This window comes from Pipra filicauda, unplaced genomic scaffold (assembly GCF_003945595.2).
Source record: "Pipra filicauda isolate LSUMZ 115617 unplaced genomic scaffold, ASM394559v2 scaffold211_size2331000_pilon, whole genome shotgun sequence".
Classification (NCBI taxonomy): Eukaryota; Metazoa; Chordata; class Aves; order Passeriformes; family Pipridae; genus Pipra; species Pipra filicauda.
This window is the reverse complement of record NW_024104323.1, coordinates 1,153,980-1,224,709: the sequence shown is the minus strand read 5'-3', so window position 1 is coordinate 1,224,709 and position 70,730 is coordinate 1,153,980. Positions and strand designations below refer to the sequence as shown.

General features: G+C 50.6%; 3 protein-coding genes across 3 annotated transcripts in view; all 3 read right to left on the bottom strand.

Moving 5' to 3' along the window:
* The window catches only part of DOC2B (double C2 domain beta), a 32,656-nt gene extending 26,739 nt beyond the window's left edge, over positions 1-5,917 (bottom strand). Inside the window, exon 1 of the mRNA XM_027744809.2 lies at positions 5,384-5,917. Within this exon, the coding sequence (XP_027600610.1) occupies positions 5,384-5,714 (331 nt within the window). The 5' untranslated portion in view covers positions 5,715-5,917. The remainder of the gene's footprint in view (positions 1-5,383) is intronic.
* Positions 5,918-19,421: 13,504 nt separating this feature from the next.
* RPH3AL (rabphilin 3A like (without C2 domains)) lies at positions 19,422-59,100 on the bottom strand. The gene is made up of 9 exons (XM_027744849.2): positions 59,028-59,100; positions 51,575-51,686; positions 50,115-50,258; positions 48,028-48,157; positions 44,050-44,136; positions 34,777-34,951; positions 28,364-28,477; positions 27,747-27,929; positions 19,422-22,328 (listed from the first exon to the last, which is right to left on the bottom strand). Exons 2-9 carry the CDS (start codon positions 51,649-51,651, stop codon positions 22,294-22,296), a joined length of 945 nt encoding a protein of 314 aa, XP_027600650.1. The 5' UTR covers positions 51,652-51,686; positions 59,028-59,100; the 3' UTR covers positions 19,422-22,293.
* Positions 59,101-66,666: 7,566 nt separating this feature from the next.
* The window catches only part of RFLNB (refilin B), a 5,861-nt gene continuing 1,797 nt past the window's right edge, over positions 66,667-70,730 (bottom strand). Inside the window, exons 2-3 of the mRNA XM_027743527.2 lie at positions 70,714-70,730; positions 66,667-69,431 (exon numbers count right to left, since the gene is read on the bottom strand). The exon at positions 70,714-70,730 is cut by the window's right edge and continues 93 nt beyond it. Of these exons, the coding sequence (XP_027599328.1) occupies positions 69,101-69,431; positions 70,714-70,730 (348 nt within the window). The 3' untranslated portion in view covers positions 66,667-69,100. The remainder of the gene's footprint in view (positions 69,432-70,713) is intronic.

Genomic DNA, 70,730 nt, shown 5'->3' with positions numbered 1-70,730 from the left:
CTTCAAAATCTCTCCCTCTCTCTTCCTTTAATGAAATACAGTCTTGCAATTAACAACCCCCCAAAATTGCCTTCACTGTTAAATACAAAGATGAAAGATCTGGGAACCCCCTTGAGCTCCAGCATGGTGGAGTAAGGGGTGTCAGTTCCCTTTTCCAGCCGGGCACTGTGTCTCCTCCTGCACCCTGGAACCACGGAAGGTGAAGGGCCGGGCAGGCTGGTGGGGAGGAGGCAGTGGGAGGGCCCCTCATTAACCAGCAGCCGTGTGGCTCCTTCATTAGTGGAGGTGCCGGAGGCCACGGCCCATATGCTGCTTCCATTGCTGCTGCAGGAGGGATGCCCACACAGAGCCTCCTCACCCTCGTGTGCCAGCCTCACCAGGTGCCCTGTGTTCCTCTTCAGCACTTCAGGGTGTCCCTGCCCATGGTCACTCCTTGGGAACAGGCATCTCTGGGGGCTGAAGGCTCGTTGGGGGATCAGGAACACACGATGTGCAGCCTCCACCTGGACCACTAAAGGGGGGGCCAGCAGGAAAGCGTGAGAGCTCGCCCCACACCAGCACCTTCCCTATACCCACCTATCCCGCAGGAAACCAGACAGGAGCTAATCCAGAGTCATCCCAGTTAACATCCCATGTCTCCCTTGGGAAGGCTACAAGCTCAGACCTCGGTTCCACACTGCCCAGTGCCCACACACGTTCCTTTGGCACAGGCAGCTCGGGTTGTGGTCTGGTGGGCAAAGCCACGCTCCAGGCTCTGCCGAAAGCAGCGGTGGTTTGTTTAGTTTCCTGAGTAAAAAAAAATTACTTCTTTTGGCCTTCTCTGGATTGAAAAGACGATTCAAAGCTTATAAATAGCAGTGGCAGCATATGCTAAGGAGCCGCGTTTCAGAAGTAAATATCCTCCCCGTTCCAGTGCACGTTTCCCCTCGCCGTCTCCTCTCCCTCCCCCTGTCTGGCCAAAAGCACTGCCAGGTGACTTGCAAACCCTGCACCCCTTAAGACGTTCCTCTTTACGTCTTTGAGCAGCCAGTAATTAATATCTCCATGACGGCTTTGCCTGCCTAATTATCTTCTTTGCTCAAAATAAGAGTCTTCCTAAATAACTTGCAACTTGCGTGGCGCTGCTCTCAGCAGGCGTCACGAGCCGCCGCCGCCAGGACTGGCCTCTCAGCTGTACTTTGGAGAAGTCGTTTCCATGCTGCTGCAGCTCCGGAGCCTGCTCACGAGCCTGCTCCTCCGTGAATAACAACTGGGCATGCCATGGAATTGGCTGGGTTTGTGCATATATGAACAGCCCTGGAGCGCTGGCAGGAACAGTATGGGGCAGCTCTTCCAGCTCCCACTGCAGCTCCCTGCCCTCAGGCTGTGTTCCCATTGGAAAATCCAGAGCAAAACGCATACGGAGGAGGGAGAAAATTCCAGTGTGACCACAGCCTCTTTCCAAAGCCAAACAGCAGCTCAGGGGAACGGGGCATTTCTGCAAGGGCTGGAAACTTGCTTGCCTGTTACAGGAGGATGGCTGCTCCCTCCAGCGCTGTCCCCCGTGATAGAAGCCCCAGCAGTGCTCCTTCACAGGGACGGCGTCTCCACCTCTGTGCTGCTCGTGCAGGGATTTGAGAGACTTTTAAAAACCCATCAGGTACAAATTCCCACTGGTGCTGTGGAGGGGGAAGTGTGGGCAGTGAAGGGGCAGCAATTTGGGTGAAATCGGGGAAGATGGGAGGCGAGAGCCAGCTCCTCGCAGGTGGCACATTGCCATCTAGCTGGCATTTGCTTATTTTCCTTGCAAACCAAGTTTCCCTGGCAGTGTGCTGCCCGAATGGGTGGGAAGCATCTCTGGTGGCTGGGGACCCCAGGGGCCAGGACTGCTGCTGTCACCGGGCACCAGCCAGGGGAACCAGAGATGAGGTGACAGCCAGGAGGCAGCAGGAGTGAATCCCCCCTTCCCAGCCCCAAATCCCGGCTGGTCCTCTCAGCTCACAGCAGATGCTAATTCTGGTCCAACAGTGCCAAATCACCTTTCTCACCAAATACACACTTCCCACCTCTCCTGTCTCATTCCACCTCCTCAGCAGCTCCACTGGGGACAAACCCACTGCAGGAAGAGTCCTGTACAGCCTGAGCTCTGGTCCCAGAGCATCCCTGCAGACGGAGGATGGAGGAGGTGCAGGGCAGTGATGAGTCCTTCTCCCAGGGTCTCCCAAGGGTCCTGGGATGGCAGCAGGTGCCCACCACAACCCTGCAAATCCTCAAGCAGCACTGTTGGCAGGTTTGATGGGAAGAGCTGGCTCCATGCAGTTCTCAGTAGTCCCAGAGCCAGCCCAGATGTCTCCACTCATTATCTGCTGTGTTTGTTCCCTGGCACTGCCTGCTCCCTGCCACTCGCTGCATTCAACAGGCTGGTTGAAAGGTGTCCCAGAGCCATCAGCCTGAGCCTCTGCATCAGCCTCCCATGAACTAGTACCATCTGTCCTCCTGCCTCAGCCGGGTCCCTGCCCATCTCTGGAGCAATCCTACCTGCCTCTTGCAGCCTGGGGATTCTTAATTTTCCAAAGCAGTAACACCATGCACGCACATGCATCTGCCCCCCAACATGTCCCTGCTCCCTGCAGATGCCAAACCCCTGGGTCAGGCCACCCTGCTTGGATGGGAGCTGACACTGATGCTTCTCCCAGGGCTGCGCTGCTCTGGGGCTGCCCCATCCGGAAGAAGGCAGCTCCCACTGGCTCCGTAGGCACCCCAAGAATTGTGATGGCATCTGGAGCACAACTCAGCAAAGGATTAAGGAATGGGGTACAGGGTACCAGCCCAGGTGAGCTGCAGCAGGGCCAGGCAGAACCTACCCTACTCTCTCCCCACAGCCCTGCTGGGGTGCTGAAGGTTTTGCAGGGATGGCAGCTCCGGTCCAGCCCCTGCCGATGCTGCCCTGCACGGCAGCGGTGGCAGAGCAACCCATCCGTGGCACCTAACAGGCTGCTGCTGCTGCAAACCCAGAAACCAGCCCAGAGCAGCAACTCCAGGCAGGAACAAGCCTGGGGAAACCCAGACAAATGCTGCATTTCTCCAGGCAGGGGCAGCTCTCCTCCTCCCATTCACCCAGCCAGCAGCATCGCTTGGCGTTGGAGGAGGGAAACCTGCAGGCAGGTGGGACAATTGGGAAGGAGCTCTCCTCCCAGCCATGGCAAAATCCCTCTCCCTGCACCTCTCTGGGGCTGAGCTGGGAGTATCTGTGGGGAGTGAGGCAAGATGTGCCACTGCCCAGCAGCACCTTGATTTGTGAGTGCTGCACCCAGATCTGACACCACCATCCCCTGAGACCTCAGTCACCTCCCTGAACCCTGTGTGACACGCAACGGGACTGGCACCACCTAAACCCCAGTGTTGCCCTGATGTACAGGCAGACACAGGTTCTCCAGGGGAAATTTAGCGCAGGTGACTAATGCAGCAGCCCTGAATCACCTTCCAGGGATGTGGGGGAGCTGAACAACACTCCCCAGCGTAGCTGATGGCTCGAGTCAGGCTGCACGAATCCCCTCCCAGCTCCCCAGCTGGGAAATTGGGACAAGGAGCTCTTGTCTGGCTTTACAACTTGGCTGCTAAACATGGGGGAGTGACAGTCTCATCCTGCACATTTATGCCAACCAGTGTCCTGAGGGTGGCTGGGACCACCCTGTGCTGTCCCCAGAGATGTGACACCAGCAGTCCCACCTCCCCACTCTGCTCCTGGCACTGATGTGCTTTCACCAGCCGAAAAACCACCACATCTGGCAAAAGAGCCTCAGCAGTTTGCCTGACACCTGTTACGCTGCAACAAACACTCTTCCTAACACCAGCCGGGGTGAGAGAAACACCCACCCGCCCCCGGCACGAAGCTGAGCCTCTTCCAGCCAGCACTGCCGGCGGAAAAATGCAGAATGCAGCACCCTGGGCTATTTCCATGCGAATCACCTGGAGAAAACACCACACTCTGGGGCCCCGAGTGCTTCGGCTCCCACACACACCCCTGCAGCCCGGTTGCTCCCATTTCTACTGCCACAGTGAGCAAAGACGATCTAATAATTAGAGCAGCAAATAACACCCAAATCCGGTTAAAGTCACCGTTAACTGCCCGGCTCGGACAAACGCGGCTTAGCAGAGATGTTCTCCCCGGGAGCGCCGAGGCTCTCGCCTCTCCAGAGAGCATGACCCTGACACTGGCATGGGGAGAAAGGGAGCATCAGTCTGGGGCTGGCACACAATTCCCAGCCTCTCCTGGGGCTGTAGCTGGTGGTCAGCAGGCAGAGGGGGGCATAGGGATGGCTGTGCCACCCTGCAGCAGCACAGCCCTCCTTGGGGTCACGCTGCGGGGTCTGGCACAGATGACAGCAGCCCAGGCCAGCCCAGAGCCCGGCAGCGAGGCCGAGGCAGGGCTGTGACATTCTGCACAGGAAAAAGCCACCGCCTGCCCGGCGCTGGGCCGTAAACAGCTCAGCCTCTCCTTCCCCCAGGACGAGCACGCAGCACTGCTCAGCAGCACCCACTCCCTTCCTCGGCACCTCCCGGCTTCAAACTTTGTGCTCAGCCCCTCGCAGGATCTGGCCCCTGAAGGTTGGGCTGAATCGAGCCCTTGGGTTTTATCCGACTCCAAGGGAAATCGTATTATCCCAGTCACCGCGGCTGGCAGAGCCAGGCAGCAGCTGCCTTGCAGCCTGCAAGCTCCACCGCGCCGGGTGGGAAGGACGTTTTGGGTGGGGAGGGGTTAACCCTTGCTGCAAGCACCTGCATCTACCAGAACCAAAGCCTTCTGTTCCAAAGCCCCCGTTGGTCTCCTGCAGGGCTCTGCCTGCAGCTGGAGGGCGAGGAATGGAGGAATGACATGTCAGAGTTTGCCGAGGGAGAGGGCAGAGATCTCCAGGGTGGATGTCATTCCAAACAAATCTCCCCGATGTGGAGCCGGGCGATGCTGGAGCGTATCGCCAGCTCATCAGCAGGGTGGCTGGAGCAGCCTGCACCACCGAGGTGGATTAACCAAAGGGTCTGAGCCCAGCTGGCAGCCTTCAGAGGCACGGAGCCGAGCAGGGACGAGGCAGAGAAGTGCACCAACCACAACAGCAAAGCACAGCAACTGGTGGCTCTTGGGAGACTTCCCTAGTTTGGGTTCAGCGGCCAGCCTGGCTGCAGCAGGGACACTCCCAGGGCCCCCTTCCACCCCGAAACAGTGCCGTAACAGCCTTCCCAGCTAAAGCTGGGGACTTCTCACTGCTGCAGTGTGATCCCAGGGATGGGCAGCATGGCTGGCAGCCGGGAAGGGCACGCGACTCAGGCACCAAGATGGGGAACCAGCCCTAAGACCCACCCTTGCCCTCAGCACCCAGCAAACTCCCATGGAAACTTAGGAACTTACTGCAGTCGTCGGACTCGTAGCCCTCGGGGTCCACCACCTCCTCGGGCGCTTGGCTCTTGGCCGGCTGCTCGGCGGGCGTCGTGCCATACGCTCCAAAAAGCTGGTCCACGTCCTCATCATCTTCCCGGGGTCCCTCGGCGGGGCTCACGGAGGGCTGGCTGACCGCGGGGCGCAGGGCACTGCTGCGGCCGACGGCGGCGGGGAGCCCGCGGGGGAAGCGGGGGAAGTAGTCGGAGATCTGCTTGATGGGTTTGATGGGGCCGGGGCAGACGTCAATAGCCATGTGCTCCTGGATACTTATGGTCATTTTCTCTCCTTTTCGGAGTGTCATGCATGCGGCTGTCGGTGCCAAGCCCCTCCGGAGAAGCCCGGACCGTGCGTGGGGGAGCCGTGAAGTTTCTGCCGGGGGCCGCGGAGGCGGGTGAGGAGGGAGGCTCCGGTGGGCACCTTACGTGGTTCTCGCGCCCTGAGCCCCAGACACCGCACACATGCTGCTGCCGCCTGCCCTGGCGCTCGCACAGCCCCTGATCCTGCCAGCGCTGCCTGTGAATAAATGAGCGAGACACAGAGACGGATAAGAGGCAGGGGGTGGGCTCTCGGGTGATGTCACCAGCTAGCAACAAAGCGGTACCCAGCAGCGGAGGAATGAGGGCTGTGGCCGGCCTGCCGCCCCGGCCGCACGGCCACCGGCGTGGGCAGCCGGCCCCCCGCCCCTTCCCCGGCACAGCCCCGGGGGCAGCCAAGCAGAAGTTGGGGTGATGGGGTGTGGGGAGGTGGGCTTCGACCCATCTGCCTGCCCAAGCAGGGCTGGTCCCTGCCAGACCCCTCCGGGGGGGTAGAGGTCACCACGCAGTGTCAGGAGCCATCGCCCTGTTGGGTCGCATCCCGGCGTGCTGCGGACAGGGACGCAGGGCTGCCCCGGTCCCCAGGGATGGTGGCAGCCCCCCAGGGATGGTGGCAGTCCCCAGGGATGGTGGCAGCCCACGGGGATCACGGCAGTCCCCGTGCCCTCCCGGCTCACCGCGGACTGTGCCAGGGAGGTGCTGTGCCGCATCCTCAGCAGGGGCAGGGGTCACACGCTGCCCCCTCCCCACGGCCCGCAGGGGCAGGGACAGCCCGGACTCGCAGCCCTGCTGCCGTAGCTGCCCCCAGCCCACAGCAACGCCCCCTCCAGAGCTCAGCACCGGCCAGGGGGGCTGGGTGAGCCGCCCCAGCCCCTGGGGCTGGGACTGAAGCAACACATGGCTCCTGCTCACAGCCCGGGCGGCACAGCCTCGCCCTGCCAGCGTGCGGCTGTGGCCTGGAGCGATGCAGCAGGTAGAGCATCGCAGAGGAGCGAGTGAAGGGCTGGGCCAGGGCTCCCTGTCAGTGTGGCCATGCTCAGCACCCCCCCAGTAACCTTCCCAGGCAGGGCCAGGGCCCCATCACCAGCCAGGACAGGGACAGGCTCCCTGCAGCCTGCTGCAGGCTCCCTGGAAAATGCTGAGCTGTGGTTTGCTCAGGTAGGTTGGTCTCAAACTGCTGTTTTTACTAATCTTTCCTGTGTTCAAATCAATAAATCTGTGGTTCCACAAGCTACTCGAAGTGGACTTTTGAGCAAGGAGTGCCAGAAGAGAAATGCTGTGAGAACTTGATGCAAAATGCTGCCCAGTAACTCATCCTGCCCAGAAAAATGTGTCTAAAATATTTTAGAGAGGCAGCTCCCAAGTGTAGCTGGCTGAGGAGTGGGAGGTCTGGCATGAGGCTGGGACACACAGTGTGCTATGGTCACCCAGCACCATGTCCAGCTGCTCACAGCTGGTACCTCCAGGTAACCTTACAGGACACAGATCCCTTCTCAATGCACACAGAGCTGCAGTCTCCTGGAGGCTGGCACACGGGTGTCTATTAAAAACAAAGCTCTGTTCCTCAGAGGATTTTCCCCAAATCCCAGGAAAATGACACCCAACCTTTTTGCCTAATGCGGAGTTCAATTTTCCTTCAGATTTTGGTAAATGTTAATGCACGTCCCTGACTCATAACACACTGACACTAGGCAAACCTAATTTACTCTCACCGGGAAGCAAATGTTTCTCTCCTGAAGCATCCAAACTTGTCATTGCTCTGTACCCAGACCTGACGAACATGGATGCTCTTATGACCTGGGAAAGCAGGACACTGCTCACCACTCCTTCCTCTCCCTGCCATGTTTTCACTCCGAGGTAGCTCCCGCCTGTTGTGCAGGGGTGATCGGTGTAGCAGATCCAGCCCGAGACAGTTTAGCCCCCTTCCCACATCCAGCGACTCCCAGGACATTAATTCAGATGGAAATGCCACCTGCTTTGCGTGTCAAGGCTGAAAATATCGCAGGTGGATTGATGATAGGTGGGAATGTCATGGAAAGCACAAAGAGGTGCCTCTGGCTTTGGAGCAGCCTGGGTGCAGCATCCAGATGTGGTGTGGACTCGGAACAAAGCAAAAATTGGGCCCGATGCCCAGAAAAAAACCAGCAATTTCCACTAAGAAAAGAGCAAACAAATAAATAAATAAAATTAAGTTACGTATGAGGGCCTAATGTCGTTATTACCATTACAAAAGTGTCGTCATTTCAAATGTTTCCTCAAAGAGCACAATACCAATACAGAGAAGGATTGTTTTATAGGTCAGAAAATCAAGTCTCTGGGAATTAAGGTGAAAGTCTGAGCTCTTCTTCCTCCTGTACCAACAGCCCACAGCCAGGACCAGGTTGCCCAGCAGCACCAACTGAGAGGTGCCCAGTTCACCCAGGGATGCAGAAGAGCGACAAGGGGACCAAATGAAGGGCAAAGCAAAGGCAGAACTGAAGCAGACAAAGCTCCCTGAATCAGGGCAGGAGTGGCCCCCAAGGGAGACCCTGTCCCAGCCTTATGGACTGAAGGAAACAAACCCAAGATTTACTGCTAACAGCCCAGATGGGACTTTCTAGTCCCTGACTGATCCCAAGCCTACTGAAAGCAGCTGAAGCCTTTCCTTAGCTTTTAATGAGTCCCAAAGCAGCTTGGTTTTGATAAACTACTCTTTTTTACCTTCTCATACTGCCTGAGTGTTTCCTCCTGGGCAGCACAGCCCCATATTTTCCAAGGGTTCCCCAAATGTGGTCAGGGGCTGGCTGCACAGCCAGGCACCACATCCTGCCACACACGACAACATGGAAGGTAAAAGGGACAAAAATAGAGAGTTGGGCTGGGAGACAAAAGCAGGGCTTGGAGATACAAAGCCAGTTTCCAGGTAAAGCTTTTAATTCCCACCGTCTGTCTAATGCCCTGGAATGTGACTTGATTTGATCCCCAGCTCTGCCAGGGCGGTTCTGAGCTGCTGCAGTGCCCACGCTCATGGCCTTTGCTGCCCCGAAAAGGAGGATGTGGATTCCTCACCAGTCCCCCAGGAGGGAAGAGAGAGACTTTAAACATTACAGTGCCAATTTCTGCAGCTGGACCCACAGCTCTGCCTGTCAGGGAGCAAAGCCAAGGGACACCTATCCCTGCATGAAGGGGGGACATCCTCCAGAGAAGGTGGAGGTGGCCATCAGAGAGACAGCATCAAAGCAGGATGATAGAGAAGAGCACATTGTCCCTGCCAAAAGCTGTGTTTCCCTCCCAGTGATGCCTGAAAGTTGTGACAAGATCCTGAGCTCAGCACAAGTGACATTGCACTTGGCATGTAGGAACCATCACTCCAGCTCCATCCCAGGCTCAGAAAAGCATCCTGACCTGGGACAGCCCAGAGTTTAATTTCAATGTCCTGAACAGGGGCACAAGCAGAGGCTTAAGCACATCCAGACAAAGCCTGTGCAGAGCCAGGCCACAATGTGGCTTCCTCCTGTGAGCAGGGATCTGCCCTGCAAACAGGCAAACAGGAGGAATATTAGGAATATTAGGAATATTCCTACAGCCCACAAAACAGCAACACACCGATTAAACATGCATCCAAAAACACAGACTGTCCCCAGGACACACTTCAACCAATTTTCTTTCAAATGCTTAAGCATCAAATTCTGCTGTTCCAGGTTTAAATCAATAAGAACAGGGGTTGATTCCAGTTTGATCAATTCCTTTCCAAATGACAAGTACAGCAGCAGGACGGCACATCCCATCACTTACCAGAGATTCAGTGAGTGACCCACCAGTTCTTTATTTAATACTTTGTCAACTCAGACCCAAAGGATCTCACAGAACCCCCTTGCTCTGCTGGTGCTGCTGGAAAAGAGCCTGGAGAGAGCACAGAGAGATGATGCCAAATTAAAGCCTCCATCTGGAGGAACTACCTCTGAAACTCACTCATCCTTGAACTTGGAGGGACTCACTGCAGGCTGGGAGCAGGGAGCTTTGTCAGCCCCCCAGGGAGGTGACACAGGGCAGCACCAGCCTGCACAGCCTTGGCTTGCATTTTGCTTTTTCCCAGCCATTTCTGAACCTGCATTAAGCCACTGCAAGTACATACAGCCTTAAGCATGAGAGGGTGCCAGCAGATAACACCAGCCCAATCTGGCTGCAGGGGCAGGAATGTGGGATATTGACACTGTCAGGGGGTGCCAACACTCTGCCAACGCTGCTGGGAAAAGACCCTCCCATCCCTCTGGGGTGACTCGGTACATACACTGCCTTCAGTTCCCCTGGCTGGTAGGTATGAAACATATTTTTTTGTTCCTCAAATGAGCTTAGCTCCAGCAGGGCTGTGTGCATGGGAAGGGGGTTAATTGAAAAGCAACATGTGCCTGGCTCCTTGGCTCACTCAGGGCACTGTCTCCTGGCTGACGCACAGCTATTGGCAACCAGGCTGCTTCCCCCGAAAGATCTCTGCCCTCGATTGCTGGGGAGGCTTGGCTGAGCCCATCGAGTGGATTGCAGACCCTACCTGGTTAAATATCCTTTGCATTTGCTAAGTAAAGCAATAATAATAATGATGATAACTTGGAAACTTGGCTAAATAATCCTAAGAAGCTTATTCCAGGCTGTGCCGATTACGGCTCCCCAGCAGTGCCGATATCCCAGCACACCCCGGCCCCCACTGCTCCTCTGCATGAATAATATCTGAGGTTATCTGTGCTCAAACAGGCCCTGCTAACAACCATCATTTGACCAGATTTAACCAGCAATTACTAGCTGCGAACGAAATCGCTCTGGTGAAATACAACCCACACTCTATTACGGCGCAGACACAAACAAACCCTTGCAGAAAGCCAGGGATAGGCCAAATGCCAGCAAGGAAGAGCCCTCTCCCCTCAAAATATTGCTTAAGGTTCCCAGAGACCTTGTGAAACACCCAACTAGTGGCATCTTCCCGGCCAGCACTTTGTTACCTGCAGATGGACCTGCAAGGGAGCTTCCAGAAGGAGTTTGGGAGGCATCTGCTCTTCTTGCATCTCCAGTGCCATTCAGGAGGGGCCCAGAAATAGCTCTGCTTTTGGTAGGGGCTGATGTGCAACGTGTAGCATATGTTGCCATTTCGATGTGAGTCCCAAAATAGTTGGTGTTTTGGTTTGTAATTTCAGTGCTCTGGTTTTTCGGAGTCCTTGCCCTCCTGTTCGGGGAGGGGACGTGCTGTGCATGTCCTGACACACCATTTCCAACACGCCAGGCACCTGCAAATCAACCAGAGGAGATAATCAGCTTCTGTAAATATCAGCTATACGGAGCACATAGTAAATTCATATGGATTGATGAGGGGTGGGTCTGTGCAGAGGGTGAGCTGCAGGAAAATCCAACTGAATGGTGCCCAAGAGGAAGGTGACATCCCATCTTGGGGCACAGCACTGTCCAGGGCCCAGTCCTCAGGGGTATTTTCTTAGTAATGAGCCTTTTTTGACTTTTCCCTCTAATTTCCCTCATGGTCTGTAGGTTCTTCCTAACTCCAGAGCCTTAGCAGGTGTTTGCCATCACAAGGCCAGGCAGAGATGCTCTCTCCCATCACCCTGGCTCTGGTTGTTATGTGCCTGTAAGCTAGACACAGACCCACTCCCTTGCAATCAAGGGAGGGGAGAGTTCTGCGTAGCATCAACTCTTATTAAACTAATTTTATCTGCTCTCAGTGCCTTTCCAAGCTGGAGTCAACGTCCTCTGAGATTACCCAGCTGACTTGTCTTAGTAGTTTTACCCTGCTTTTACCTCTTCCTGACTGTCTCCCAGCTGCAGGAGGATGACAACATCCCTCCTCAAGACTTTCCAGGCAGACAGGAGCAAAGCCTGATGTTTATTCTGCAGCAGCACCTTATTTTATGGTGGTTGGGACACGATGTTGGGCCTGGGGAGCTGTGCTTGAGCTGGGCTCTGCTGCCTCCCGCACACCCAGCTCTTCCAACTCCATAAATGTCCAGAAACAGAGTTAACACCAGCATTTAGGGCCCGGCCCTGTTGCCATGGAAATGGATAGACTTTCTGCTCACATTTTGGTGAGAAGAGGCATTTCAGGAGGCACAATAGCGTCCAGAGTTAACACGGGGAAGCCAAGTGAGGGCAGAGAGCAGCTGAGTTTCAGGGAGGCAGGGGGGGCAACTGCTCCCACCCCACGCTCCGAGAATTCGGAGCTGGATGCAAGCAGAGGGAAAAGGCCACCAATAACCGGCAGCATCAAGATGCTGCAGAGTGAGCTCCGGGGATTCGTGAAATAACATCTTGGTTTTGCAGTATTAAAGAGCAATTTGGCTGCATTAAGAGAGCATTATAGCTGCTCCTCTCCCACATACACATCAGGCTAACGACATCCTGTCAAAAGCAATCTACCCAAAGCCCCCGTGCACTCAATGTACCTGTCACAGCCTTGCCATGGCTGGTGGAGCTCTGTCCTGGTTGCTGCTCCTCCCAGGGCTGGGAGTTCTCCTGCCCATCCCTGGATCATGAGGCTCAACCATGAGCTGCGAGGGAATGGTCCACCGTGGCTGCCAAGGCATTTTCCTGGCCCCATCCCCAAATCCCAGTCTCGTGCCAACATCGCAGAAAGCGACACGACTGACAGGGCGAGGAGGAGAGTAAATCCACATGCACAGTGGGGTCAGGAGGGGCAAATTGGGCAGGGAGACAAACTCACGCTTTTTGGGGACAGCAAACCCTGTGGATGCTCCTGCTGGCTGGGGAGGCAGCGGGGCGATGTGCTGAGCCCTTCCCCGGGGCAGGCAGCCGGAGCTGTCCATGGCTGGCAGCCGGCACGGAGCTGCAGGAGCTGCCGGAGCTGCAGGAGCTGCCGGTGGCAAGGAAAGCGGCTACACCGGCACCTGTGGGGCAGCAGCCGAGGAATTGAGGCCACAGTCGAGACAAGCTGACTCCTGCCCGGACAGCAGCTTTCCCGGCGGCGCTGAGGAAGGCAAGCCAGCCTGCAGGATCCTCTGCTCTCCAATCCACGGGCTATTTAGTCGTCTGACCTCATGTCACCGGACGCAGGACAAATTCCCATTCCACTGTAGGGAAGCCCAAGCGTTTTCCAGCTCCGTAGTGACCCGGGGATAACAAAACTGCAGAGCTGAGGATAACCACCAGCCGAAAAAAAAAAAAGGGAGATGGAGGGAGAGGTGGACAGGTACGGGGCATTCCTCAAAACACAAACATTAAAATGATGCCCATTGAGGGGGGCACCTCCCAGGTCATTAGGCAGCCAGAGGAGTCACTAGATGGCCCTGCTAGTCCTGTTCATCTGATCACAGCAATGGATATTAGGAGATGCTAGTTTGGCTGCTCTGCAGGCTTTTGGAAACTGGGAAGTCTGCTCTGAGCCTCCTTCTGGGAGGAAGGGCCTCCCCAGGAGAGCACAGCAGCCAGGTGGTACCTTGGCTGGCACGTGGAGGGGACTCCCCACGACACGTGGCACCTCTGGGCCTCACCAGGCAGATGAACAGTCCTTCCCAGTCCCACCATGACCTGGATGTCCTCCTCACTCCCTGAGAGCAGCATTACCTGCCAGAGATGCTGCAAGTCTCTGCCTCAGCGTAATCATGTTGACAGTGATGGGTGTAAGAGCCAGGGAACCATATTAATGAACATCGTGTTGCTGGATAATCATGACATTAGCATTATTGGATTAGAACATTTGCATAATTTGGGCACGAGCTGCTACCTGCATGGAGACATATGTTTACATGAATTTACATCCATTTGCATCCCAATGAAGCTCATCCTACTGCATCCTCAGCAGCTTTCTGGGTGACCAGTCATGGCCATTGGCAGCTCAACCCCAGGGACCATCTCCTGCTGTCAGGCACAATCCCAGGCCACTCAGATGCCAACAAACAGAAAAGTTCTCCCTCCTCCCGGTGTTACTCACACAGGCTGCACCTCAACTGGGATGGACATGTGCTTTGCCGAGGTCTGAAGCCTCAGCATTGGGGTCATCCAGGCTAAAGCTGTCCCCTTCCCACAAACTCTTGCTGCCCCCCAACAGCCCAGCTCCCAGGTCCCAGGATAATGGGCAGTTAAGTCCATCCTACTCACAGCTGTGAAAAGAGATCGATAAAACACTCCCAGAAGGCTGCAAAGCTCAGAATTTAAGAGGCCAATAAAGGGAGCCCAAAATGAAGTCCTTGTGTTGTCTTTTCTTTTAAAATCACGTGCTCTTTGATTCAATTACTTGATTTTATAGCAAGGGGGAGAGAGGTTCAATTACTTGATTCCTGATTTCTTAACATAAAAATATGGACCCTGCAACCACAGAAAGGCAAAAATCCCTTCCAAGCCGCATCACAACAATTTGGTGGCACCATCAGATTTATATGGCTGTGAGAAATAAGCGGTTTCCCCTCCTGGGCTCAGCATTGAAGTAGTGCAGTAATATCTGAGCACAAAGTCCTGCAGACCACCCACAAAATTACAGGGTGAGAGGTGTTCGGTGGCAGCTGCCTGGCTGAGTCCCTGAGTGCTTTCCTAATGTAGAGCTGCTCAGGGAGTCACCAGGTTCCTTCACAGCCCCTGGAATTATGAGCTGGGAGGGACCAGGAGGTGCACACTCACTCCTGGGCATCTCCATCCCCAGAAATTGCTGCTCTGCTCCTTCCAAATGCTGTCATGAAAACAGACATCAGGACCAGCCCAGGGGTGTCCAAACCATTTCCATCAAGACTCAGAGTAACCACAGGCCTCACTACCACTGAAAGCTTTGCAAATTACAGGGATTTATCTCTGAGTGCTGGCCTGCAAGACACAAAGAGCTAAACCCCAAAGTGCCCTTGGGATTAAACATGCCTGAACCCATCCACAGCAACGAGAGCAGTAAATCCTGCAGGGAGCTAGCTGGGAAGTTTGCTGGGATGCTGTGAGCTGGAGCAGCCCTCTCTCCCCTTAGCTGGTGCACACAACGATGCTGCCACACCAATAAAAGCACTGCTCAGACAAGATCACCTGGTATTTCCAGGGTCTGTTCTCCCAAACCAACCCACAGCCACTCTTCTTGCTGCTTCCTGCGGCTGAAGAAGCTGCAAAGAAAAGAAGCATTAAGAAGAGTGTTGCTGCATTACGGAGGAAGGTGAGGGAGGTGAAGATGGAGAGGAAGGCAGCCTGTTCCTGCCTTGCCCAGCTCCCACCCACCACTCGCCTCATACAGCTTCAAAGCCTGGCATTTAGCACATCCCTGCTTTAACCACTTAGGCTGTTAAATGGAGACATTTTAACTTGTAAAAGCCATGTCAAGACCCTTGGCAGAAGGCAGCTGAGAAGCTGCCAGTGGCTTTGGAAAACTTTCATCCTTATTTTAAGTGACGTGAATTGTATTTCACTCCAAAGCAGTGCTCGGTTCCCACGTCTGGAAACTTTTGGACTCGCAAAGCACATGAGAAACAGAAACAACATGGCAGAGAGGTCAGAAGGACTCCCACCTCAGTGGGATGGACAGCACTGGAATTTCTGGCTGAAAAAATCCTGCTTGGAGGAAGAACATGCCTGCAGATGATTGTGTCATTAGGTGCCAAAGCCAACTGCTAATGCCTAATGACTCTGTGTCACAAGCAATGAAGGCAGGAGCCCAACACGATGGCAGCAGGAGGAGGGAATGTGCTGGAGCATTGCTGCCAGGATCTGGGCTTGGGCAGGGGCAGAGCACTCACATTATTTATGACCACATAGATGGGACACTGAATGGAGGCCCTTGGATCAGCCTGGGGTTGTCAATGTGGCTCACAGCTGGAGACACCAGATAACAGGAGAAAACTAAACCCCTTTTGCTCCCTCCCCTCGCCTCTCTAGTGGGTCTGTAGGAAAGAGGAAGGAGGGAGGAAAGAAAGCCCAATAAATGAGATTGACTGCTGTACAACAACCTCTAGCCCTGCGTGCCCTCCTGCCTTCACTGGGATGTTGGAGCTCCAGCAAGGGCTGTCGGGAAGAGCCTGGGGGATGTGGAGATGCAGGATCAGGGATGCAGCCCCTGAGAGCCCAGGGAGCAAGGCAGGTGTGATTTCCAGCAAGGGAGGAGCAAGCCCAGCCCAGTTCAGCTCATGCTTCCAGTCCTGTGCACAGCTCTGGCTGTCCTGGCAGGGTGGTTCATAGACCCTGACCAAGGTTGTTCCGAGCTCCCTGGGGCATCCTTGCTGTGCTCCCCCATTGAACAAACCCCCTTTTCTGCCTCTCCCACACGCTGGTGTCTCACCCACCTCCTAAACACATCAGTGTGGGATTGAGCCCGTGCTGCAAAAAGCTGATTCCCGGACGCTTCCCGCTCCAGGGAGGTAATGAAACAGGCTGCATCTGATTTCTTCCCTCCCTTCCCAGTCCTGTCACCCTCCTTTCCCTATCTTCGAGGAACAGATGCACTCATTCATAACCATGCAAAAGAAAGTGCCTATTTGCCTTTCCGACTGCAGTGCAGCTGGTAAAGCACAGGAGGGAAAATTATGTTTTGTATGAATACAGAAATTATCTGCGCTGATCTTATTACACTTGAATGGGAAAGCGACAGAAAAAGAAAAGAGGGAAGCGAAAGGCATTGTTTGGGCTGCAACAACGTAGCATCATTATTGTTTATCCTCTCCAACCACTCCATCATCCTAATCCCACCGTCTCCCACAGTGACAGGTCAGTAACAGTGATCTGCTAAATAGCACGATCCAGAGGCTGCCAAAATGAACACGGGCAGGATGCAAACCTGGCGAGGCAATGCCTGGGGGACGGCAGCACCTCGAGACGTCTCGCCTGCAATTCCCACACAGGTCCAGGCCAAGCATCCAATAACTCACAAACATTATCAGTGTTAAAAAGATCCATGTTACAGTGATGCCAATTAGCATCAGAGCACTGGGATGTGCTCTGAGACAGAGATAAAACACAGGCTCAGTAACTCCCTAACCCGCATCCTTGCAGAGATATCCTTATTCATCACATGAATAGGTCCCCAAAGCCCACCACAGAGCTGTGCAAGAGGGGGCACGCAGGGCAGAAGGCTCCTCCATGCCCTGGGGATAGTCTCTTACACAGGACCAACACATGTGGCTCCATGTGGGCTCAGCACCTCCCGCTGGCATCCTGGCTCACCAAGGCAGCAAATGCTCTGGGAGGACAGAGATCACAAAACATGATCAGACACATTAACTCCACCACAAAACACTTTGTTGAAATAGCTTTGCAAACCCTTGGCCTTCGAAGCCAAGATGCCCAGGACTCAGAGGGCTCAGGACAGTGCCCAGCTCCTCCTCGCTGCAGCAGCATCTGATCAGCCCAGATGACAACAGCCAATTCCTCATGCCACAGGCAACACAACAGCTCCATCAAGTATGAAAAAACAATCACAAGGTGGAAATTCAAACACAACACAAGTCACCTGCTATCAAAACAGGGGAAATTTGGCAACTTTCCTACTTAGCACTTACTACATCAAGGCTGCTCAATGATGCTAATTAAACAGGTACCTCCCAGACACAGCCAGAAAGATTTACATCCCTAATTTGCATTTCTCAGTTTATTTTTCTTCCCCTCCAAGGCACCATTTTAACGGCCACCGTGCAATTGCTTGGAGGAGTTTAATTTTGCATGAGTGTCATTTGAAGATGAAGGTCTGTCCCATCAGCAGCTCGAGGATTGCTCACCCAGGGCCCAGCTCCTGCCCCCTGCCCTCCCTCAGTGGGGCTCAGCTGTTCACTGAGATTTTCTTGGTCTCTTGGGCTTGGCTTCACCAGCTGAAAAATAACTAGTACTGGGCTCAGCTGCTCTCAGTGATCCAGCTGCTGTCCCCATCCAGGGACCAGGCATGGATCAGTCCAGAGACTTTTTTGGGGGTGAATGAGCCTCAGAAATTCCCAGCACCAGCAGCTGAACTGGATGCAGGGGTGTTAGTACAAAGCAAGAACCAGTCTCAGAGAGTTTTCTCTCTCCACCCAGCTCCCAAATCCAGCCCAAAAAACTGAGCCCAGAACATAGCTGCTGCAGGGCAGCTCCCACGAGAGAGGTTCTGATGGGATGGGACAGGATAGCTGGGAGGGAGGTATATAATTGCAAATAATCAAAAGCAGACACGGTTCTGTGATAATTAGTCAGAGCTACCTGTGAAATCAGAAGTCAGTCACGCTCGGGGTGGGGGGAAGGTGTCTCTGCCAGCACCCCTTGCCCAGACAACCCTGATAAGGCTCTGATTAGCAGCAAGTCACCACCCTGATAATAACTGCTTCCAGTGATTGGGCTGGTAGGAGAACTGATGAGAAAGGGAGGTGGTGATGCCTGTTTGCTGCATTTGGTCAACTCCAGAGTAACCTGGGAGGAGATGACCTGTAGCATCGTGTTCTCGTCTGCGCTGCCACGGAATGAACAGCAAGATACTCATCTCGTGCCCCCCAGGCACTGCAGGCATTTCTAGTGCTACCTGAACACCCTGCTAATAAGAGGCAATGGGCAGGAAAGGAATCCAAAAAAAGCAGCTCAAGATGAAATTTTTCCAAAAGATGTTCATCCATCACCAGCCATCCCGCGCCTGCTGAAAGTCTCATTATGTGGCTGCAGCATCAGCCCTTCAAAAAACTTCCCTGAACTCTCTGTCAATCACACCCACCTGCAGAACAAGGTGTTAAGGTCAGAAGAGCAGCCTCCTGGAGAGGAACACAGTGATGGGAGGAAGAAATGGGAGAGGTGGGCTGGGTGAGGCATCGCTGCCAGCAGCCCTCTCTCCTTGAAGGAATCATCTTCTGGGAGGGGAGAAGAGCAACTGCTGCACTTTACAAATGAACTCTGCCATTCTGTGGCACTGGCCAGGCTCTGCAGCTGACTTTCCAGAGCCTCTGCTGTCCAATTCAGTAATGGCAAGAAACACACGTCTAAACACCAGCTGGTAGCCCATTTGCTTTGGCTATGTTGAATGTGCAGACAGCTCTCACAGAGGAAGCACTCCCTTTCCCCTCAAAATAAAGCTGTAAAACTCAAATATGGAAACTTGGCAATTCATGGCCAGTGTTTTTGACTCGGAGAGATCCCACAACCCGCTTTCCCCATACAATGATCATCTTTCCCTTCTCAGCTTGCCATGACAACAATGTAAGAGGTGGTTAGTCCTTGACACGCTCCATCCTTGGACTAAGGGCAGCTCCCCAGCAGAACAATCCCAGCAGCAATTACGGAGGCTCTTCTAAAATGGGAGAAGCAAAAACAGATTAAAAAGCCATTTGAAACCTTGAAGCAGGATGCAGAGTGGAAGGGAACACGGAGCAGTCAGGGCTGCACGCGCTCAGCGAACAATGCGGGGACACTTCTCTGTGGGCAAAGTTAAATGCATCAAATGATCGTCAAACACGAGCGAGTGAAGAGCCTTGGGAGCCTGTGGGGATGGCACTTGACAGAAAGGCAATGGGTGCTGCTTTATGCTTCATGGTTACAGCATGGAAAACCTTCCATGGAGGGGCTGAGGAGCAGACCTGTGACCCCCCCAGCGCCAGCACAAGGGACTAAAGAGGGGCAAGATAAAAGAAGACTTTCAAGTGCAGAATTCAATTACACTCCAGCCACGTGAATCACTATTCCACTGGCTGGATTATTTTCTTTCCTTGCTGGAGCCAGCCCAAGGACTTGGAGAGTATGTGCAACCTGGGAATGGAAAAAAAACCTTTTTACTCTTTCAAGAATGGCAAGGAGTTGTTACTAAGCGAAAGCTTTATTGTTTCCAGTAGTAAAACACTACATAAAAGTTGTAAGGGATGGAGACGAGAACAACAAAATAATAAACACAAATGACCAGAGCAGACTGAGTACATTCACTGAGCCTTTCTTGCTCACACTGAGCCAACTCAAAAGACAGTCAACTTGTACAGGTTTAGGATAATATCCCAACAAAAGTTACAAAACACAACAAAGGGTAACACCACAAAGGAAAAAGTGGTCTTTAACAGAAAATAGTGCACAGAGATGCAAATGTTCCTCTATCACATTCAGATGTGCCTGGATCACATTCTCCATGGCCAGATCCTTCCCTCGACCCAAGAGGAGTCTTTCCATAGATGACTGAACAGTTCTGGTTTGAACTCAGGTGGAATTGCCCCACAGAGCTAAAATACAGAGGTAAGAAAGAAAGGTTTCCAGTCTCACTGATACCAGAGCAGTCCCAAATTTATCTCTGAGTGTTTTATAAAACCTGGTCTCAGTTAAAAATCAAGCTCATGCCTCAAAGTGGCACAGCCAGCCAGTGAGGACCACCAGGTTCCTGGGCAGAGCTGGCAACCCACAGTGCAGTAAATGGCTGTGGGAAGTGAGAGTGGGAATGGAAACACATCTGACCTGCCTGCACTGCCCAGGAACAAAGCACAAGGAACACAAGAAGAGTTAGAAATTACATGCTCAATTTTAAAAACTCTTTCTAACTCAAGAGTTTTTGAAGAGAAAAGTAACAGGTTTAAAGAAAATAGTCAATTTTTAAATGTCTTTTTTCTTCTCCTTCTGCTACAGAATTAACTTAGGCTGGCAGGTCAGGTTGTCTGAGGCACTGCAGAAATGAGAGCGTGAGCAAGACAAGCCTCACTTGCACTGTCAAAAGCTTCAAGGCAAAACAGGACTTTTTGGGTGGCAAAACACTTCTGAAATTGAAGACCCTACAGCTCTCAGGAGAAACAGCACGACTCCAGCTCTGAAATCAGACCAGCATTTCAGCAAAAGCTGACATTTGGAGTTACTTTTTCAGAAATAGCTAGTAATTTTGGCAATACTCCTTCCAGACATGCAGCTGGTCGAGTTTCAGTGGCCAGGTTGACAACACAGATCATAAACCATAAAGCATCCCCCAGTGGAGAACAACCTCATCCCTTGGTCTCTCCAACACCGACGCTGCAATGCCCACATTCAGTGGTTCCTCTTTCTGCCATCCCACAAAGGTTTTGTTTTCATTTGTAAAAGGGCAGGAACAGATCACAAAGGAAGAGCTGGAAGCGTTTTCCCAGCAACCTGCCATAGCACATTAACTGGAAAAGCAGTGAGGGAATGGTCTTCTGCTGGACCACGTTCATTTAAAAAGAAAGCCAAGGATTGATTTCCGATCTCCTGCTAGAGTGTTCCAGCACCCAATCTCATTTATCTTCATACTGCAGCCATTTGTAAGAACATACACTACATGCACACAAAGCGCCCAGCAGCAAAGGAGAACAACAAAAGAGTAATAACCAAGGGAAAAAACTGACATTAATGGGCACAAATTGCCTTTAACTCCACGATTTCAGAGGGAACTTTTTGGAATCCTTTGTTTCTTCATAATAGACAGGTCAGCTCCAAAGCATTTAATAAAATCCACAGACTCCTACCAGCCTAGTGTGGGTTTTGTTCAAGTCTTCAAAGATCTAATTGCTCTAGAGATGTCAGGTAATTTGATTTTTCTTATTTGTCAGGCCTTAGAGGGAAATTGTCCCTTGTGGAGAATAAGCAGGACCGGGGCATGCCAGTTTTCAACAGCCTGACTCATGATGACACCATCACAGTCAGCCAAGACGCTCAAGACTTACAGGAAAAAGGTAAAATAAAGGCCCTTGCTCATGCAGGAGATGACAAGGTGCGCAGGTGGGAGGAGAATCTGCAGAGCTTAACAAGATAAAGTAATTTGAAAGCTTTTATCCAATTCGGGTATGCAAAGGCAGCCAACTGGGCCATGGGGTAAGGGCTGTTCTCCCACCAGGAGCTGCAGCAAACACACACTGCCCATGATCCCCCTGCCAAAGGACCACCCTCATCCAGGGCACACAAGCACAGTGCACAGACAGGAGGACCAAAAAAATCATAGCACATTTCTTTGAGCGTTTCTTTACTTACTCCAGTGTCTCCCTGAGCAGACACCCATCACAGAGAGAGACTGCAGTGGAAGCGAGCGGGATCTCAGCTCCACTGGCTGATTCCAAATGCCCCCACCAAACTCATACCAGCTCAAACCAGAACAACAGTGACAAGAAGCACAAGGGGTGACACCCTGCCCGTGAGAGTCGAGTGCAAATGAGAGCCCCAGTCTCACTGTTGGCGTCCACAGAGAGAAATCCACCCCCAGGCTGAGAAGCAATAGAAGGGCCACAGTCTCCTCACACCCCGTTTCAGGGACATAGTGGTGAATTTCCCTTTCTCCTGAAGATTTCAGAGCCAGGCCTGCAAGGACAGGAGATAAGCCCAGGGCTGGGCTTGGCAAGCCAGGAACAGTGGAGGTGTCACACATTCCTTCAGCTCCAGCGGGCGCTTTGCGTGTCCCTTCCAGCAAACACGGCTCTGGACCCCACGGCAGCGCCACAGAGCAGGGCACCCCTCCCCGAGCAGCACCCCAAAGTGGTGTCAGTTGGCAGGAGAGGAAACCAGACCAAGCCATAAACCAGGTCAGTGAGGCAGGGAGGACAGGCAGGTGCTTTCCCAGGTGTTGCCAATGCCTGTGGAGGAGCCCGAATCATAAAGTCACCACCGGCAGCAGTCGCTGTCTGGAGTGAGGTCTAAGGAGTGGGCAAGGGGTGAGTGTTGGATCCAGGCAAAGCAGCTCCATCTTCACCTCCGTCAGCATCGCGTTCTGGTGTGGACACACCGTTTGCCTTCAAAATACATAAAGACAAAAGTTTGTTTGGAAAGCAGTGAAGGGGAGATTCTTGACAAAGTTGTTTTACATTGCTTTTGCATGGTCGGTGCCATTCTAAGAGCTTCCTACAAATAATAAAGAGAATATCTATGCATCATTAGTCCACACTCTGTCAGCAGTAAGGGCCCATTAAACTTGATTAAAGAAAGAAAAGACACGGGGAAAGAAATGTGGGTAGAAGGAGAAAGCAGCTGTACTGCCAGAACTGGTCCTCTGGTATGTGCATCTCCCAAAGGGCCAGGTCAGACAGAAAGCTAAGCCTCAGCTCTCAAGGCCTTCTAAACCAGGTGACAGAGCAGACCTTCCATGTGACCCTCCCACCCTCTGTGTGTCTGGGACATGGACAGGAGCCACAGCATTCCCATGGCTGGGGATGGGCTCAGGACAGCCGTGCTCTGCCACTGAAGGCACTCAAGCACATGTCAACCAGACAAACCTGAGCTGATCACTTCAGCACCCCTGGCAAAACTCAGGCTCTGCTGGGACACGCTGCTTCTCCTCCTGGAGAAAGGACAGGGGAGTCACTGCATTTATGTGACATGTTCAAGGCACAAAGAGTCCGACAAATTCCTCCCACCAGCTGCCGCCTGACATCCCAGTTGAAAGATAACCTCCCGAGCCATAAAACTTCCCAATGTGTTTACAGAAGACTCCAAAACCCAGACTTTTAACTTCTGTATTACTGACTTCCCCTGCTCTTTCCTTTATGCTTTGTTTTGAAAGATGACATCAACTATTGCCCTTGGTGCTTTGTGCGAAATGCTGAATAGAAAGTTGGAAGCGTGAGGAGTAAACGTATTGCAAAGGGCAGAGAATAAGTCTAAGGAGGTGAGGGGCAGGAGGTCAGACAGGCTGTTTGATCAAAGACCAAAGAACAGACCTCTGCAATGTGAAAGAAGGCACAAAAATAGGAGTTTCATCTTCACCAGCAGACTTGTTTCCAGATATATTGAGTGAAAGAGGCAAGAGAATGAATCTTTGTCATCCTTCTATTTTCAAGGAAAAAGCCTTCAATTTAAAACTCCATAAAGAATTACAGAAATAGGGAAAGTAATTTATTTTTTAGTAACTCCAGCCTTTATTCACTTAACTTCAAGGCGGGCTTAAAAGAGCCGAAAGTGTTTTGGTTCTACCACTCGAGGATGAAAATATTTTAATTCCCTAAAACATGGAAGGGGGCACACGCTTCTCCCGAGGTTCATATTTACAAACGCTTTGTATCTGGAATGCAAACCTTGAATCACTTCCTAACGCTGTCACTACCCAAAGACATGTTTTATTTATAAATACAGCAGGACCATTCGGTGCTCTGCGGTACGGATATGAGGAGGCAGAGACAGCTCAAAGCTTCTCAGCCATGAAGGCACAATTCAATTTTTTCACTCTGTGGAAGGCAGACAACTTATCCTCCTCGGCAAAGCCAGCCCTGGCAGACCACACTGCTTGGCTGTGGATCACGTGGATAAGGGAGCGAGCAGCCTGAAAACATTCAAGCAACTGCCTCACCAAGCACAGGAAAACAAAAGTCAGCTCCCCAAAGACTGCCATGAAGAAAGTCATTACAGAAATTACTATCCCATTTAGAGCCTAATTACTGTTAGGACAAATTTTTTTCCCCTACATGGAAGGGAGCAGTCAGCCCCACTGAAGCAAAATGTTACCTCCTCATCGTCCCTGAGGGAGCAAAACAGACATTTGAGAAACAGAATGGAAGGGAAAATAGAAGTTAATGCCTTAACTTCAAAGATGCCCTGAGAATTTCCTGCCACAAAAATAATGCCAAATGGCTCTGCCTGTCTCGTGTATTAACAGCTCGCATATTTATGAGAAAAGTGGATGCCTACCTCAGCTGGGGAGGCACTGAGCCACAGAGTGACACCACCTCATTTCAAAATCCAGTCAATTCCTGAAGGACAGGGCATAAATCTCCTCAAATTAAGAAAGCTGGAAGCAGCATTCCCTGTCCGTCTCCCTCAGCTCCAGGCCCTCTTCTCAGCTCTGCTCAGCCTCTCCCAGCACAACAGCTACAAAGCAGCTAAAGGGAGGTATCCAGGAGCTGGGAGAAGGGTCCAGGCTGGACCTGCTGACATCTGGGGGTCCTTCAGCAGGTCTCACGCCGTGACTGCAAGCCACAACACTTCTTACACCCCATCATGGTCTCAGCTCCCAGGCTCAGCCCCACCACTGTTTAACGTGGCTCTGTTTAACCATCAGCTGCTGCACCGCTCTTTAAGTATTAATGATTTAGACAACACACTGGCAAACAAGCAGAGATGGGGAGACTGTGATTTCCACTCAGATGGATGCTACTCACTCATTAGCTTCTCTCACGGCTGTTTCTCGAATCTCCTGTTTTCAGCAGAAATTAGAGCTTTCTCCAGCCCCACAGCCCATGTCAGGCTCATTCACCACTCCCTACCAGCAAGCTGTTCAGGAGACCCATGGAATGGCAAACAGGACTGACCCATTTCTGGGACAAGATCCTCACAGGACACTGAGGACCCCATTAACTGGGACCCATCAATGCAGAACTTTCTGCTGATCTGAGGAGAGATGTCTTGCTTAATTTACCCCCTGCAGCAGCCCCAAGCTCAAACATGTTATCCCCATTAAAAACTCTTCACGGGCTAACGAAAACCACTGTAAGATATTGATTATTTCCTTGTTTCATTCTGTTTAATATTCCCTTTCCCTAATCAAAATGTCATAATCAACAACAGTGAGGATTGTGCTCTCTTTTAACTGAGGCACCTCTTAACATCAGCAGTACAGCCAGAACAAGGTGAGTCACCTCTCTCTAGCTGGGAGCAAGTAAGGGGTAAAAAAGAAGATTGTGCTTCTTCCCCGTGTGCAAATTTAATTTTCTTTAGGATAAAACTTGCTTCAGGAAAATGAGCACGTGACCTTCCTCTTAAAAGCTATCACGTCAGAGCAGGCACCTCCAGGAACTGGGGCTTCAGAAGAAGAAACACCAGTCCCTCAGAAAAGGATGCTTTTGAAAGGGTTTGAGAGCAGGTGGCTGAAAAAAATAATAAAACTGGCAGGCTCTCAACTCACCGCTCTTCTGAAACTTTGGCTCATGGGCTGAGGTTGTCTAAATCCCAGTGCAGCTCTGACAATGAGTCATTTTATGACAAACCCCAGGCTTCATTATCTGCCTCACCAAACCCCAGCCGGAGCCGGAGCAATGCATTGAAAACCCACAACCTCCTCTTAACAGCTCCTTGTTTTCCCTTGGCCACACGACCATGCTGCCGGCTTGGCCTTCAGGCTTAAAGAGCTAAGGACTGTGAGAGCAGCAGCATTTGCAGCACCACTCCCTAATTCCCTGTTCTGGACGAGGCCTGGGATTTAAGGATGCTTAAGTGCTCTGCAAAGTCGCACTCGAGAGCGGAATTAGAGCAGAGGTGAGAAAAAGAAGCAGAAAGAAAGTCACCGGCAGAACAACACCTGAGGTGATAATATGAAGTAAAAATTGCTCCTGACATAGTGTTATAAAGATGCAGAGCCCTTCAGAGAAACTGCAGCAAAATCTTCTTTCAATGTCCCCATTCTGCAGCTGAGGATCAGCAATTTAAATGATAAAGGATCCTTGTCCCTTGCTCTGCTTTTGGGTCAGGGCAGACCTTGGGCACTGCCCCACAGGCAGGGAGGGAGATGCTGTGAAGGGTTTTGCCAATACTGACATCCAGGACCAATCGACTCCACCCCTCCTGAAAGAGATGAACAGCAAGAGCAGCCCCTGCTTTTTGGCAAAGAGTGACATCCAAAGGGATCCATCATGAAGAACTCACTGCTGCCTCCCTGCCTCCCTCAGGGGGCCACAGAGCCCTCTTACCAGGGCTCTTGTCTGAACAAAGCAGCCCCTTCTGCAGGAAGACTGGGAAACAAATGACCCTAGACATAATAAAGATCTTTACAGCTACTCCCTAGTCAGCCAACCTGGCTTAACCTTTCCTTAACAGGATCCTCTCTACATCTCAGGGACAACTTTAACTGGGCTCATGAGACTGCTACAGTTTTCATTTTTTAAATATGTGTCCGTGCTGCCTGTCAATTTTAGCTCTCCCCCGCCTACACGGAGAGATCCTACTGGAAAGCTCTGACCCCTTGTGCCAAACTTTGCATATGAAGTTTTTGGCAGGAAAAAGGCCATTTTTTTTGCCTCTGAAATACTGTTTGCACCGCCATGGCCAGGGAGAAGTTGGTTCCAACAGGAGGCGGAGAAGCTCCGAAGTGCCAAGTACGAACACGCCGTCGAGTGCATCCCTCCAGCCTTTGGCATGGCCATGCAGCACCAGCAGAAGAAGTACCCAAGGGGTCACACCTGCTGTCCACCTGCATCCATTTCAATCCCACAGGACAACCTGCTGCTCTGTTCCACAGGCAGCAGAGCCAACACACAACGGGAATCCGCCGTCTCTAATGCCACAGCCAAGAGCAGCTTAAAATAAAACACCCAGTCCAGGGCAGCACTATAATCCACAGGGAGGAAGGACAGAACAGAAGTATCACTTGTTTGATTTGCTTTGTGAAAACTAAAATTGAAGAAAACTGCAAATCCCTGAAACTTGGGGAGGGAGGGAAGAGCAGAGAAACAATTTCATGCCAGCTATTTCTAGCGGGAAGCTGAGAAAGGGGGGACTATGACTCCATGTTGCACTGAGGGATAAACCTGCTCTCTCTAATCCAATTTATTCCTCAACATGCCCAGCACAAACATGGCTCAGGAACAACAAGAGAGGCAGTTCAGAGGGCAGGAAGGCTTGGGAGGGAGCAGCACTAAACGATAACTTGAGGGGTTAGTGAATAAATCAGTGGGAACTGCAGAGAGAACACATTTGCATCTCTTTCAGCTGCTCCCGATCAGATTTGATAGCAGCCTCTGCTTTCCCAGTCACTTAATTGTTCTGAGGTTTTTGAGGGAGAAAAAGAGTCTTTTTTTTGCACTGCAGAGTTCTGGGAAGAGCCACGCTTGGCTTAAAGAGCCACCCTACTTTAGGGAAAATGTTATTCAGTCTCATAAAGCTGCTGGACTCCTGCTTTGCTTCAGGAGAAGCTCAAACTGTTCCACTGGCTCTGCAAGACAGAGAGGAGCTCCAGGCCTTTGCAGGGGGACAGATCCAGCCTCTGACTGCTCCTGGATGTGGGTGCAGCTCCCACCTCAGACAATTATTCATGTTGCAGAAGAGACTTTGCATTTGGGGAAGAGGGAAGGAGCTGTAAGGCTGTCACAGTATCTGCCACGAAAAAAAGCAGCAGGGAAAGGTGATCCCGAGCTACAGCTCTGCCAGCTGTGCCTCTGAGAAAGCTGTGCTTTGAGGGAAGTCAGCCCAAAAAGCAGGGATGTGCCCAGAGAGGAGGCTTGGCTTACCAGGGGCTCGGGTGGCAGCGTCGCTGTCGCGCCCGTCGGGCGGGTAGTCGCTGTGGCAGCTCTCCGTGGCACTGAGCTCGGCCCCCTGCTCACTGCCCAGGCTGCTGTGGCTCCCCGAGAGCATCAGGGAGTGGGTGCTGCCCAGAGCCCTGCCCAGGGCCTGGCTGGGCTCCCTGGTGGACACTGCAGGGACACACAGAGATGCTGCTGAGAGAGCGGGAGGTGAGTGTAGATCCTAAGAGAGCAGCAGCCTCCCCGCTCCCAGCCAGGCTCCCTCAGGAGCAGGGTCAAAACCCAGCTCTTGAGCTTTGCTCCCAAAATGGCACCAGAATTCCAGTGCTATAAAGCCAGGAGCGAGGAGCTGGCTGGAGATATGCAGCCAGGAGCAGCTCCCAATGGCAAGGGCAGGCCCTGAGAGGCTGCAGGCAATGGAATGACCCTCCACCTGTTTGATCCATTGATACAATTCCAGTGAGAAAGGATCAGACCCTCACCTGGCACAGCTACAGCCAGTAGGGCAGGCAAGTGGCTGAGCCAAGACCCCCAGTACTGAGAGGCAAACATTCAAGCACTTTACAGTTCCCGCCCTCCAGCCACAAGGAACAGCAACTCCTCACCCAGTCCTGCTTGGAGCTTTCTCCCTTGTGAGCCTTTTGACCCCACAGGCACAGGCTTGTCATCCAGGCTGGAGGAACTGAGCTCCGAGTCGCTCTCACTGTCACTAGAAACCACTGCAGGAAAGATTGGGGGAGGAGAGGAGAGAGACAGTTATTCACAATGTTCATAACACTTTCCAAGGAGGGTGCCAGATGGACCCACATAAAACGCAAACAAACGCCGACTCACTGGTCACGTTCCCCCTCTCCAAAAGGAGCCCTACCTGCAGTTCCCCCACAGCTGTTCACTCTGCCTCTCAAGCATGGTGTGGTTTTACTTTCTACAGATGATTTATAACTCTACTGTACACGCTCCCGCAGCAGATGCACACACCACCGGTGCTTCTCTCCTAAACCTGACTGGGACCATGGGGACCACAGTGCTCCTGTGCCACATTTTGCTGTGCTGTGGCTGGCCTGGGCACTGGGCTCTGTTCCCACTGACCCCTGTGCTGGCACCCCAGCAAGCCCCCTGCTCCTGATGTTTGCTGTCTCCCACCAGATAAATACTGAGCACATCAAATCATCCCTATCAGCAAACTGCCCGGAACTATGTTACTCCTACAACCCCAAAGCTTAAAAGGTAAGTGTCACTCCTCTTCCTCAAGGAGACTGTTCTCCCATTTCAAAACCACTTTTTTTTATTCATTTCTTTCTTCTCCCTGAATCCTGGCCCTGGTCCTGGCTGCTTTCCACCCTTCATAGTTTCCACAAGAGCTGAAGGAGCCTCATTTTGCCAAACACAGCTTCCCAAACTGGCAGGTTCTTTCCACTTTTCCATGCAATTATGCAAGCACCTCTCCTGCTTAAACTGGTGTAAAAGATAACTGCCAGCTGCTCTGGGTAAAATGAGAGAAAAGTTTTTTTCCCAGCTCTTGGTGTAATGGTCTGATCTCAAACAGAAATGATGGGGCTGAGGAGGAAGGTAATGGGAAATCAACTGTCTTTTGTTTGAGGCATTGCACCTACAGCACTTCTCCATCTGACCAGGCAGATACCAGCTCTCCTGGCAGCTCAAAAGTCATCTCGAACAGCAGGTCACAACCCCTGGTAAAAAGAACAATATTGGCCCATGTGGGATAATAGAAAAGGCAACACTGCAACCTACAGCCTTTACTGTAGAAAAAGGAAGCTCCAGCTACTTTTTTAGACTCATCAGTATGTCTTTATAAGCTCACATTCATGTGAGAAACAAGCTCCTTGCTCTGCTACTGAAGAAACCACTTTGCCCCTGCTCTGTGTTACTCACTGTGCAGGAGGAACGTGGGTGCAGTGGTACAAGGTGACAACCACGGGGTAACACAGAGCTGTCAGTTCTAAAATTCACTACATGTAGTTCACAATCCCTTTAGCGCTCCCCAGGGCAGGAGGACAGGTATCCCTCCTCTTGCACAGAGCACAAGCTGTCAAATGTTTCTGCCAAGGACCTCTGCAGACACTCCTGTATTCAGGCAGGGATCTGTACTACACAAAATATTTTATTTAGAAAAAAAAAATTAATACCTAAAGTAGCACTTTTCTGGAGTTAACATCTCTGAGGATATTAAAGTTGGCTGCCAGTGTTATTGCACAGCATTATTGAATTTGCCCTTGCAGGCAGCTCCCCATGCACACCCGCTCCTGTGCAGCCTTTCCCCAGCACTGGCTCCTCCTGCACCCCCAGCCTTCCCCTCCCACCATCATCAGGAATGGGACCTCTCATCTGCAGGGAAAGGGGCTGTGGAGCTGAGCTGGGCAGGGAGTGAAGCCCTGTTATAAAGTGGGGGGCTGCAATGCTGGCTGAGAGTCCTCAAAGCAAAGGTCTGGCTTTGTTGTCTTAACAACAGTTTCACTCCTTCCCCACAACTTCCTGGGAGAGGTAGGGGATTATATATAAAAACTGTTAATAACAATCCATACATACCAGAATGCATTTTTTTTTCACTATAAAATCCAAATCTCAGCTGTAAGAGTCATTTTGACTATCCCATTGCTCAACTCCCTCAACTCCTGTTCCACTTGGTCATTATCCTTTTTTTGGCCGCAGAGATGCATAAAATCCATTGCTTTAGAACAGCTCCTTCCTCCATGAATCCTCTCAAAATGCTGGAAGTCAGGATTTATTTGGAGAAGGCCCCAGTGAATCAGTGGAGGTGACTTTAGCTGCCTGCCCTTCTGCTGTTCAGTAGTTCAGAGAGAACAAGCACAAGAGGAAGAAAATATTAATGGCACGAAGGCACTCGCACCACAGGAGCAGCCCTGCCTGCTCTCATTTCCTCTGTTGCCAATAAGAGTGTATTTTACTCACTGCACCAATGTTTCCCTTTAAGGTAATTCTTCATCCAAAGCTCCCAGACCTTCTGCTGGCACTTTCCAGAGCCCAGAAGTATTAAATCTGGTGTTCCAGCAGTTGCTGATATATCAATAAGAGTCGTTGGACAGCTGTACTTTGAGAGAAGGGAACAGATTTATCCCTATCTCCAGCTGACTGGAAAAAAAGCTCAGAAAAAAAATATGCTGAGATAAAACTTGCTAGAAAAGCAGTATTCCCACAGGGAATGGGTCACTCATCGAGGGCCTGAAGCCCTGCAGCTGCTGGCAGAGCCCACGATCCCTATGGCCCGTGGCTCAATCTCAAGCCAGAGGCATCGGAGCCTTGTGGCACAGAGAGCCACAGGGAATGGTGGAGGGCTGCTGGCTGCACTTAACCCCAGCAGCAGAGGACTGTGGGGGGAGGCTGTGCTGAGGCTGGGAAGAAGGAGCATTTGGCTGGGGCTGAGCTCTGTTAGTCAATGCGTGCACTTGGCACGAGCACGGCTGCGCTGGAAGAGCCAGCCACGCTCCCTCCTGCTGCCCAGCACAGGGCAGAGCTAAGCCCCGGCACACACCGCACTTGGCGCTTCCTGCAGCTGTCAAAAAACACAGGAAAAGCACAAGGACACCCTGCAGCAACAGCTCCAACAGCCACACACCCCCGGCACAGCCCAGAGGCACCGGGTGAGCGGGCTGAGCACGAGCCCCTGAGCACACGGGTCCCCTGCGGCACCCGGACCCTTGGCACACACAGCCTTCTGGTCCCTGCAGGTGGGAGAGTCAGAGATGATGAGTATTATTACAACCCAAGTGTCTCACTGAGGGCAGCTCCTGCACTGGATCACACCCAGCACTGCCCACAGTTGCAGGAACATCCCTAAGCAGGAGGAGAGGACTAGACTAAACCGCTCCCCCTTTCAGAAACAGCACAAGTTGCAGCTTTGTCACTGTCCAAAGTTGTTGGCAAGTTGGAGGACCCCCCTTGGTGGCCTGCTAAGCTGTTGACATGCCCCAGCACACTCCTCTCTGCTCCATCACTCAGGGATTTGGCCTCCAGCACACAGACACTGGATGAACCCATGGCACCCTCCTGCTCTGCCACTGTCCAGTGCTGCCATCAGCACCAAGCACAGCATGTTGCATTGCTTGGCAACACAGAGACCGAGCAGAGCAGCAGGCAGCCCTCATGCCAAACAGTACAACAGCTCAGGGAGCACACTTTTTTTTTTTTTCCACTCAGATGCTTTCCATTTCTTTCTGCAGAACTCAGAGTTTGGAAGAAGGAAAGCCTTGCTGCTATTGTTCCCCACCCCCTGACGCCCCGTCCCGCCTGACCCGGTGCAGAATCCCACCCACATTCCACCACATGGAGCAGAGCTGTTCCCCAGCACAAGAAATATTACTGCTGTTCTCCCCCTGACAATACATTTGTGCCTTAACTAATAGCAGAGTTCCCATGGCAACTGCTTGTTTATTACAGAAAAACTATAGGCAACAGCAAATCCCAGTGTCCGTGAGCACAAGAGAAACACTTGGGTGTGCAAAAATAAAACTTCATCCTTGTGGGGTTGTTTTTTTTTCCAAGAGGCACATTCCTGTGCTCCCTTGGTCCTGCTGCAGTGGGAGCAGTCAGTACTCAGGGCCTTGCACTAATCCCTTGCTTTTGAAAGGGGGAAAAGGGACACCTGAAGTTTGTCCCACCCAGGCTGAAAGGCAGCTCCTGGCATGGAGGATGTCCAGGGCTTGTGGCAGGACTTGGCTACGCCTGTGCTGGTCCCACCTGACTTGAATCCCTCAGTAGCTCAGAGCTGGCTCCTTCAGCACGCTGGAGGTGAGTGGAGGGGTTAGACACGGTTTCCAAGATAATGGAAACCCCACGGAGAGCAGCCTGTCAGAGGCAGGCATGTTAAATGCCAGAGCTCATTCCCGAGAACATCCTGCCAAACAAGCAACAGGGCTTTCCTCAGTGCCGAAAGGACGTGTTTGGATGAGGGTGTACAAGGTGTGAGCTGACAAATGCTATCAGCCAGGCAGGGGTGAGCCAGGCTGCCTTGTTAGTCACGGCCTCGGAAAGCTCAGTCCAGGCCCAGCTGTGGATTCACAATGGCAATATCATGGATACACATCTCCACGGGGGAAGGTGGCTGCCCTCCACATGGCACAGCTTTGGGATGACAAACAGCAGGAGCCTCAGCACTGGTAGGGGAAAAAGAGTTAAATGGAGGGGCGAAGTGTACGAGCTCCCAGCTCCAGAGATGAATTACAGCCCGCAGTGCCCACTGAGAGCTGTCCAGAAGACAGGCAGCCTAACAGAGAAGGGCAACAGGGAAAGAAAGCACCAGAAAATAAAGCCGTAAATTAGTATTATCCAACCCATAAAACAACAGCCAGACAAACATCACAGGGCAGGGAGAAAGGCAGCTCGTCACCCGCATCAAAGCTTACCAAAGGTCACTTTGCTGTCCTCCCCCTGCTCCTCTGCTGCCCTTGCCAATGGGGAGGCCTTCTCCAAAAACTAAACTCAACTAAAAAGCTGAACTAAACAGCAGGTCAGGTCTAGGCTCAAAGGCTTTGACTCCTAATGTTTTCTATATCACGTTAACAAAAAACAACCTCATCAATCAGTCTCTTGGCTAAGACAACTCCTTCCAAGCATCTCCTGGAGGGAAGCACAACCATCTACTGTTGATCTAATTTGCCTTTAATTACAAAAGTTACAGTAGGGCTGGGAGTGCTTTCCTAGCTGGGGCCTGAAAAGAAGGTTTGTAAACCCAAGTCTCCTGAGCCCTCTTTATTAAAGGGTTATTTCCCCCTGCACCACTGGTAAGTGGAAGAGTGCACGCAGCTTGTTTGCTGAAGAGGACTTCTCCAACTGAGGGGATCTAACAGCAAAAGAAGGGGAGAGAGGCCAGACAGTTCTGCTAATCCACACCAGAAAGAAAGGAGGAGAAATCAAAGCAGACTGGCAGCAGCTCTAATTCTGCAGCACTCAGCCACTGCTGTGCTGACGACCCCGAGCACTCGGCTCCTCAATGCTGAGCTGCTGCGTCCCCCTCCCGGCTCTGGGCACAGAACTGGGGTGGGTGTGTGAGCAACAACTGGGTGGGCAGATGGAAGAGAGGGGGAGGAAAAGCCCTACAAGGCAGTGCTGTGAATGGGATCTGACAGGGCAGCGATCCAAGATGCGATACAATGGTCTACTTCAATCAAGGTCTCCCCCAAAGAACAGAGATGTGAGTTGAAGCTAATAAACCTTCAGGCTTGTCAGTGCTCTGGCCTCAGCCCTGCACAGGGCCAAGTTAATCAACAGCTTCTCCAAGAGACATTTAAAGGACAGCTAAGCCTTGAGCTCTCCATGCTGCAAACCTCAGCCCCCTCCCCAAGGCCTGAGGACAGAGGTCACTCTTCCCTGACACCTGCTCAGAGGGTCAGGCACAAAAGGACACAGCCAGCAGCAGTTCACTCCTGCCCACTGCCTGTTAGAAGAGTGTCTCTGCCCACTTGCTCCAGGCCCCAGGAAATCCCCAGGGAGATGCTGGTGGTGTTATTTTCTAACTCATCTCAAAGCAACTTGGAGGATCTGCCCAGGGATGTTCTGCAGAGCAGCAGAAGCAAGGAGCAAGCAGCCCCAAGGAGGGAGGAATGAGATCAGCCTTTGGTCAGCCTTGGCTGCACAGCAATGTCCATCAGTGGCACAATCCCAAGGAGTTCAGCAGGAGCAGCTCTTTGGGCTGTGACTGCAGACAGGTGCCTCTTCCACGGCTCATCCCTCCCTTGGCAGTCCCAGAAAAACAGTGGGAGTTGCAAGGAATGGAGGAAAGTAGAGAGAGACTGAAGGAACAGGAGTTCAGGAGGACTGGGACTAGTCTGGGCCCTGCACTTAACTAACAGTGAACCCTGAAAAAACATACAACGGCATAAAACCCCAGCACTGCCCACACGGGAAACACACCACCCCTTGTGGGATAACCCTCACCTCTAATAGAGGGCCTCCCCTATTAGCTGAATCCTGCTAGCAACAGTAGAAGCCAGGTCCTTCTCCCACCCGATTTCTGGGCCTTTTTGGGCAGCAGACAACCCACCTTTTCCCCTGGCCCAGGTGAAGGATCGGCTGGTCCCGACACTCTCCGACTCCGGCACGGCCGGCTCGCTCTGCCATGGCTGCGAGTGCAGCTCAATGGGTTTGCTGCTGCTCTTCAGAGGCGTGATGTACTTGGGCAGCCCTTTGTAGAACCACGCCCCAGACCTCTTCCAAACCTGCCAGAGACAGAGACAAAACACCTTAAGCCTGGGTTTTTACAGCAAGAGAGCTCAACCACCACAAAATGAGCTCCCCACCAAGCTCAGCCCAGCCATTCCCTGCGAGCTACCTGGACCCCACTCAAACATGGGAGAGTCAACCCTTCCAGCTCACAGAGCCCAACAGTTCCCCTGAAATCTGCATCTACCATAGCATCCCAAATTCCTCCTCAATCCTTGTCAGCCCAGCTTTACCTCAGTCCTTCTCCCACAACTGAAAAATGACAAATGTGAATGAGCAGCAGCCACAGATTGAAGGAGGAGCAGGTGATTGTGCAGAGCTTCTTATGTTCTCCAGGTCATGACTAGATGTTTCTCTGATGCTGTACTTGAGTCAAATACACATTCCTAGACTTACCACACTGGGATGAAGTTCCCTGTCCTGCACTAAGTTCAGCAGTTCAGATTCTGCACCTATTGCTCTCCCACTGGGAATACACAAAAAGAAAAGCACCCTGGAGAGAGCAGGCTGGTGCCATGAGTGGCAATGGCCCCAAACACATGCTCTGCTTAGAGTGAAACAAGCCCTGCACTGGCTGGAGGAGCAGAAAGCCCTGACAAGTCTCTCTCTTCCTGGGATGGGTCCCTCAGCCTGGGTTGCTTTACTTCTGACAGTCAAAGTCCGGCAACAGCTGGAGAATGGGACAGCAGAAATGCCCCCTCGTGTCAAACTGAATGGCACAACCTCAGTGTTCATCTCACAGAGCAATTCAGGCCAAGCCAGATCATTTAACGAGCCTGAAAACCCCAGAATGAGAAGAACAACACTCAAATAACCTGAACCTGGAGCAGGAAATGGACTGCAAGCACTAAACTGTAATATCTCCTGTAAGAACGGCCTCTCCTCTCCAATTTAGTTTTAATGCAGCTTATGATGAAGGTACTCTATTAAGTATATTTAATATAAAGCCTGATGCGAGCCAGAGGAAGGGAAAAGGGTGGCAGCTCAGACAAGGAGAAATGGCCTATACAAACCTAATTCTTTCGTGCCTTCCAGCAGTCTAATAATGAGCTAATGAGACAGCCAGGGCAAAAATACGTTAATATAGTAAAAATATCATTTTTTATTTCATGCAAGGAGGTAGAAACCTTGCACTGTTGTTCAGAGCAAAGATCAGTGTTTTCGCTCCAAGTTCCCAAAGCATTTTACAAACAGTATCACCATTATGGCAATGGGTGCAAATGCAGATACCCCTAATTGCAGCAATACGTTTGTAATTTGCATTTAGGGCTTAATCAGAGGGCAGTGACAAAACCTGGCACTCAGGAGTTCTCCTCATGCAGGCACAAAAAGCAGGACACCAGAGGTCCCATTTCACTGATGGGCAGAGATTGCTCAGCAGGTTGCCTGGTTCCTTGTTCAGAGCCATCAACACTGAGAGTTCAAATCTCTGTGTTTGGGGTCTTGAAAACCAAGTGACGGCAATCTGAACTCAGGGGGGAACCTGATAGTAAGATTTTTAAAAGAGCACTCAGCAGAAGACAGCAGAGCATTGCTGTGACCCAGCACACACATCAGTTACTCTAAGAGTGCAAGAGAGACACTTGTGCACCACAACAGGATTTAGAAACCAGTAGGTGAGAGCACCCTACAATTACACCAACATTTTCCTGGTGGGTAACATCCCAGATGGATGGTGAGGCTCACATCCAAGCAAACAGCTGGGAAGCCAATTTCCCAAGACTGCAAGTTCTTCTACAGAGAGGGGGTCTTGGCAGGCAGGACACTTTACCAGCTCCTTCACCACTGTGCCAACAGCCAAAACTGTGACCCAGCCAGTCAAGGCACAAGCTGACACAGCTCCTTCTGTCCCCTCTGCCAGCACATGGGGACTGCACAGCCTTTGGTACAGTGTGTACAACAGAACTGGGAAATGCAATATATTTTTTAAGTCTGGGATGGACAGCTCTGCATGGAGCTTAGCCCACTGCAACTCAGGTGAAGATGCACCATGCAGGAGCTGCAGGCTGGGTAAGCCCTGGTCTCCCTCATGAGAGGAAGGCTGGAGGCTTTGGGAGCAGCTGCACACACAAGACACAGTGGAAGCACAAGGACTGTGGCAGGCACAGGGTTTGCACCCTGAGCAGCGCCACGGCTTGAGGAGGGCAGGTTGTCCATCCCCTGATGCTCAGTGAGTAGCTGGGGCACACATACCTTCCCTCTATAAACTGCTGGGGAGGAAAGAACCCTCTGGTACAGCCGTTCTCTGAACAGACCTTGCAACATCTGTAATTTAATTTGAAGCACTGGAGAGACCTATTATCTTCAGGCGAACTACAATTTAGGCACACCATAAAACCAATCAGACACAGCACGGATTGCTGCAACAAAGGCTGGTTGCCCCCAGGTTCCTCACTACCCCAAAGCAAGTCGTTATAGAAAGAGTTAATGATATAATACACCCAGCTCTGATGTGGTAATAGTAGTATAAAATTGATTCTCTGCATACATATTCGCTTTAAATTGGTGCCTCTAATAGAGTTTGGTCTTATTACAGCAGCACTGAAATAATTTTGAGATCAGCTCTAAAACAGCTGCAGCAAGATGCTCTCCCCTGTATGAATTCAGTCCCTCTGCCACCCCAGTTTAGCAGCACGGCCCATCCCAAACCACCACGGAACACGTTCTGTTCTGCACATGAGTACAAGGGGCAGTTTTAGTACCCATGCATCAAAACAGATCGATGCTGCTGACTGCTATTGATGGCAGTTTGACTGATCTCAAGAGTGGCCTGACAGCAAAGTTCTTGCTTGATTTTAAATTAATAAATCTGTAATGGCGCTCCAAGAATAAAACTCCTGTTTATTAGCAGGAGCTGACTCTTGCCAAGGAGGAGAGAACGTTGCTCCCACCAGTCCCGTCCCCCACGGCAGCCTGAGTTTGGGTGGAGTTGGAATTTCACCAGCCAGCCCCTTCCAGTCTCTTGCAACAATCCAGTTTTGAGGAACATTGATCATCCCTTGCTCTGAGTGCTCGACAGAGGGGAGTAAAGATCAGTATCTGCATTACTCCAGATTGGGATGGGGTGGCCCTGTGTGTGGCTCAGGACAGAGCAGCCACACCACAGTTCATCATGGTCCTGTGCTCAAACTGGCCCAACACAACCAAAATCCACACTAAACACCAACTCCCTTCAGGCTCCTTGTCCTTCTGCCTCTCCTGACACCTAAATTACCCCAAAGTAAAGCAGGTGAGGAGAGCTATTCAGCACCACACTCCCTTTATTACTTCAAACCAATTTAACAGTCATGGCCATGACAAGTCCAGAGGGCTCAGTGCCTTTTATAACCCTGATAATATTCCTATTAAAGTTGCATCAAGCCATCATTACAGCTATAGGATGAGAAATGCAGAACCAGATGTGTATTTTATCGAGCACTTTCAAGTGCAGCCTGTAAATGGGACCTAACAGAGAATTGCTGGGCCCTGGTGAAACCCATGTTACTGCTCAAACTTCTCTGAGCATACAAGTGCTAAAACAGGCTCCTAAACAGGGAAAACATTACAGCTTGCTGATGAAGGGATAGTATCACAGCTGAAGGAATCATAACAAACACTTGCGGCCCCCCTAGAGTTCTCTTCACCAAACCAGGTCCCCTAAACAGAGCTGCTTTTGCTGCAAAGCCACATTTTGCTCTACCACCTGCTGCTTGTGCCACATGGTCGCTGTTCTTACCCTGCAGCCCTTTCCTTCACAGCAGTCGAGGCTTGGTGAGAGGAAAACCACTACCTTTAGCTTCCCATGCTGACACCAACAACACCGCTCAACCCCCCAAAAAGTGGGGGAGCAGGTTCTCGTGGGCTACAGTGAAGAGAAAGGCACCTGCAAAGCACAGCCACCCCGGGAGCACCTCGCTGCCATCGCCTGCAGGCAGCACATGCCCACACACTCACTTTGTCCCAGCTCTCCAGCACGGCTCTGGCACGCTGCAAACCACTGGCAGGGAGAAAGAGCGAGCGCTCTTCAGCTTCGTTATTTGCATTCATCTGCTTTTCCATAACACAGAGATTTCCAATTACATTATTTACAGCAATCTGTTGTCAACTCCCACATCCAGCACTTGAGGACGAAGAAAATTAAAAGGCAGTGGAATTACTATTCGGAGCTTTGTTTCCGGAATAGCAAAATCTATCGCACCCCTGACCCCGACGCTTCTCAAGCTGCAGTGGCTGCCAGCCTTCAACAATTTATCATTCCACTTTCAATCAGGCCTCTTTTTTTCCCCCCCGTGGCTCTATTCTAGAGGACACTATTTTGAGTCTGACTACTTGCCACCACCCCCAAAATAATATGGCAGAGGCTATTGATGAGTTCTTTCAATTGCAGACAGGTGCACATCCCTCCGGTTCAATCCGGAGTCACCCAAAATAAACACTCCTCTCCATCAGTGTGGTGTTTTGCCAAGAAACCATCACGCCAGGCAGGAATAACCCCGGGCTACGTTGCTTTATAATGTTCAAAACGGTATGAGTGTGTATGTGAAAAGGGAAGCCCTGGGGGCAAAAGGGGAGGAGACGACTCCCGTTCCTGCAGCGCGGTGATGTTCCTCCCCTGCACGGTTTATTGTGATAAACTGAGAAACTCAGCCAGCCATGAAAACGCTGTTCAGTGGAGGAGAAGAAATTAAAAGGAAAGCGAAGCAGAGGGGGCAAATTAAAACTTTTAACAGGTCCCTGATAGCTGACACTCTTTCACATTCGATGGGGTTTTATTTTTAAAAAAAAAAAAAGCTCTCTCTCCCCCCACTCTTCTGAAACTGCTTTCATTATCGCTACAATTTTGGATGTGTCAATTCAAATGTAAATGTGCAAGAATGCTTCCAAGAGGATTTTAATTACGATGATAGCATCGCTAATTATGGATATATAAAAAATAATATATATATATATATATAAAAAAGGGGGTAATTCGGGAAGGTGCTTTGCAGAACCTGGTGGTATCAGTCAAAACAAGGCTGTGCAGAGAGTTAAACGGCTGGGCAGGGATTTGACAAACCACAGCAGGTCCCTTTTTCCCCTTCAGGCCAGGAGGTGACAGGCAGGATCCAGCCACACGCGACTAATTCAGCATGGGCACTGCTGCCCAAGCTGTTATCGAGCTCACGTGCTCTGCCAGAGGCCTGGCAGCAGGGAATCATTCCAGCTGTATATATATCCACCACTGCTCCTCTCAGGCAAGTCCTGCTCCTCTGACAGCTGCTGCAATAAGCCTGTTTCACTGGAGGACCTGCTCCCTTTCTGCCCTGCACTCATTCCCATGGGTGCTTCACTGCCACATTAGCGAACAGACTCACTGCAAACCCACAGCCAGTGTTTGCTGCAGTCAGGGATCAGCACCCCTACCATGCCATGGGATTCTATACGCAGGCAGGAACAGGACTGCCCTAAGGAGGATCAGCCCTCCGTGCTGTCTTCAGAAAGGCAGAGCAAGATCAAAGCCAAAAAAGGTGATGCAGCACATGGAGGAGGGAATTAGGAAGGGAGAGTCTTGCCCTCAAAACTGAATGGAAGCTTGATCAAATTTGTTTCTACCCTTGCTTGCAGGAACACTAAATCACAATCCACATCGGCTTTAATTCCACTGACCTCTGAAGACATTGCAAAGAAAAACAACCACAGAATCCTGGAAGAACAAAAGAGGGTTTTCCACAGCTGCCTCTGCAAACACCTGGGACAACTGGACTCTCCCAACAGGCCAGTTCTGGCCTACAGCAGGTGAGCTCTATCTTATTTCAGGAAGAAGAGATGCACTGTTGATGCAGGGTCCTTGGGGATGCTCTCTCGCTCTCTCTGCCAGGAGGAACATCCAGGCCCTGTCAGGTCCTGGCCATGTCAGAACACAGTACTTTCCTCCCAGCTCCTCCTGGTCCCTTGGAGACCCTCACCCTGTGCCCATCTCGCAAGGCAGCTCCAGCAGTGCCAAAGGCTCTGCTTTGTTTCTGGATCACTGGGATGCACAGCAGCAGGCAGAGCCCATTAATCGCCTCCACTCTCCAGAAATAAGACAAGTGTCAGAGCACGTTGTTCCTCATCTCTATGCAGCACAGCCTTCCCAGTGGAGGTTTTCAAGGAAACAGAAAGCAGCACAGAACACCTCTGAGTGGCTGAGGCTGGGACTCCCAAAGGGATCTGTGGACAGCAAGCACTCGATTCCAGGTGAAGAACTCATCTAAACAACAGCTTGCTACTTCGGTCTTCATTTGACCCAGGCAAAGTGATGATTTAATCATCACTGGAGCCAGCTCAGATTCTGTCCACACGGCAAAAGGGGGAAATGACTGCCACATGTCACTAAACTTACGCTGGTTCAAACTAAGCCTGCAGGGATAAATAATAATAAGGAAGGTGGAGGGATGAAAGCTTTGGCATGTAGGAACAATGCCCCACACTGCAGCTGTTAGCTAGTACATGGGAATGTCCAACCCCACCATCCTGGCCTGAGAGCCTGGTGAGACACAAGTGCTCATTTAGTGCATGGCAGAGGCTAAGGGAGACAATTACAGTCCAAGGCTCTCCTTCCAGCCAGATGACGCTGATTAAACTCCAGCCAACACTATTTAGTCCACTTGGGTTTCCAAATGACCTCCCCTTTCCACTTCAGTGCCCGGCAGTCTCTCACTAACAGAGTCAAGAGCTTCACCAATATCATGCTCAAATAGCTCGAGTGGTGGTTCAGAAAATCAGACGGCGATCAAAGTGCTGATGTGGAGGGAACCACCTCACCTGGAAAAACCACATCCCATCACACACCTGGGGACAGGGACTGCACCACCATCAAACGCTCACCCACTACAGTGGTCAAGTTTAGGTGCTGCCAGAGCTCTGTGGCCTGGGACCAGCCTTCCTTAAGGCCATATCTGGTTGGCTAAAGGAGAACCTTGCTCAGTCACACTGTGCACCAACAAGGGGAGAGAAGAAGGGTGATATGGACTTGTTACTCAATCACACAACCCTAGAGTGCTCCAGGGCATTCCTGAAGCTCTCTGCCCAGATTCCAGGAAGTAAAATGGGGCTGATACCTAATCACCACATGAGGGATTCAGAGGTTAGACTTAGAAATGAGACTATCTGATCCCAGAGAGCAGATACCCATCTGCACTCATCAATAGCAAATATCACCTGCAGCAAAGAGCATGACCAAATGGGTTTGGTCCAGAGCAGACAGCAACACGAGACAGAGTCAGACCACAGAAACAGACACCAACAAGGCACTGGTTGTGAACACAAGCTCTTAAAAGAAACCTGTTAATTTAGTGCATGCCCAGTAATATCATTACACCTGAACCAGCTTCAGAGACTGCACTTGTACCAGCCATCAGCCTGAGGCCCAAGAGCCTCATCTCTTCCTCACACACTTAGGGAAGACCAAAGCCACTAATCAAAGCCACTGATCAAAGTCACTTTCCAGGCATTTATTCTGATTTGCCTCAACTTCCTTGCCCTGGCTGACATGCCTCAAGGCTCCTGCTATTTCTCAATTCCCAATTCCCTCAAAATAAAGGCAGGGCATGTGGGAAGACAGAGGGGATGTATGACTTGATGTCTGGCTGCGTGTCCACACTGTGACCCTTCCAACCTTCTCCTGTTCAGGGCACCAGCACCATCACAAACAAGAAAGGAGACAGACCCGAACTGACCTTAAAGAGGATAGAAAAACAAAGCAGAAGCTTAGAGCTGGGAGGCAAGATGGGGCTATATTTTAGTTAGTCTAAGAAGGAAAGTTCCATCCATTTCCATCAGGAAAGCACTTTGGTTGTACCTCAGGTTTCACAGAGAGAGAGAGTGCTGAAGGTTATCGTACCCTCACACACTGGCCACAGGTAACACATACCAGACAGGTTGATATTCTCTGTCCAGTGACCAGGGTTCCTTATTGTTTTTTGAAGAAATAGGAAAAAAAACCCAGTTGTACAGACTGAGATAAATAAAAACCAAAAAAACACAGAAAAAAACAGACTAAAAGAGATAAAGCAAATTTTAGTCCCATACCCATTTCCCTTGCGGAGCACAGAAAATACATACACCTGCCTCACTCTCTATTTTGGGATCTCTGTCCGGAATTCAAAACATCTGGATGATTCAGCGTATCAAATTATTATCAAAACCCAAGGAGCTCTGCCTGCCCTACCCACACTGCTGTTCAAAAGTTATGTATCCCTCATCCTGCCTGAACACGGGCTTTGCGAGTGCTCCCACACAAACAATCCCCTCCAATGGAAAACCCAAGCAATGCTGAGTTTCCACAACTAGCATAAAAAAAAAAAAATTCTGCCTCTCTAACACCTGCACAAACGCTGTCACTGCGCCTCAAAAATTGATTTAGCAGAGCACCCAGGTTACACACTCGGTTGTGCTGGTCAGAAACAGCTGCACTGGATTGATGCTCAAGGACCACAAGCAAAAGACAAAAATAAATTGATGGGAATGAGTGCAAATCTGTCTGTGATCACAGAACAAATTCGTGGACTTCACCACAGAGCAGCGAGCCCTGATGTTGGTGGATGCTGGTTGGCAGACAAGAATTGAGGCAGCCCATTACCTTTTTGCAGTGCAAAGTCGAGGATGAAGGATATAAAAATCTAGAGAGTTGCGTTATAAGTCTCACACTGGCAAGTTATGGGATTTTGCAGGCGGGGAGGAAAACAGATTTAAAAGCTGCAATCCTGGTTATTTTTAGAGGGACAAATATTGCAGTTACGCTCTACATCTCTGAAGCTGTATTAAAAAAACCAGTTAGCCAAGTTTATTTGCCACAGAGCCAGGAGGGAAAGAGTGTAAGGTAACAGTCTCTTTATGGCCATGGCTAGAAAAATTCCACAAAGCCATACAGGCTCCAGGTGCCAGTGAGGTTTTTCTCCTCCACCCCCTCATAAACCAAAGTTGTCACCACTGTGTGTGTTTGAGCCTGCCTGGCCTCCAGCCAAGCCTCCCAAACCCCATCCCAAGCTGCCTCACAAGTGTCCAGGCACCGGGAAGAGCTCAGGCAGGCTCCACACAGACTTGGGGCAGGCAGGTGAAAGTTGCTGAGCTCCATCCCTCCACAGCTGTATTTTACCTCTCTCTGTTCACTGCAGATCTTGCACAACCAAAGAGGACGTTTCTGGGCTCCAATGGTTTCTATTCCACACTTGGTGCAAACTTTCTGAAACAAGGAGAGAGAGAGAGAAAAAAAAAAAAGTGGTGTTGGCAACTCCCCACAGCCACAGAGCCCTTGGGAGAGAGAAGGGTGAGAAACACCTCTCTCAAGAGCTCTGTTTTGCTTTCCTTAGAAACCTAAACACGGTACAATTTTCTTATTTATCCTGGAGAACCATTCATTGCAGGAAGCTGCTTCAGATCTATATGGACATGAGACAAAGGCAAACCTACAGCATAGCCCTTGACTCCAGAGAAAGAACTGCACAGGGCAAATCAAACCTCATGACCCACAGATATATTTCCAGAATGTTTTTTTTTTTATTCCTCTGAACCCTAAACCCAATCTCTGTGGCATGGAAAGCAGCTGTAACCAAGTACAAGACTGGAAATCCTCTCTTCCCCTCCCTCACACACACAGTCTTAAACCCCACAGCTTCCCCTCCAGTTTGCCACACGCTCCTTGCTATTGATTTGTGGTGTTTAGGAAGTGGGAGGACCACGGCTACACACACATTTCCTGAATGCCTGACAGCCCTTATTGCTGCACAAGGGACCTTTCATGTCTCCGCTGGCATTACAAGCCATTTACAACCTGAATCACCTAATATTATATAATGAAGTTGATGCCTATCAGCCTTGGCATACAGCTTGAATGAGAAATTGGATGAATTCTTTGATCCTCACGGAGCAAAAGCCACTCGCAAGAGGGCTCTGGAGAGCAAAACCTTGCTGAGAAATACATGAGAATTTGATATCCCCAGGTAAGGTCTTACATATCCCCCTAACCAGGCTCCTGTGAGCCTGGAGGTCTGTGTCCAGGGACAAAGGTCTCAGTGGCTCAGTCAGCCCTCAGTGCCCAGCTCTGGAGGAGGAGAGTGGCAGAATGATGGTACCTGAGGCAGTGGCATCATTGCATGAATAAACACCCAACTGTTTTGGTCAGTGTAGTCCAGAGGAAGGTCTGTGCCCAACTCATGCTGCACAGAAAGCAGGGAGGCACCAGCAGCCCCACAGAGGTTGGTGCTCTTCTCCATCTTGCTGTTCCTGCCCTCATTCTCACAGGGAAACAAGGAACAACCTATTGGGTCTGGTGCATCAAAACTCAAGCCAAGGGGGATTTGCAGATTCAATCAGCAGACACCACCTGAGCTACCCCCAACTCTCCCTGCCTCAAACCAAAATCTGAGGGAGGAACTCAGTCTGAAATACCCTCAAAGATCCCAATCCCCACACGAATAGCACATTCAAACGCTCCCTCTAGTGGAAGCTTCCAACCGATTTTACTCCCAGCCATAAATTTTCAAAATTCCAATATTAAACGGCACTTTCCTCCTCCCCTTCTCTGCAGACTAGCTGGAAAACTGAGCATCACTCACAACCCCTCAGAAGAAGACATAAAAATCAAGGACATTAAATGCAGACCCATTTCTCATTAAATACAAGACAAAGCACTTTCTTCTCCTACTCACACTTCACCTTTTATACAGGATACCCTCTGCATGGTAAATGGCACACTGTGCTTTGTCTAACTACTGCCATTGTTAACACATCTGGATTTGCAAGCATCTTTGTCTTGACATAATGGCTCCATTTCTAAGATAATAACAACTAATATTAAAAGCATTCTTCATAAAGCAGAATGTGGCACTTAGAAAATCCGTCAGGCTACAAGAAATGCAAGAACCTCCATTCAGCAGAAGGGGCTTGTCGAGGGTAAATCTTTGCCATGTTTCAGATGCATCATTACAATTCCAGTTATTGAATTAAACAGGCTGCAATGAGATGGTAACAGAGCACTGCCTGCAAGAAAAATACGAACTTTAAAAATCCATAATTCCCTGACAAATTGCTTATTGCATACAGCACTGCACAAGTGATGGATGTCCCTGGACAAGAGGGAACAAGCTTGAAGCAGGAGTTCACTCTATGTGCTCTGCTGGAGGGGTGACTGTTCCCTGAGTTCACTCCACAACATTAAAAATGAGCAAGGGGAGAAGCCCAGGGCACCCAGGCAGCACTTCCCTAGGCTTGCACACAGCTGAGAAGTGCAGCCAAGCTGCAAGTAGCTGCAAAAAGCACACAGGAAAAGTAGGGTCTCACCTTAAATCAACCTGGATATGAATGCTCCTGAACTGCCCAACAGACTCCAGACAAAAAGCGAATAACCATAAATAAAGAAAAAAAAAATCCATCCTTTCTCTGGGGTTTTCTGGTGACAGCCCTCCCAGAGCCTCAGGCTCATGCTGTGCCACCAGCTGGGGGTTCCTGTCTGCAGCTGCAAATGGAAAAGGTTGGGAAGTCCCTGAATCAGCTTCTGCCTCCTCAGTAGTGTACTGGGCTCACAGGAGGGAGGTTGGAAAGCCCTGTGGCAACATGACCTAGCTGGCTTCTGACAAGGTGAGAGCAGAACTGCCAGGGGAAGAAGGCAGGAATACAGCACATCCTGTTATTCCACATGCTTGAACCACAGGAAGCAGCCTGCCATCTCCTGTCTGCCACCCATTCTCCACAGGCCACGTGCACACAGACCACGCTCCTCTCAGAGCCACCCCACAGCTCCCATTCAAACCAGACCTTTCACTTCCCAGTACTCTACTGCTGCTTCCTTCCCCACCCCTTCCTCAAGAGCTACTTTCTCCCTGGTTTAGGACCCAGGCGCTCAAAGATTTGCATTTCCTTTCCCAGACACTGCCTTACAAGGAATCTTCTGCATAATCCCTGCATCAGTCAAGATACTTCTGCAAACTGGATCTGGTGGAGAAACCCACTTGACAGCAGAGACAGCACAGTTCCCAGCAGCTCCCAGCCCTGCAAGCGTGATGGAAGGGTGCTGGGACCTCGGGTCTGACTGCATGGGACACCCACCTCCCTTTCCTCTCCCACAAGAGCTTCAAGAGCAATGCTGCAGCCAACTGTGGACCAGTGTAGCCCCAGTTTGGCAGCCTGCTCTGCATGAGAACTGCATCTCACTAACTCCAGCACTGCCAGCACAGAAGGTTCTCCACCGTGGCCTGCACGGCCCCTTAACCACAGAGGTGCCAACACACAGCACTCCACAGTAAAGTTGCAGGTAAAGCTCTGTGGGCTCCACAGGACATCTCCTCAGTGACAGGCTGGGTGACACTGGTAAGTGTCTCCTTGATGCCAGTACCCAACAGGGACAGAGTCAGCACAGGCTGCTCCCTTCCACCCAACCACCATCGAGTCAGAAACACTCCAGCACACGGCAGGTACCCTCACCCCTGCACAGGTAACACGCTGAGATGAGTAACTTACAGAGGTGTCTCCCCAGGGAAAGATGGGCTTCAAGTGCGGGAAAACCAGCCTCCCAGCAGAGGCAGGATAAGGTGGTTGCCTTGGAGATCATCATCTCCACAGCAATACAGATTAACCCCTTGGCTGCGGAGCCTGGACCAGCAGCAGTTGTCCCTGAGGCGCTGGCAGAGCAGCAGTCTCCCCAGAAACTGGTGCCCAAACAGCACCCATGAAGTCCTGTTAACAACACACACAGCACAGGGCTGGAAAACTCACACTGGTTTGGAATGTGAGGGTGGACTTGAGTTCTCGAAGAGAGGCGTGGCTGGAAGGTCTAAGGGCACAGCAAAGCTCACAGACTCTGTTATGAGTTGTCTTTGACGATTGTACATTTCTGTCCCCAAGTGGGAGATGCAGGGGGGGCTGAGACACCCCATCCCAGTACTAAGGGCAGTTTAGGCACCTTAAGATCCTGAGGAATAAGACAAGCAAGAGAAAATCTGATGGTCTGACAGCACCGACCTAGACAAGTGGGGCCAAAGTTAACCGTGCAGAGTTAACCAGCTTCCAGGAGGCCTGGTGGCCTTTCCTAGACAGATCTGCCATCAGGAACAGCAGGAACCTGTGTGACCAACCCCACCTTTTTGCAGTCCTGGCAGAAGACAGCCGTGCTGCCCAGCAGCCCGAGCAGCTCCCCGCAGAGCAGGCACTGCGAGAGCCCGTTCCCCATCGCGTTCTTCCTCATGTTCTCCAGCCTCTCCACCAGGCGCCTGCGGGGAGAGAGGCAGAGCAGAGGTCACAGCACTCACCTTGGAAATGGAAGCACCTGGTACTGAGGCTTGCCAAAAACCTGCAGACTGTGCTCCAGACTCAGCCTACCTCTGCCTCTCCTGTGCAGTTCTGGGCCCCTTGCTGGGACCATATGTACCTTCACTTCAGTGTCTGCACTCAGTGCTTCCTATCAGCTGGCTCTTGGTCTTCAGGAGATATAAACCCCTGTAAGCCCATCTACCAACGTTCAGCAAGCTCAGAATAATCAAACTGGGAATACCACTGAGAGGTCTGACTCAGCTAGTGGGCAGAGAGCTCACACAAAGAGCCTGATCCTAAACGCTTCAGGAACTCTGTCACTGGGGCCACAGTCTCAGCACAAACATTTCCTGCTTGTAGAGCAGGAAAAGCTTTTAACACTCAGAGCAAGGCAAGTCAAAAAGCACTGGGAAAGGGCAGGGGAGTTAGACCTGCCAAGCCCTCTCCATTTTTACACGTCCCTGACAGCGGCACTGCAGGTACGACTTGGCCACATCCCATTAGAAGCAGGAAGGCCAGACTGAAACCATCAGACCAAAATGAGCCTGGTTGCAGTACAGGAATGCCAGTAACTGCTCCCTGCTTCGTTCCACAGCCCACTTGGAAGACAGGAAGCACATATGTATGCACACTGTCCATAGTAGCAGGACAAGGAAAGGGAAGGAAGGTAGGATAAGCAATTAGGATGCAGGATGTGGAGAGCATGCAGAGCAAGGCTGCTGTCACGAAATCACTGCTTGGCAATTTTCAGGCATCCATTTGTAGATGGGGACAGTAACATCCAGGCCATTTATCAGTGGCAGTGACCAGCCACAGCCATGTGTGTGCAGGAGGCTCAGGGAGGAAGTGATCCTGCTATCCATGCAATCCCACCCTCATTAGTGCTAATGTCCCGTCAACCAAGCCCCACACTGAGAGGAAGGTGAGGTCTGTTTGAAAGAGGTTCTGCCTGTGGTGGTGAGGTCAGACTGCACAGCCAGATCAAGCCATCATTAGTGGATTTATGATCCTCAACTTTGGCACAAGAGAACTCCCAGGAGTTAACAAAGGTATTTCAGAGAATGCTTCAGCACGGGAACAGCAAGGGCATCACTTGCTGCAGCTACACCAACTACCACACAGGAACAACCAGCTCCTCAGGGTCACTCCCTGCTGCTGGGGTCTCCCATTTACCACAGAAACCTCACTGTCAGTTCTCATCAGCCCTCATTAACATGCTCTGTGCAGGGAAGTGGAGAGGCAGGAAGCTGGGCCTGCTGGACACGGGGTGGGAGTCACTGGGGTTTCCTGTCTCACGAGCACAGAAGCTGCTGGGAAATGCTACAGGACTGCCCAACTCCCTGGCTTTAAGGTAGTGCAGGATGATCACAGACACAGCTGAGGCCAGACCGCCAGCAGGACTGAAAGCAAATGGAAATCTGCAGCAGCAAAAGGATGCCTGTAAATTAAATAATTCAAGCTAGCAAACCCATCCAGAGGGCTCAGCCAACTAGAACATCAACTCATTCACTGCTCCAGGCAAAATCCCAGGGGACTGGTGCAGACGAGGGAAAACCTGACTGCACTGCCAGCAGTGGCCTCTGAGCCATCCGCCCACCAGCACTGGGCATCTTCCCAGTCCCCTTCAGAGCCACTGGGGCAGCTGCCTCAGCACAGGCTGCATTTTCCAGGGACTGTGTCAGGGCTGCAACCTCAGCAAGCCCTGAGGTGAGAAAGGCTCAAGATGTGGAGAGATGGAAAACATCACATCCTTCCCAGTGTTCGTCACCTCCAAACAAGCAACACGGGAGGAGAAAATAACTGACCTAAGGGATGCTCTGACTGGTGGAGGCTGAGCTCAGGCAGGTGGGAGAACCATCCCTCTGTCTGTGCTGACCTTTCCTCGGGAGGGAAGGGGACAAATGGACGTGACTGTACCCGATGCGCTGCTGCTCGATGATGTCCAGTTTCTCTGCCTTGCGGATGACTTCCAGAATGACCTCAAGCTCCTTCGGGCTCAGAGCCTGCGTCTTCCTCTGCTTCTCAGTCTGGAATGTGTGCACCGACCAGCCCGTCTGGAGCCTGTGGGAAGGGGTGGAGGGCAGGATTCAGCTGTGAAAGGAAAGCACAAAACCCCTGCCCTGCCCCACAGGCCAAACCTGCCAGGCACAGACCCACGTCAGCCTTTCACCAGAGGGGCCTGTTCCATGACTAACGCCCAAAGCAGGAGTCTCCTCTCACTGACCACATCACTCCTCCAGCATCCCAAGTGCTGTGCTGTCTCTCCCTGCCCTCTCACTTCCCTTTCTGCTCCACTTCGTATTTCACCACTCCAAGCCCTCAATCCTATTTGTCTCTGCCCATAAAGAAAACCAGTGCCCCTGGGAATGGCTACCCTACTCCTGGGGGTACCCTTGGAGAGGTGGGTGCTGATGCCAGACACCACAAATGCCAACAGCAGACTCAAACACAGGGATTACCTGCATCCTCCTCCCTCCAGATCACACATTTCTAAGGTCCTCCTTTCAAACACACAAATCACTGGGCATGCTTGGAAATATAAATTTGGCAACTTCCCTGCTTGGTCTAAGCCAGGTTCACATGAGGACTTTAGCAAACCACTTCCCTCTGTGCCTTACACACAGCAGTTGATGTTTCTCCTCGGCTCACTTGGCGACAGGCAGGAGCTTTCACAGCTCAATTAATTACCATTCAGGAGGGGTTTAGAGGTCACTGGATAAAGTTATGGCTGCTAAGAGAATGCAGGGCACTCTCTGGCACAACTGTCTTACTGAGGCTTTCAGGTGCAGGCTGGAGAAGTGGCAGTGGTGTGCGCTGTTCACAGCCAGGCAGTCCCCCCAAAATATGGGGTGCACTCCTATTTTCCAACACTCTGCAGCAGCAGGATGACCCCAGGGGTTCAGGCAAGAGCAGAGGTGGCAGAGGCATGGTACCAGCTGCCAGAGAAGGAAAGCATCCAAGAAAGAAATGCAGTTCTAGCGCTTGACTCATCTCCCTCCTTTTAGTCTTTAGGTTATGCAGCAATTTTAACTTCAGGGGGAAAGGAGATCAAATGACAAGTTCCTAAAACAAAAGAGTGCTGCTGGCAGCTGGGGGATGCTATCAAATATATTTAGGGTGCTGCAGAGATACCAGCCTGCCTCCAGGCCCTTCCTTTCAGCCAGGGGAGGGCTGGTGGGAGGGACTCCCACCACACTGCACATTCCATGGCGGGCTGGCAGCCCTGAGCCCCAGCTTTGCAGGCTCCTCTCCCAGCAGGCAGGGTACAGAAGGGTCTGTGTGACAGGACAGCAGACCAGTGCTCCACACAGACACCAGGAAAGGATTCAGGGCAGAGCTGAGGCTGGAAGGAGAGGAGGAGGGTGACGAGGACTCACTTGGCTCGCAGTGCCAGCTGCCGGTCGTTGGGGCAAACCCACTGGCCCGTCCCGCTCCCGAAAATCATGTCAGCCATGGCACCAGGCTGGGCAGGAGTGGCAGGGATCACACCTGGAAGAAGCAAACACCAGCACGGAGCACAGCTGTCATTCCACCCCTGAGAAAGCACAGGGCAGCACTTGGCAGAGCCTCACTGACCATCCCAGAGGGCCACTCTTCCAGCAAACCAAAGGGAGGTGATCTGCTGGCATCTCACACAGGGGAAGGAGACAGACTCTCACCCACAGACAGCGATAAAAACATACCATCATCCTCGTAAAATATAAGCTAATAAATATCTTGAAATACCTTGAAGGCAAGGCTGGAAGTTTAGATTTTATGGTACTCTCAAAAAAAAAGCCAGACACTCTTTGTCAGTTCTGATTTTTCATTTCAAACTAGAAAAAAGCATCGTCTGTAAGAATAATCTCTGCCTTCCCACCTCCAGAGCCCCAATGCTGCAGTTCTGACAGAAAAAGTCATGCTAAAAGGACATAAAGAAGCTATAGTTGCCTTTTTCTTTTTTACCTCTTAATGGGGTAACAAACAAAAACCCACGCTACAATCAGCATGAATAGTGGCAAGTCATTTAGTTCATTAAAACTGCCTCCATAATAGCCTGATATTTATAACTACAGCCTACAACAGCAGCTTGTTTGCATTCTCTGATGCTGAAGACAGCACCTCTTGCAGCAGATCTCCTGCTGTGGCTCCTGTCCCTGGCACGGTCACACCAGTGATTCCTCGTGTTTAGTGACAGTTTCACTGAACTGATCAGTAAAGGCAGCAAGAGCCAACCTCCCTGCGCTCATGGGAGAAACATTCCCAAAGAAACTCTGCAGCTAAGCACTTGTGAGTCCTACCACGGCAGCCTGGGTGAACGGAAAGCACCAGGGGACAGGCACAGCCAAAAGATTCCAGTGGATGCACAACTAGACTTGATGTACCAAGCTTTTAACCAGCTGGCTTTGGTCTCCAGCAGAGCGAGTGTCTCACAAGCCCTAATGCATAAATTTCCAGGTATTAATACTTACCTTCCCCAGAACAGACACTTGCCAGCTTTGAAACCATACCTGCTGGGCAGAGATAACATGTTTAATGCTGGCTGGCAAACAGAAATCAGATACAATGGCAGGAAGGTGCATCCCCTGCCAACTGTGCCGTAGTTCCCGAGCAAACGCTTGCTCCAGTCTCAACCCACAGCACAGTTACCCAGCAGTGCCTGTGAGTCAGTGCTGCACCTACCCTTGCTATCTGCTGCTGACACACAGAGCTCTCTGCATGGAGATGCACAGGGGCATCACAGGCTGACGGCCTTGGCCCTGTTACACAGGCACACACGCAGCTTGTGCACATCCATCCCTCCCTCCCTGTGCTGAGCTTACACGTGCCACACATGCCATGCTCACCCCCAGCACAGAAACACTAACCTATGTCAGAGAACTGACAGCTCCCTCTTGCCAAACCCCACGGCAGCCCTGAGAGCCAAACCAGTTACTAACAGTGAACCAGTTCTTTCTTCTCTGACCATCTGATTTTTGGAAAGAGTCTGAAAACTGAGTGATTTCAACAGGCAGGAGAGAAGAGGGAAAATTCCACACGGAGCACAGATTTCTTTCAGAGCAAAGGGACAGATCTATGAAAAGGGTGAGGGCTCAACACAACTCAAACTGTACAAGTGCAACCCGAACTGTGCAACTGTGCAAAGTGAAGCATGGAGGAGATAGGAAGCTGCAGGAAAGAGGGTTGAGACAGGAAGGACAGACAGAAGTGTCACTTTCACTTTTTTAAACCTTTACTTCATTAGTTAAGGTGATCACTTTTGAAAGTGAAGAAAATCCTTGAACCCTGGCACCTTCAATTTACCAAGTGCTTTCCCCGCTCTGCTCAGCGCTACACATGCTGTGCGTTTGCATTTCCATTTGGTCCCAGAACACCTCGTGCTCTTTTCATCTTCTCCACGATCTCAAGCGAGGAGAGAACACCTTCCCCACACACATCCCCCAGCAGCTCACACACAGGGGAGCAATCAAGCATGAGCAGCAAAAGAATACAGCAGCTCCCGCCCCCGGGGCAGGGTTAGAAGAACAGAGAAGCTACAATTTCACACAGAACGGCTGACCTGGGATTTTCCAGAGATTTTCTAAACCTGTGATGTGTGGTTACAGGATTATATGCACATGTAGCCCCCCACACATATGCATATATTAAATTACTCTTCAGCTGCACCACGTATTCCTCCCTCCCACTCGGGCACACCTGAGGAATAGCACAGCCCACACTCTGCGTCCACTGGCCAGGCTCAGTGCACACACCGTGAGCGGCACTCGGTGCCTCTGGGATGGATGTTTAGCATAAAAGCTGGAGCTGGAGACGAGCCTCACATCACAGCCAGGGCAGGGGAGTTTGCTTTGCCAGCAGCTGAGCTTTCAGGGCGGAAAGCTGTGCTGAAAACATCTGCCCCTCCTCAGCAGAGCTTTATCTGCTCTAACAGAGCTGAAGGCGAGTCAGAACAGAGCACATCAGCTGAGCATTTTTCTCAGGAGAGACCTAAATGCATTCTCCAGCCTCACAGCACAGTGAGCTTTGCTCAGCGTGACTGAACAAAAACAAGCAATGTCATGCTCTTTTGCCTCTTGTTACTCAGCATACGCTTTCTGTTCTCCACCATTCCCCGAGCACCATCTGCAAAGAGAGGAGGAATAAAAAACATTGCCTGAAGAGCCATCATATCCCAAAACAGTCTTCAGGGAGATTATTCCCTGAAATATTTGCAGGAGTATTTTCTTCTGGTGGCATCAGGATGTGCTGTTTCCTCTCATCTAAACTGGCTCTGCAGTTGGCTTTTGCACCTTGGCCTCTGAAAAAAAGCCTGGTGGGGAGTGACACAACTACCTCAGAGAAGGAAACAAGAATGGGACACAGTCTGCTGGGGCAGAAGCAGGACTGGAGGGAAAGGACTATCTCTCATGGGCATGGGAATGATGCCAGAGGAGCGGTTTCCATCATCTGGAAGGGATGAAGCATCCTCCCTCTTATCTCTGTACAGGACAAGAAGTACAGTGGAATCAGAAACACCAAGATAGCAAAACCACAGCAGCCTGGGGAGTCATTTCCATGGGCTGTGGGGAAACATCCCTCTCTTGCAGTCTCTTGCACACTCTCTCAAAAATACTCCAGTTAGCACCTACCTTATCCAGCCATCCCCTCCCTGTCCTCCTCTCAAGTGATTTAACTAAGGGTAGAAGCAGCCAGTGTTACTTAGTGTTACAGAAACAAAACTTCCCAGTCCAAGATTCTGCTTTTTACTTGAATTCAGAATTAAAAGGGAGCTCTTACCAATATTATGACCTGCTTTAAAAGCACTCCACCTGTTTGTTCCTTTCCTATGATGGAGGAAGTCATGTGAAACAAAACCTCATTAAATCTGAGTCCACCTGGCTGCCCTGGGCACAGAAGCACAGGGGAGCTCTGCACAGAAGGAGTTCTGCCCTGCACTGAGCCAACCCTTCATGTGGAGCCTGGAGCATCCTGGAGGATGCAGAACCCAGCACATCTCTGCCTGCAGCTCTGATGTAGCTCTGCTTCTGCTCTCCCCACGATAAGACTTGTGCTCTTCAGCCAGAGAACAGGGCACCTGAGAACATGACTTCAGTCTGGGAAGGAAAAGTCTTCCAGTGGGGTCTGAGCGAAGGGAACGAGGGCAGGCAGACACAGCCCTTTGACTTGATGCTCTTCAAAGAATTTCAGGCTCTCCTGTGAAAGAAGGCCATTTTCCTCAGCAGAAAAGCAACGTGAACATCATGTATCTTTACCTCAGTGACAGAACACAGTCACAGCAGGTCATGCCAAAGGTACAGTGAGCACAGTACCTGCTATCTGACCACCTCCAAGAGCAGATGCTTCAAGAAGAGTGTAAGAGTAGAGAACGACACAGCAATACTTATCCAGAATACCCTCTCAGCCTCCAGAGATTCCTGGATCATGCACTCTGTGAGCCAGGCTGCAGCTCTGTATTTAACACCCCTAACGTTTTTCTATCCCAAATTTATCAGCTTGCTTTTTCAGCTCGTGTACTTTTAGCACCATCTCGCTACACCAAGTCCCTTCCCTGCTCCTCCACCTCGAACACATTTTGACTTTACCTTGACTACACCAAAGTTAAAACTGGAGGGTCCTGTTGACATTGAGGCAGTCACTGCAGCAGAAACACCTCCTCACACAGCGACAGCACAGCCTGCACCAGCCCTCCTGCAGCTGGGCTGATTACAGGTGCCCACGAAGCACTAATTCCTCAGAGCCCTGCAAATACAAAAATATCCTACACAGGCCCGTGAGGAGCTCTCCAGACAGCTTTCATTTGCCTGCTTATTTCAGCTGAGCAGCGCGTGTCTGTATTAATTTGTTTTCATAGGAAATTAATTAGGCATTTTTTTTTTAAATACTTCATTTAAAAAAAATCAAAATTAAACAGTTGGCCAGGGACAAGTCCCCAGTTCCCAAGGCGTGCTGTGCCGGTGTAATTAACCCGCCTGCTTCCAGGGCGTCACCTCCCCCAGGACTCCCAGTTTGCATCAGGTACCTGCTGGGCTGTTTTTCCTTTTAGCGGCTGCTCCCTCAAAGAAGCAGTGTAATTACTCTCTGCTCCGCTCACCAGACCCCATTATCCCCGGGAAACCTTAGCAACTAAGTGAGTGTTTGCTCGTGTTGCTATGACAGAGGATAAATGACTGGCGGAGATTGATAAGGTTAACCCAGCCCCTGCCTCCCGCCCACCGGCCCGGCCCTTTTCCTCCCAGACACCGGGAAGACAAGGGCGAGCAGGCAGGGAAAGGCCATTTACTCCAGACGCAAGTCTTCCCCTCATGATTTAAAGATCCCAGTGCCACGGTTGTATTTCAAAGCACACGGCTGTTTTGAAGCGACAGAATAACCCTCGGGGCTGTCGAAACGTGGCAGAAGACACGCACTTGACTTTGAAAATCTGGCCAAGTCTCAGAGCCAGAGCAGGGCAGTAACTGTGGCTGTACAAGTGCTGGCTGAATCAGGGCTTTATAGAAGTTTTTCTCACACACAACCCACTTTGAACTGCCCGTTCACACCTACATCTAGCAGTTCGTCAGCCCCTTCAGTGGCACAGGAGCCTTCTGTAAGCATCAATAAAATGCTATAAATGATTTTAAGAAGGGCTAAGCAGGCAGGAAGCACAAGAGTGGAGCCAGGTGATCCCCATCATCTCCTGCTCCCCTCTCTCAGGCAGGGAGACACCCAGGCACAGAGGCACAGCTGAGAAACAGCCTTTTGTCATTCCTTACAAGTCCTCACAGCAGCACAAACCCTCAGCAGCCGAGGGAGAGCCAAGAGACACAAAGAATCCAACACGATCAGACTTGACTCGCAGCTCTGTGGCTTGGGCCAAAACACAATGTCCAAATAACCACAAAGCCTTGGCAAGCTTTGGGACAACAACTTAAGAACCCAATCAGACAGACTTTTTCCAGTCTGTCTCACCATGAAAGCTCAATCTAAGCAGCATCAGCGCCAGCAAAACAGGCACAACCTCATTCAAAGCCTCATTCAGTCAATTCTGGTTGGCCCAGACCAAATTAAACACCAACTGGCTGCAGCACACAGCAACTGAGAGGTGTCGTTATCACATAAGGCCAAGCTGGCAAAGGAGCAAGTAAGGATGAGGTTTGAGAGGAAAACAAAGAATGTTTCCATACACCAGAGCTGCTTCCCAATCCTGGCGGCAGTGACAAGAAGCCTAACTGTTTTTAGGATGGAGCTTATAAAGAGTTTATAAAATACAATGCCCTGGAGGTCCCTGCCAGTCCTACAAGTGGGAAGATAAAATAAGCTCTACAGGAAAGCCAACATACAGTACCAACAACCCTTTAGTAATGAGAAGCACTTGTTAGTGTGCCTACTTGATATACGGTAAGCTATAAAAAAAACGGGTTTTGCCCAAGAAAATCAGTCTTCAGCGCCCCAGCACCCTGTGATGCTGGGGAGAAAAGCCAGCACTGTTCCACCTGCCAAGGTGTATCTTTATTTATCAGACTTTGGACTTATTTCCTCCTGATCCCCAGCCAGGCAGGTGCGTTATGCAAAGTGAATAATTCATGAAGACAGCAGGCTCTTTCTGACTCACGTTCTGGGGCAGGTTGATCTGGCATAGGCCTAGGAGAAGCAAATTAGCATCTAAATGGCCAATTAGAGAAACTCATTTCACTATTCTGATATGCTAAAAAGCTCAGGAGGCCTTAGCTGAGGGTTGGCGTGTGCAATCCACACCTCCCGGCCTCCAGAGAAGCATCAGGTTTCTTAGAAAAAATTGGACATAGTAGGGAACCGTGTGGTTCCCTACTGAACCCGTGGCCCTACTGGCCCGTGTTTGTCAAGGAATCCCTTGCAGAAGAACCACATGCCAGCCTGTTCCACAGGTAACCTCAAGTGAAGCAGGAAAAGCACAGCTCAGGGCCAGTGGAGGAACTCTGCTGAGCAGCCAGACCCCAGACCTTGCCAAAAACTCCCTGTCCAGCACAGCTCTGAGCCACAGGCCTGCCAACACATCTGGAGGATGAAATAGCCTTTCTCAGCATCCTTAAGGTACAGTACTGGTTTTAGGCATCCTAGGAAGCTTTTGAACAACACAAGCACGGCCACTTCAAAGACCTTTATCACCCTTTGTTGGTACAAGCAAAAAGAAAAGTCATGGACTTTGACCAGGCCCTGGAGAGTACCTGACCCAACCTGAAGCAAACCAAAAACTCTGAGGTGGGCACATACAACAGCACCACCACCCTGTGCAAGAGTGCCCAAGAACCACAGCAATTCATCCTGCATCAGGTGCACGTGGCTGTCCCCGACACGCGGGAGCCCAACAGACGTGGCTGATAATTTTTTCCATGGAGCACGTCGCTTTCAGCCTCCCACTTCGGGCTTGTTTCCCTCCACACCTTTGCCACTTACAGTCAGTCCCCTTCAGGGGGCTGAATTCCACCTGAATTCACAGAACGGCTGGGGTGGGAGGGGACCTCCGGAGATCACCCAACCCCCAGAGCAGGCTGCACAGAGCACATCCAGGCGATCAGCTCACTCCGCTGTTCCTCCTTTCACAGAGACTCTCCCACCTGTAGAGCGCCAGCTCTGACTGCCCAGGCCCCTCCTCAAAGCTCCCCGGTCCCAGCCCACCCGTACCCACGGGCACGGCCCTTTCGTTGGTGTGACACGTACCTGGCAGCCGGTAGGGACCGAGCCCTGAAACTCTGCTCAAACTCCGCCCGGAGCGCCCGTGAGGCCCCGGCAGAGCCGCGCCGAGCCGAGCCGAGCTTAAACTAAGCTAAACTAAAGTAAGCTCAGCTGAGCCGCCCCGCCCGGTCCCCGGCGCGGCTCCCCCCGCGCACCCACCTGCGCTCGGGCCTCGGTCGCGGTCGCTCCGCGGAGCCGCCGCTGCCCCGGCGGGACGAGGCGGAAACGGAGCGAACCCGGAGCGCTCCCGCACCGCCCCCGCCCGCCCCCCGCGCGTCCCCTGGCGGCCACCGACCGGCCCCGACGGGGGATGCGGGCACGGATGGATGTGTGCGTGTGCTGGGAGCGGCCGGAGGGGATGCGGGCACCGCCGGAGGCGCGCCGGGAGCACGGACAGATGTGCGGCTGGGTCCGGCCGGAGGGGATTCAGGCACAAGCCAGATGTGCGCCGGGACCTGTGCGGGGCGCCGGGCACCGCCAGAGGTGCGCCGGGAGAGGAGCGGGGGTGCAGGCACAGATGTGTGTGTGCTGGGAGCGGCCGGAGGGGATGCGGGCACCGCCAGAGGTGCGCCACGAGAGGCTGGGGAGGATTCAGGCACAAGCCAGATGTGCGCCGGGACAGGCCGCGGGGGGATGTGGGCACGACCAGATGTGCTCTGGGAGCGGCCGGAGGGGATGTGGGCACAGCCAGATGTGCATTGGGACCTGTGTGGGGCTCCGGGCACCTCCAGATGTGCGCTGAAAAGGGGTGGCGGGGATACAGGCACAGCCAGATGTGCGCTGGGAGAGGCTGGAGGGGTTGTGGGCACAGCCAGATTTGTGCTGGGAGCAGAGCAGGGCAGCGGGCACTGCCACATGTGTGTCCCAAAACACCCACGGGGAAAAAAGCACCAAACTATAAACAAGGAAAGGCCGTACCAAAACAAACCCGAAGAAACCCCAAACAAGGAATTCTCCAAAACAATACCAAGAAACCCCACCCTCAAAACAGAAACAAGTGAAACAACCTCCAACGAAACAAAAAATCCAACCAAACAAAACCTCCAAACACAAACCTACCCAAACAAAATAAACCTTCTAAAAACCATAAAAACCAAACAAAAAAACCCAAATTCAAAACCTCGAAGTTAAATAAACAAACAAACAAAAAACCCCCAAACCTTAAGAAACAAACAAACAAATCACAGAAAAATGGAAGCTCAGTACAAAAATTAACTTTTCAGGGGTAAGAAAAAAATGTTCAAACCCAGAACAAAAGGTGACTTGCCTAGTCAGCCCCAGGACAGCCACGGGGAGCTTGGAAATTTTAAAACTGAAGGGTCCAAATCTGATGAGTGATCCCAATAACATTTGCTGGTAACAGCAGCAAAATTTGGTCTTGTGAAGAGACAACCTGGGATCATGTAGTGAGTCAACAGAAAGTCACAGGAACACAATTAGTCCTTTGCACAAGCCCAAGAACACAGCAATTCAGGCTCATTACTGTCTAAATGTCCAGTGGATGCTGTGAGTAAATTTGCCATGTGACAGGAGGAAAAGAGGAAGGAAGAGAAAATAAATCCTTAGCCTGTGTTTTCACTCTCTGTTCAGAGCCTGCTCTTGAGAAATCTGCAGGCCCTACAAGCCCCATCGTTTCCAGACATCCACCAGACCTCAGGAGAAGCTGAGGGACCCTCAGTCACCTTTCACTTAAATGGAATTCAAGCCTGAGCATATATTTTACTTTTTGGTTTAGGCAACTGTTGAAAAATACATCAGAGGAAGCAGTTTGCATGAACACAGAGCCTGGGTTTCTGTGGAAGAAAGCACTCGACGATGACATTTCACACCGGGGTAGTTCCTCCACAGTCAATAATACAAATAAATTAAACACACGGTTCAGCCAACTTCAGGAAAAAGATAAATTACCTTATTTAACCACCTGTACTGGTGGGGAAATGACACATCTCAGAGCCTGCATCCCTTCTGCTGCTGAATTTGCTCGTCAGGATCCTCACAGAACCACAGATTCTTCAGAGTCTGACTGCAAGGCTGGGCCCTGGTAACTGGAGTCAGAGAGAATAAATATGACATTACATTAAAAAATATTTAAAGGCTAAATACGAGTTTGATCTTTCATAGCACAATTTTTAATATACTCGTTTCTCAGCACTTCCAATTCCACCCGAAGGACCCTTCAAAACCACTCTTTTATCGATGATGAGTTTCACTGAATTATTCACCAGATCTCAGCTGCCTGAGGTTTTAAATGTGACAAGGACAGTAACAGAGAACAACCTTCTCCCCCTCCTCCTGCAGGCCTTCCAGTGCTGCTGACAGGGGCACCGTGGGTGCCCTGAGCTGATCCCATCTCCTCTCAGCTCAGCACACACTGGCACACCAGAAACAGCCTCCTGTGTCACCCTCGGACCGGCACATCCTTCCAAAGATGGAAAATAAAAAAAAATCACCTTTTCTGGAGAGTTGCTAAACTCGTGGGTGTGAAGTTGTCCCTCAGAAGAACTGCAGGTGTTGAAAAGCAGCCCTACTGTACACCAAAAGGATCCAAAGTGTAACAATCCTGGAGGGCTTCAGGAAATGATTCCCAGTTTGGACACTGGGCTCATAAGCAGGGTCTGGGCTCCCATTCTCTGCCGTGTCAGAACTAAGATGTTGTCCTGCTGAGCCGCTTCCCACAGCTTGGCTGTAATCTCTGGTTTTTCACAGGGTCCTTCAGGTGAGGGCTCTCATCCTCTATTAAGCATTTGCACATGGGTTCCAGGTGGACAATTAGCATTTTAATACTCAAATAATATTAATTATGAGCTATTTTAAACACACAGAGGAACCAAAGGCCAAACTGGCCCTCTGCTTATCTCCAAATGACCATTTTCCAGGGACACAGGCTGACAACTGGGGAGGATCTGCCTCAGCCAGGGCTGTTTGGCACTGCTTCCCCATCCCCCTGACTGCTCCAGCTCAGTCTAGCTGCTTCACAATTCACAGCAAGAAGGCCAGGGATTTTCTCCAAGCTGTTACTCTGATTGCAATCCTCTGATTCAATTTGTATTCGCCCGTCTAATTACCATTCCTTAATAAAAATGTCAATGATTCTGTCCCTAATCTGAACCAAAAAAATCTTGTCTGTGAGGCACACCTGCTCAAGGATACAAGACAAAGCAAACATTGAAAGAATACTGATTTGCTTCATAGCAAATTAGGTTGCTTATTTTGACCTGTTTTAAAGAATAATTCCAAATTCTGATCACATTTCCCTTGCAAGGGCAAGGCTCAGGTCTAATTCCCCTTTCCTTGTTCGTGTTAAGCCTACAGCATCCACAGTACCACTTCACAAGACTTCCTCTAGTAGCCCATGTGGTAAGTCTATACACGGCTTCCGTGCCTCTGTGGCACAGGAAAATGATGCACATTTGGGAATAAACTGGTTCCATGGGGAAATCTAGAGGAATTTCTCAGTGCAGTTGCATTTGAAGTCGAAAAGTGCACCAAGATTTGCCTGGGGGTGATGCCCTTTCAGAACAACATTATCTGCTGCCAGGGGCACCTCACAACCCAGCATCCTCCCGGCCTCCTGCAGCAGCAGAAAGGGTGGGTTAACCAGGAGAACATTGTTCCTATCCATCCTGCTATTCCAGTGAGGAGCTGTCAGAATGTTTTCTTTGTGTGTAGCTCAGCCACTCCCACCGGGCTCTAATTTTGGCTGGCAAGTCAGGTTTTATCATAATAAAATTAATGACAACCCCCACTTGTCATTAACAACAAGTAATCCCCTTCCCTCAGCTGTTCTCCAAAAATATCACACTCACTTCTCAGTCTGGATGAATTATTTACATCCCATCACTGCCGTTGTCGTTTTCCTTGTCTTTTGCCCTGTGTCACCATCCCTTTTATCCACATGCAGGCTTTGGGGGACCTTCTGGCTGCAGTACAGCATCAGCAATTACCATCAGTGAGAACCCCTGCTGCTGATGCCATGGAATCAGACCATTAGCGACAGTCGGAGCGGGATCAGCCGTGGGAGCAGCCTGTGGGAGCCTGATTCCATCATAACCTGTCCGAACGCAACCGCCAGCGCCTGCCAAGCTTCACGTCTAAAGAGATGAGAAGGAGAGAAGGGAAGAGGCAGAGAGGGCAAGAAGACACCCAAAGAGGATTAAACCACGTATTATTCCCAGGGAGAGAATGACAAATAAGAGAAGCGTTGCTTCAGCAGCTGTTCCTGGAGTTCCCATGGTTTTCGTCCGGGTTCACCTCTGAAGGAGATGTGCTGATCTCCCTCACTGTGAGGCTGTTGCAGCACTTCCCACCACCACACACAGCAAGGGCAGGAGGCCTGAGGGTGCACCAGCCCCAAAAACCTCGGGAGAGCTGTTGCTGCCTCAGGAACCGGTTCTCATGTACCCGGCAGTAGGAGAGGTGAAGGGAAAAGGTGAGGTGGAAGGGAAAGGCGTGGGAAGGAGGTGGAGGGAGAAGGCACTGAGGTAGGGGGAAGATGAAAGGGCAAAACCTGAGGAGAAGGGGAGGGGGAGGGCACCGAGGGGAAGGAAGATGGAGAGGGGTCACAGACAGGCCGTGCCAGGGCTGCTGACCTCCCTTCCCCTGCTGCATTCCAGGCTTGATGTCAGCTCTGGGAGGCCATGCCAGGGTGGCTGCAGGTCCCTGTGGGCAGGAGAGTGGTATGGGCAGGCAGTGGAGGGAAAGGGGCTGCCCAGGACCCCCTCCACCACCCAGGGCTGGCACGAAGCCACCACGGAGAAAGAAGCCACCACGAGGAAGCACCACCACCACCATCACCACCACCATGAGGGCAGGTGAGCTGGAGAGAAAAAAAACAGCCCTTCCCAGGAAACCACCGATGGTTCTTTAAAACCTTTTACTGAACCCGTAGCCCGTTTATACACATAGTTTCACATGTAGCTACAAATCTATCAAAAAAAAAATATTGAGTGCGTGTAACTACACCGCATAAGCAGTAGGAGGCATAAGGCATCTGTCAGGAAGTAGGAAATTTCATAAACTGCCTGAGATTTGGGATGCTGTAAATATTTAGTGGTTTTCTTTTGGTGAGCTACAGTATATTTGTTTAAATATTCACTGTTCCAGGGGTGTGAGTCACGGCCCTGCTCTAAGTTCCCATCAGTGGGGGTGAGTGGTTGTTAAAACTACAGAGAGGGGAGGCTAATTTCCATGTAATTCCTTCCATGTTAAGGAATACTTCCATTCACTTCCAGTATCTTAGTACAAAAGGTGCCTGAGAGTTTCCAGAAATTGTACTATTAAAAAAAAAAATCACATGGCTTGCTGCATTAATGGATAACAGCTTAAAAAAATCCCCAACAACTAAGAATCAATTTCCTGCCTAAATAGAGTCAGGCAAGCCCAGTGAACTTGATGCCATTGCAGAAGTGCTATTAATGCATTAACAGCCTCCATAAATACATTTTACAGGTGTGAGAATCGCTAAGTTAGCCAATTGGAAAAATATATATTTCCCACTTAAAATAAGATTTTTGGGCCATTAATATTTTCCTGTAGATTTGGTTTCTTATTAATGGCCACATGAAGGCACAGCAAGCAGTTTTCTCATCATTCTTTTTATGAAATAAGCAGGAGAGCCTCAGAGGCACTGCTTACAGTTTTGCTAACAGCATTTATCACTTTAACAGATAAAAAAAGCAGAAAGCAGCGGGCCCACTCCCCTCCAGTGCTTAAAATCCCAAGTCCCAGGAGGAACCCTGACTCAGCCCAAGGTACTGCAGAGGAGAATCAGGAAGATGCAGAAATAAGAAAGGTCGTGGCATCAACTTCCACCATTTTGGATTCTAGTCAAGCAGAGGAAGGTCTTTCAGCTCAGCTTAACGAAAGCCTTTGATGGGACGGGATTCCTGAGGATCCCGGAGCAGAGGAGGAAAGGCTGAGTGTCTGTGAGGTGAACAGAAGGAAATGGTAGGAGTTGTGTATCCACCCTGCTGAGCCATGCCCAGCTGCCAGGCATTCCCCATCGCTCCATCCCAGCCATCACACAGCAGGTACGGAACATTGCTGCAGTTATTCTCTGGAAAAGCGAGTGTTGAACTGGTCCTGAAGGAGCTGGCACAGCCTCTGAGCTGCACCAGTGGTGCCACCCAAAAATCTCAACGCCTTCAGTAGCTTCGTACTGACTACTCACTGTCTGTATCATTTATATTGTAGAAACAAACCAACCTGTTCTTTAAAATAGGGGTGCAACTCAGATTGCTCCCAGCAATTAAAAGTGCTCCTTTCCACGCTGCCTGTTTGTCCTGGAGTATCTCTAGTTACTGCTGTTAGTTTATTTCAAAATAATACTCACTGCATTACACCTGGGCTTTCCAGGTATTCCCGTTGTCCATTGCTGGTTTGTGGGCAGCTGAGGGACCAGACACCTTGTCTGGAGGCTGAAATGATTTGCAGGCACACGGACTTACCTTACTCAAGGCTGAGCAAGCTGCAAAGTCGGGATGGGAATCCAGCCCTCTCCTCCTGCCTTGTGATCCAGTTGTTAGATGCAGTATTCCACTTTTTAATAAAAATTCATTGTATCAGACCCTCAGATGCGATGTTGTGGAGAAGCACAACAGATGTACAAGAAAAATGGAGCACATCCATAACAGGGTTATCCTTGGCATATCTAGGTAGCAACCAGAAGCCCATTTGGACAATATGAATTAAAAATTATGTCCAGCAGTCGGTTGCCTTTTACTTCCCTACTTCAAATTCTCATAGTAAAGGAACTTTCATACAGAGTGTTATGACAATACTCGAGGAAAACAGCCCAGGCCACGCTAAGGGAAGTATTTGGAAGTTAGGTGACACATGTGAAAGGAGAGAAAGTTTCCCCGAAACCCCCCTGAAAGACACTGTTGCGATTTTAAAAAGTTTCTTCTTAATGGCTCTTCCAATAGACTCTTTTATCCAGAATTGATGTTTATATTTGGCTTTTCCCCCGTTTAATACTTTAAGCACTGCAGGATACCCAAATGCTCGCACAGCCTTTCGCAGGAGCAGCGGCTTCACAGCTCCCCAGATTCCAATAATGTCATTACGTGCAACTCTGGAGCTTTTCGCAAGCAGATAACCAGATGAACAATAAAAAGTAAGCAAAAAAAATCCCATTAGGAATTAATTAACTGATGTTCAATTGCATCCGCTCCTACCCTGCCGGAGTCACTAACAAAATCAGCACGCCTGCAAAGTCAGAAAGGTTGGAAGAACAGATTAAGCATCCAGAAAAACACCACAGCGTTTCTCTCAACACAATAGTTTATAACCTCCTATTTTGTTTCTGTAAAGTTTAATGTGCAACACATTTCAGTCTTATTTTTATGCTGTGTTTATTAATGTAGCATTTGAGCATCGACATTTTAAAAATAAATTCCCGCCCGGTTAAATACGTGTTATATTTGAAAGGGATTAGTTCTTCACTTGTAGGATATGCTGAAATCCATACCAGAAACTCTCTTTAAAAATAAAACTGTACCAGATGAACGGCTCAAACACGTACTGGAGAGGATTTTCAGCTGTCTTCAAAGCACTTAATCAGTGTCTTACTAAACTGACAAAGCCACAACATTTGGCATTGGTTTGGGTTTTTTTTTTAATATAGAGAGTTTTATATAGGAAACACCCTCCCAGAATATGTAAACAACAGTAACACATGATAGAAGAGAAAGGAGGGGAGCTGGGACTGGCAAGACATATTATGTATTTATTTCTAAGTAACTACCACAATAAACACTGAAAAGCTTTGAATGAAAAATAAAGAGACTTCCCCACAGGATGGTTTTCAGATCATTTATTACCAATGAAGTAAAAGACAAATTGAAAGTCAGAAGGAGGGGGTGAGAAACATCACAGACATCAGAACACTTGCACAGAGCTAATCAGAGCTTTGCAAATGTTGGAACATAAATAATTTAAAAGGTATCTCTACCAATTAAAATATGTTTAAGAGATACATATTTAAGTTTGCTTGCTTTATAAAAATCAGGTGCTTTATAGCCTAAGGGTCCTTTTGTTTCTAACTAGGGACAACTAATGATTACAACTTAAAACCACCTCCTCTTAGACCTCCTGCAAACGAATTCACTGGAAGAGCATTGTCAGAGCAATTCAGGGTCCACGTCCTTCCAGTGTCCCGTGTCCAACCAGATGTTTCTGGAGCAAGGTACAAGGAACAGCAAAGCAACGGTGCAACAGCTTTCCCACAGGGGACTCTGTCCGTTGGAAACCCCGCACGCTCCGGGGTGAGTTGTGCCTTCCGTTGCACCACAAGTACATCTTGGGGCAACACTTAGGGGGGAATTGCAACATGAACTTAAGACACATCTCCTCCATACTGTAGTCTGAAACCAACATGTTTAATAACAACATCGTGCTGCTCTTAACTCCGGAGCGCTGCCTACCTGACTGTGTCCTCTGTCCTCCTGGAGCTGGGTTTGGGATCTCAGAGGCAAGTACCAAAGGTTAAGGATGTTCTGTTCTGAGCTAATAAATAAGTAAAAAACCATGACAACAACAACAACAACAAAAAAAAAAACCAACCCAAACCATACAAACTGAAGGCTTCCTTCCTGCTGCATTCTTCTTCTCCCAAATCGTTTCTGTTCCCTGGATTGCACTTCCACACCGCTCATCGCACTTGCACAAACACGCGTTGAGTACAGCTCAAGAACAGGCTCCCGAGGTTTAACTCACCACTGACAAAACTCACCCTTGGGGCCATGCACTACCTAAGTCCTCCTTAAAAGCAGCTCCAGGACTGGTGTTGCACCACAGAGTACCCACACCTCCGAGGAGTTTTGGAACACGTGGAAAAGCTGTGCCCAGCTAAGACAAGCCGACCAGGTGTTTCTGGGCGACTGCTCCCCATGTAACCCATGCCCCCCAAAGCAGATGCTCTCCACACTACACTGCGCTCCATCAGTACAGGGAAAAAAAATCTGGGAGAAGAAGGAAACCCCTCCGTCTTATTTCCATCAAAGCACACGATAAACTAATGTACACAACATCCAGACAGACGTTCATGGTGCCTGAAGCTATTCCCTTTGGTCCCCAAACTCAGCATGCACTTGGGACTGGAGGGGTTATTCGGCACCTACAGACAGGCTACCCCACTCCAGTGGCATCCCGGATACCAAAGTCCAGCGAGGACACAGAGAAGCTCTATGGGAAGCAGAGCTACAGCCCTGGATTTCGCTACACGCTAAAAACCTGCCCGTCCTTTGCTGCCATCGACCTCCTCACAACCCCCGCCACGACAGCGTCTCACACCCCATCCCAGCACTTCCTTTGCCGTTCTAGGTCCCTGTGTAAACATTATCTGAAACTTGCCTGGTTAGAGCTCCCTCAGAGCAGACAGTTCCATGTCGGTAAAAACAAGGCACTTGCGGTTTTTCCACCTCCGCATTGTCAAGGCCCGACTCTCCAACAACACGGGGATGATTTTTGGCCTGGATAATTTTAATCTTTGGTACAAGTCCTGCTACGCTCACACAAATGTGTGTTGCACGGACAACTGCACTGCTGAAGTTGTAAGAACAGAGGATACCTCACGCTGTTCATCCAAAGAATTGGAATTGCCCGAATTTGCCTGAAGCTGCAAAAGCAGTTTATCTCCTGCGCTACTCAGAATTCCTCTTCTTTCCAATTTACGCCTTCAACCAAGACATGAATGCCATGTGATAGTGCTTTTGTACCTGTTAAATTCAGAATTCCGGATTTTTCTGTTAGCTTTTTCCAGGAATTTCCAGGAGATGGTCCTTCTAGAGAAAGCACTCTCGCGATCTAAACTGAAATGACTGACAGCTCTGGCTATCTGCAACCAAATGACCGGGTAGATTCTCTGCAAGAGAGTGAACTGCCCTTATTTTTGTGCATCACCCCAAAGCATCAAATGGGGCACAAATTCTGCCAGGCACTATTCCACGTTCTTTCTTACCTGTCAGCTTTTCCTCTGGTAAAATACCTCCCGTTATTTTCACCTGATCACTGCACTGCGGGGAAGGGGAGGGAACTCACGGCTTTGGAGGCGAAGAAACAAGTCCCTTACTAAGTTATGTTCCCACAAGAAAACCGCGTTTCGGGCCGCTCTGATGCTTAAAGCAGGAATTTAGAGCTGGGAAGGAGGGTCTGTACCCGCTTTAGCTTAGTGGAGTTAGCACAGTACGTTAGGTGGGGCCGGGATGGATCAGAGCAAGGGAGGAGGCCGGCAGTCAGCAACCATCCAGGACACAGTCGTTCCCGAGGCACTCCGAGGTTTCCAGCTCTATGCTGGACAGGAACCGCCGCGTGGTCTTGCGGCAGTTGTAATCCAGCGTGGTGGTGTACACAGTCTTGGCGTGCTTCGGGTAGATGATGGTGGTGCTGGTGAAGCGCCGGGGCTTGTTGCGGGGCTCGAAGTGCACCTCTGACTTGTAGCTGCGCCACGTGCAGTTGGGGACGCAGATCACCGTCTGGCTGCAGGAGGACACGCTCAAGCCCACGGGCATGTAGACGTCGTCGATGAAGTGCTTCTCCGAGTCGTATCTCACGGAGGACGTGTACCTGAAACACGAGAGGCACGTGTGTGAGCTCGGCTCTGCAGCAGCAGGGTGTGTTTTCTGCAGCACAGCACCAGGGTGGCTCCTCAGCCCTGAACCTGCCACACCACGCAAGAAACGCCTGCTGGTGTCTTACTCACACATTTGCCTTATGTTAGCAGCACACCCAGAACTGTCACTGTTCAGCCCAGCTGCCAGCACTAACAAACGCCTTCTCAATCCTTGGGTACATCATTTTAACCCTGAGCCCTGTGAACCTACAAACCTCCTTCAGATTCCTAAACCCAGGGGCCTAGATCCACATTTAGGCTTTGCACATAAACATCCTGACTCCTCGGAGTGCCAAGTCCATGGAAGCACACGTTATCTTCTCAGTTTTGCCCTGCAAGGAGTCACGTGGGAGTTCTTTGCTATCACTCCCAGCACGGGGCACTCTCTAAAGACAAACTTGTGAAGATTCAACTGACAGGAAAATACTTCACTTTGCACACCAATCTCTGCTGGTGAGAAAATCCCCTGTGCCTGGACTGCAACAGAAAGTTTTCATCTCCTTCACACTGTGACAACTCTGTGTTGGCTTTTTCACAGTGCTAACTGCCTCCAGTTCCAGCCACGGCACAGGCTCCTTCCCCACACCAGGACATAATTCTTCCTACCCTCCCCTGCATTAGGCTTCCGTTTGATTTTATCAGCCTACCTCTGCTTGCACAGTCATCAACTGGGAGCCTTCATTTCTCATTACTGCAAATCATGATGTTCAAAGGAATAATTCACAGGCTGTGAAGCGATGCAGTGCATTAAAAAAAATAATTATGCACTCCTCTGAATATTACCTTTCCTTTTATTTCACACAACCAGCCACAGCTGTTAAGATAGAAAGTGCTTATTATCAAACCATGAGGTTACAAGAGCAAAATTCCTTTCCTCTAATAAAACAGTCCTAGAAAGAACTTTGAAGCTCTTCCCTCATGATTACCTTCTGGTTAATCAGTTGAAAGGCAACTTTGGAGCAGTGCAAGGAAATCAAAGCAGGAAAGTAAAATACAAGAAAGTCTTCCTGGAAAAAAAAAAACAAAACAAACCCAACCATATGGGTGGGATTAAAAGAGGCTGAACACTCCTTCAGCCTGTACAAATGTCCAGGTCCAGGAATGTACAGCTGCGGTGAACAATAGCTCTGCAAATAAATTAACTTGACTCACAGGCACTGATAAGGCCTAACTGCTCCTTTACGTGCTATCTCCTGTAACTCCTTCAAAATGAGATGACTGTAACACAGTATTTACCTTATTTCCTTTGGTGG

What these genes read in the sequence shown, in the direction of transcription:
- RPH3AL (XM_027744849.2), bottom strand. Translation starts at nt 51,651, where the DNA reads ATGGCTGACATGATTTTCGGGAGCGGGACGGGCCAGTGGGTTTGCCCC. An exon ending in AAAGCTCCAAGCAGGACTGG is followed by an intron (nt 27,930 to 28,363) that starts GTGAGGAGTTGC and finishes GTGTCCCTGCAG; the next exon opens with TGTCCACCAGGGAGCCCAGC. An exon ending in CGCTGCCACCCGAGCCCCTG is followed by an intron (nt 22,329 to 27,746) that starts GTAAGCCAAGCC and finishes TGTATTTTGAAG; the next exon opens with GCAAACGGTGTGTCCACACC.